This window comes from Arachis hypogaea, chromosome 12 (assembly GCF_003086295.3).
Source record: "Arachis hypogaea cultivar Tifrunner chromosome 12, arahy.Tifrunner.gnm2.J5K5, whole genome shotgun sequence".
NCBI lineage: Eukaryota > Viridiplantae > Streptophyta > Magnoliopsida > Fabales > Fabaceae > Arachis > Arachis hypogaea.
Window position 1 is genome coordinate 99,866,452 of NC_092047.1, and position 72,089 is coordinate 99,938,540.

A 72,089-nucleotide genomic window follows, 5' to 3' on the forward strand; every position below is an offset into this window, starting at 1 on the left:
ATACTTTGATTCCGGACACCTAATACCCTAGGGTGCTAGTTGAATGGATATTGGGTATAATTTAAATACTTGTAGAATTAATGATTAGTCAATAAGGAATCCGTCAACTCTCGGTAAAGAGTTTGAGCTCTATGATTATAACGACTGAGATGAATAAAACCTTGGCCAAGGGGATTGAATGAATGAAGAAATGAGTTTCTTAGGTCATTCACAGTTCATTATAACAATGGTAACAAGTTAGAGTTTGACAATTAAACCATACTCTAAAGGTTAACCAAGAGCTGGAAAGATGGAAGGAATTATACTTTGTTCTTCTAAGGTTCTTAGTAAAAATATATTACTTCATACTATCGGGTCGTTGAGGAGTGTTGCTAGACGCCAACCTTGATTAGTAAATTTAGTATGACTAATTTAATACCCGCTTAGTATTGAACCTATGGGGTCACACACTAACGAGTGTTCTAATCTTTGCTGTAGAATTATTTAATTATTAATTTGATTTGATCAAATAAATAATTATATTAATTCAAATGGAATATTATTATATTTTTTGCTAGCACCAAGAATATAATAATAGTATGATAATTGAGAATATTATATGAGATTTGAGAATAATTAGTTATTCTATTTCTAAACTTGAATTCTAAATTTGGATGAGATCCTAACTGATTCTGTTTCAAATTGAGTTATGATATGATTCATAAATTTGAAAGATTCAAGTTTAAAATAACAAGATATGATTTAAATTTGAATTTAGAATCAAATTTAAAATCAGTAACAAATCTCATACTACTATATATATGTATGCCAAGAGTAGAGAAATGAAAAAGAGACGAGAATAAAACACAAGGGTTTTATTCCTTTACCTCTATACACATAAACGTATGTGAGCCTGATTCTTTGAGAAGAATTTTATGGCATGCAAAGAGTTGCAAGAGGTTTCTCAATTTAGATCAGATGTCCATTAGTCAAGGAGTTGACAGCAAAGGTTGGTCTCGGTGTGGATACGCATAGCGCCTTCGTACCATCGAAGGAGAAAGTGATTTTTACTAAAAGCGTCTAAAGGTATTTAGATCTGATCTACCATCTATATATTATTGGAATAAAGTTTAAGCACAAAATAGATCTTTAAGGATTACTTTCTTTTCTTCTGCTGCGTGTTATGAACACATGGTAATCCTTCAGTGGTATCAGAGCTTTGGCCTTTTTGTGTTTAAATTTTTATTCCTATTTTCTTAAAGTTTGTGAATTAATAGGATTAATTCAAATTGTTTTTAAACATGTGATGTATTTATTTCCATTGAAATGGTTTTCTAATAAATTAATAGTTAATTTATTTTAATTATTTAATTGTGATTAAATTACCATTCTTTAAATATAATAGTTATATTTATAATCAAATATTTTGTTTGGTTCAATTTATTTATTAAATTTTATTGTGATTTTAATTACAATAAAAGGAATAAGATGCAAAATATTTTTTGTTTGTTTCTTATATATATAAGTGTATATATAAAGGTCAAATTTGATTTGATAAGTTTTTAAGGCTAAATGTTAGTACATGAAAAATCAAATTTTGATTTGATTGATGTGTTTTGAATACTATAATTTTAGAAATTAGTTTTCTAATGTTCTTGATTATAAAGAGCGGCCTGACAATCGGGAGTTTTATTTCAAGATATTAATCAGTATATACATTTGATGTATTAGGGATTTAATTTTATATTTACCTAGACAACCTAGGAGTATAAAATTTAATCCAAGAATACTGATAGAAATTCTCTAACAATAGAGATAAGTCCTAAAAGTTAGGATATTGTCAAAAATAAATTTATCTCTTATTTACAAGGAACAACCTGACAACCAGGAGACTTGTACTCAAAGATAGAATTTATTTATGCATATGATGATGTATAAGGAGAATTAATTTTATACTTGAACCTAGACAACCTAGGGGTATAAAATATAATTCAGTTAAATAATTGTCTGACAACCAGATAATTATTTAGGATTATAATTGTATGTGATACAATTTAATCATATTTATTTGGAATAGGTATGAGTAACAACTTGACAACCAAGGTACTTATTCATGATTCTAAATAATTTTAACAGAAATATAGATTTTTTAAATTTTTAAATATATATACCTTTTGTGTGGCATACTTGAAAGTAATATAATGGCTAACATCTGAGAATTGTTCTCATATATGAAAGGGTTATCATGGAGATGATAATTCAATTGAAATAATATTGTCCAATAAGATTAGTGATGGAATAGTCAGTACTTGTGAAGTATCTAAAATATTATTTTATTATAATATGGGTTGTTTTGACAACCATGAATTCTAATTTCAAAAACATATACCCACTATTTATTACTGAACATCTTGAGAAGATGTATGGTGCCCAAAGTAAGATAGTATGACTATCAAAGTTTTATTTAAACTAGTGGGAGTATTGGACAATATATTTTGAATTAAACAACTTTAGAAGTTGGAATGCCATTAGGCAAATGGCTTTAGCGAGAATTGTTCTTGCAAGTATTTTTGGATATTTATTTTGTTACAAACAAAATTTTTCTTAATATGATTAAGGTTTGTGATCTTTTTAGAAAAAATTCAACATGAGTATTGAGGATGCGAATCAAAAGTGTTCTTAAGGGTTGGTTTGACCAATAATAAAAATATTGAGTATTTTTATTATAAGAGTTTAAAGTAAAATCTCTAATATCTAATTGATATTCTATTGAATAGAGAATGAGATTCTCTTCATGCATAAATACTAGTACTCTATGTACTCCATCATGTTTAAGAAACATGAAATTTGATTTAGTTGAATATCACTATTTGTTAAATATTTAGACTACGTTTTAGAAATATTGCTAAATTAACAAATTTTTTACCAAATCAATTTCTTATCCATATGAGATATGGAAAAGGTATAAGCTGAAACTCAAGAACATTAGAGTTTGGAGATATCTTATATGTGTTAAGAGATTGCACAACAATAGAATTGACATTAGGTCCGATAAATGAGATTTATTGGTTACCCTAAAGAAATAATGAGATTATTTTTATCACTCTTTTTATGACAAAGTGTCTGTGATAAGAGGTTAAACTCTTTTTTTAGAAAAGGGATTCCATCTTAAAGAAAGAGTGGAAATACAATTACTTTTATTAGAATTGTATACCACTCAATAGAGGATATACTTTCTCTTGAAAGTATAAAAGGTTTGATCGTCAAACTAACATTTTGAAAAAGTAGCCTATTTGTATAATGGTACAATTCTATAAAGATAGATCTAATGGTTACTTAGATTTTTTATAATCATGTTCAATAAGGATTGTCCTTAAAATACAATTATGCACTATTGTAGTGGGATATTTCATGTTTTGAGAAAACGTGATATTTATTATGCACTAGATATATTTTACAAAAGGTCAAGCAAACATGCTCAAGAGCAAAGGTGTTTAAGGTCAAAAGAGTTTTGATAAACACAGATGTGCATTGAAAAATTATACACATGATTGATTGGCTCTAGTGCAAGTGGGAGATTATTGTGATAATAGTATGCCCAAGATCCAATCCATCATGATTGGCTCTCGTGCAAGTGGGAGATTGTTGGGAATAAGTAGTATGACCACAATCCAATCAATCACGTGTCAAATAATTTGTTATTGTTATTATATTAAAATGTTAATATAATAACGTCCTTGATTAAATTTATAGATTTATTATTGTGATAGTGATCACAATATTGAGAGATAAATCTTTTATAATTTAATCTAAATTGTTCTTGGTCATAGGATTACCAAAAAGGACATTAATAATCCGGAAAGATCAATATATATATAATGGTCTTCATTGGATGAAGATTAATAGATCTCATTTATTAAATTATATATATATATGGTGCATATAGAGATATGACCATTGAACTGACTCACTTTGAGAATTTCTAATGGTTATAATTACCTATATTTGTCAATAGGATATTCTCAAGATGAACACAGTAATAGAGTTTCCTTTGACCTGCGACTGTCATAGTAATTAACAATGTATTTATTATACTTTGATTCCGGACACCTAATACCCTAGGGTGCTAGTTGAATGGATATTGGGTATAATTTAAATACTTGTAGAATTAATGATTAGTCAATAAGGAATCCGTCAACTCTCGGTAAAGAGTTTGAGCTCTATGATTATAACGACTGAGATGAATAAAACCTTGGCCAAGGGGATTGAATGAATGAAGAAATGAGTTTCTTAGGTCATTCACAGTTCATTATAACAATGGTAACAAGTTAGAGTTTGACAATTAAACCATACTCTAAAGGTTAACCAAGAGCTGGAAAGATGGAAGGAATTATACTTTGTTCTTCTAAGGTTCTTAGTAAAAATATATTACTTCATACTATCGGGTCGTTGAGGAGTGTTGCTAGACGCCAACCTTGATTAGTAAATTTAGTATGACTAATTTAATACCCGCTTAGTATTGAACCTATGGGGTCACACACTAACGAGTGTTCTAATCTTTGCTGTAGAATTATTTAATTATTAATTTGATTTGATCAAATAAATAATTATATTAATTCAAATGGAATATTATTATATTTTTTGCTAGCACCAAGAATATAATAATAGTATGATAATTGAGAATATTATATGAGATTTGAGAATAATTAGTTATTCTATTTCTAAACTTGAATTCTAAATTTGGATGAGATCCTAACTGATTCTGTTTCAAATTGAGTTATGATATGATTCATAAATTTGAAAGATTCAAGTTTAAAATAACAAGATATGATTTAAATTTGAATTTAGAATCAAATTTAAAATCAGTAACAAATCTCATACTACTATATATATGTATGCCAAGAGTAGAGAAATGAAAAAGAGACGAGAATAAAACACAAGGGTTTTATTCCTTTACCTCTATACACATAAACGTATGTGAGCCTGATTCTTTGAGAAGAATTTTATGGCATGCAAAGAGTTGCAAGAGGTTTCTCAATTTAGATCAGATGTCCATTAGTCAAGGAGTTGACAGCAAAGGTTGGTCTCGGTGTGGATACGCATAGCGCCTTCGTACCATCGAAGGAGAAAGTGATTTTTACTAAAAGCGTCTAAAGGTATTTAGATCTGATCTACCATCTATATATTATTGGAATAAAGTTTAAGCACAAAATAGATCTTTAAGGATTACTTTCTTTTGTAAAAAGTTTAGAAGATGGAGCTTTAGGTTTCTGGAGTACTGAGGGTGGATGAGCTGAGTGAGGTGGTAGAGTACTGTAAAGACGATTGGTATGATGAATTAGGGAGTTATGGATTTGGTGATTGATTTACTGAGTACTGAAAAATATTTTCTGAAAACCCCTGATATATTGTTTTCTACTGAGATTGTTGAGACGCTATGTGCCTGGCAGGGTCGGTAGGTTAATCTCGCCTGTTGAGGTCGCGGCGGCGGCATAAGGGCGGTGATTAGTCCTGCTTACGTTGAGATGTGAGGTCTGTGGCAGAGTATCCTGCTCGCATCCTTTTGAAATCACAAGAGTGTGCGTGGGCACTATATCACTGGACCGTGTACCGGGCACGATATCCCTAGGGGTACCCATTTTATTCGTGACTGAAAGGCAACATCCTGGGGGGATGTGTCGGGTTGGCAGTTGAATCGACAATGTGATATCACAGCTAATAGAGTAGGCATTCATCATATGCATTTTCTATATGGTTGTTTGCTTTGTTTACTTGCATAATATGCCTAATTGTATAACATGCTTAAGTGCTTCTGGATTTACTTGCTATAATTGACAATTATTTGTGCTTTACTTGTATGAATTAATTGTGTTTTCTACTGGAATTGAGGAGGCTCGATAGGCAGTGGCGATGGGATCGCATGGAGGTTAGGCTGGTGAAGGCTGTAGAGCAGCGGTGTGAATATTAGATTAGAAATCCCCTAAGTTAGATGACATGTTTAATGATTTAATTGTTTGTTTTATAAGCTTGAATACTATGATGGATATGAGGTTCTAGGATTGCCTCTGGCATCCCAAAATCTTATATATTTCATTACTGGGCACTGTTACTCTACTGAGAATCTCCGGTTCTGATACCATATTCCGTTGTTGTTTTTCAGATACAGGTCGTAGCCAGTGACGAATCCAGAAAATTTTATCAGTAGGGGCAATATATATATATATATAATAATAATTTTTATAATTATATTATAGTATTATAAAATATGATTCTTCCTCAAATTATTAAACTAAAAAATTAAAACAATAAAATAATAATTCAAAATAATAAATAATTTAAAATTCCATTCTTCTAGGTTTCATATTTTGAATATATTGAATAATCTTTTCATTGTCAATACAATCAAATGTCTCTCTTTCTATATATGTCACTAAACAATCATTTAAAAATCCATCTCCCATACGGTTACGGAACCGAGTCTTTATGATGTTCATAGCAGAAAAGTTCTTTCAACTGATGCAGTTGGTACAGGCAAAACTAAAGCTAACTTCAACTGATGCTATGAGACTTTTCTACTTCAAATTCTAAAAACCTCCTCTTGTTAGAAGGGGTCGATGAATTGTTTTGGGATCCAATCTCCAACGATGAAGTTCTTTTGAAATATTTCTCCATTACTAATAGAATAAAATTATAAACCTAAATTAATTAATTAATAAAATTAATTCACAATTCTACACAAATTGACAAAAATATCTCAATATACAAAAATAATTAACAAATAAATTATATCATCACAACAAATTCAATCACAAATTCACAGTTCCTAAACCAACTATATCAAATTATCAATTATCAAACCATGAAACAAATGAGCAAAAACCTGAATGAAGCAACTAACCAGGGACAGTGTGCTAACTAAGTAAGTAACTAAGTAAGTAACTATTGATTATTATTCAGTCTAATAAAAATTTAACACTCCAACTGTCCAGAACTTGAATCTCATTATCTCAATGAATATAATGGATTTGGTTAGTTGCTCATTAACAAGAAGATAATCTAATTATCTCATTATCTCATTAACAAGAAAACTAACACGGCAACACAATACCACCTAACCTAACTAATGCCATGTTACACAAAGTTACAAAGACACAAACCATTCCTTATTTCCTTTATTCTGAATCTCCACGACCCCACCCCCCAAAATCTTATTTATTTATAATATACATATGCTATAAATCTATAATTAATTGGTTACAGCCTACAAGTAAACTTGAAAATTATTTGGTATTTACCACTCTTGAAACTTGAAAGGTTGATTTGGGTTCCCAAATCCTAATTATATACCAAGAGGCAAAGTCCAAGACTGAACTCCAAGACCAAGAGGACGACCCTGTAGTGGTGCGGCACCAGCAGCAACAGAGAAGAGGATCGTACCCCAAGAAAGAAGAATTAGAAGTCCAAAAGAGATTGATGTTTGCTGAAGAAGAAGGTAGAACCACAGAAGCAGAACCAGACGCTGAACTGCCGAGTGCCGAAGGAAGGAACGCAGAAGAAGAACAGCGGCAGAACCACACAAATCACAAGCAGTGAAGCAGTGACGCAGAAGAAGGTAGAACTTGAGAACCACCAGATGCGGTGCGACGGCGATGCAAGGAGAAACCGACGGTCGACGGACTGGCGGAGACGCAGAGTGGTGGACTGGTGGCAGTAACTCTAGAGCCTGGAGTGTGGAGGCTGGAGGCTTGGAGCAATTAGGGATTTCAGATTTGGAGAGAAAAGGAGAAGAAGAAGCGTTAGGGATTTGGAACTTTGGACTACTGGGGGCAAAATTAATTATATAGTGGGGGCAATTATGGTATTTCACTCAGAATTACTACTTATTTTTTAAAATCTCACTGGGGGCAGTTGCCCCCACAAGCTTATAAATAAATCCGTCCCTAGTCGTAGCCCACCTCGGTGAGTTGCGAGATGGTGACAGAGCGAGAATCTTGGTTACCTTTTTGGAGTCTTTTGATTACTTTTGTTTAGTACTCTCACATTTGTATTTATATTTGCCTTAGAGGCTAACTTGAGAGAGATATGTTGTATTCTGTTTTAACTTTCAAAACTCTGTATGTCAGTATTTAAATAGTTGGCCTAAACTCTGCGGGCTGTGGCTAGTACTTTATGACTTTTACACTCATATATCTACATATATCTTGTTATCTTGAATCTGTATCTTGTCTTTTACGCTTGTAGTTATCGTGTGAACGTTTTGCACTTTTGTATCCCGGTTTTTGAGCTTACTTCTTCATTGGGATTCTAGAACTATTATTTCCTTCTATATATATATATAATCCTTAGAATCGTCGTAACCTTTGATTAACCTTTTCTTTACGGCATGAGATAAGGCTTAGGGCAATTAGGGTGTTACAACAACCGCCGTTTTCATCCCGTCCTCCGGTGATACCTCACGCCATCCAGAAGCCACGTCTCTCAGTGTTGTCATTCTCAGCACTGTCAATCTCAGCAACCGCATCATCCTTAGCATTGTGGTTTTTCATCATTCTCAGTTGTGCTCCATTGTTCTCAGTCTCTTGGCCTCATGTATGATTTGTTTAATTTTTGTTCTGATTTCTTGTTTAATCTAATTTTTTAGAATTTTTTTTGTTCTGACTTCTAATTTTTTTTTATGTTGTGACTTGATGATTTTTCTATTCATTATGATTATTGGTTCTTGGTTCTTGGTTTTGATTTTCTGATTGTGGTTATGATGATTTTCAATTTGTTATGATTATTGGTTCTATTTTCTATTTTCGTCTTTATTATTGATTCTCTATTGTTTTTTATTCTGATTTTATTTGTTATGATTCTTTGCTATTTTGTTATAAAAAGAGTAGTAAAGTTGATATTAAGCACGAACTATATTGAAATCTATGTAGGTTTGGTGGTTCTCTTTTTCATTAGCCACCTACCTTTCATAACAACATAAAAGAGGCAAGGGAGCTTGACCCTTCTAGATTTTTCACATTTAAATCTATATAATTGCATTTGTAATACATTTTGGCTGAATAGTTAAGCTTCAGCTAGGCATTATCTTTAGATATTTGTTAAGTTACAAAATTTAAAAAATTCTTACTGATTCATTTTTTTAACTGCAGGTCAAACAAGGAGAGCAATTTGCAATTTTAAAGGATAAATGTTCTTATATGCAATTTTGTAGAAAATAGGACATATTGGGCATCTTTATGGGCTCATCCTAAGGAGGTGGAACACTGTTGGGGTGCTTAAAAAACAATTTAGATAGTTTATTTATCGGTCTTGCTTATTATCATTGTTGATAAATCATAGAAATTTTGGTTGTATTTGTTTAAGTTGATTATTTTACCACAGAAATTTTAGTGTTCTTCACAACATTGTGTCTAGCTTGAGATTATTTGAGAAACTGAAAAAATTGAACCAAACTGAACCAAAGAATTTATATAAAATTAGATCAGATGATTATTTTTAAATAACTGAACAAAATCACACCGCGAACACCCCTAGCGATGACAAGAAAGCTATTGTCAAAGAATTGGAATTTGCTGTTGTAGGATTTTGCTTTCTGAACAAAATTGTATTTAAAGAAATGAATGAGGAGGAGAAGGAAGTTTTTGAAAGCTTAAGGTGGTTCCCTTGTCACTTTTGACAAAGTCTATGATTGACATGAGTATTGATGGGCTAGAAAATCAGTTGAAATTCAAGAGGACATTCATCCTCTTTATCTAGAAGTGCTTTTTGTTACCAACAACAATAAGCAAAATTTTTTTCAGTTCACATGCCACCCATTCTTCATGTGAACACGATATAAGAATGAAATTGGACTGCTCATGTGCTCAACTTCCTCATTAAAGACATCAGAGGTCACAACTTGGAAAATAAATTTGCAATTAATGCCTGTCTCTTTGCAGAGATGATCATATATTTTCATGAATCTACATACAAGAATAAGCTTGTGGATAGAATTTCTAGACCACCATCGATGTAACATTGGACTAGGGCGATGCTGGTTAAAAGAATAGAACATGAGGTGAAGGATGAAATGGTAATTCAACAGAAATCATTCCCTTTAATTTTGGTGCATTTGTTTGAAATATACTATGCTAAATATTTTTCTGTTTTAGGACCTCATAAGAAGAACACAACCGAGGGATCAATCAAAAAAGAAAAAATAAGGAAAAAAAGCAACAAAAGAAAAAGATTGTTATATTGGACTCATATTTGAAAAGTGAAAATGATTCTAAGTATGAGTCTGATTCTGAATATGAATCTGACGAGACATCGAAGAGAAGAAAACCACCTTAAAGATTGACAAAGATGTAAGTGTTACTTTTCACTTTCTTTTATAAATATTTATTTTGTTTATTTAACTCATATGTTTGTACATTTTCAGGATGGAATCCAAAAAGAGGAAGCGTATTACTGTGGATTCATCCTCCAAATCAGAGACTAAATCTGATGATGAATAAGATTAAAACATTATTAATCTAATACTAAGTTCTGTTTTTTAATCAATTTTTTTTATAAATAGAATTTTTTGTATGTATTATCAGAAGTAAAGAAAAATGATAAGCCTGCAGAGTATGTGTTAATTTTTAGTATTTTTTGTTAATATTTGTTATGTTTATTTATTTGATGATTCTTTTCTTTTTCAGGATGCAGGCTAAAACCAAATATACTCCAAAAAAGGCCACACTCGTGAAAAAAAAAAGTTTATTCGGCCAGAATAACCAAAAAGTGGGCACAACTCGATAGAAGCTCACGATAATTCTTTGCAAATGTAAGCTTCGATATATTATATTGTTTCTTTTTTTAAATTTATTAAAAACTAATGTAATTACTCTAATTTTACTAAATAATGTTTATTTTGTCCTTATAATACCACTTGTAAATCTGTCAAGTGAAAATGATCCTGTGTTTAATACACAGTCAAGCTTTCAGGGATTTATAAATGTACCAAATGATCCCATATAATTTCTTTTTCTCTTACCATTTCTTTATTTCTTGTACTATGAAAATATCTCTTTAGTTTCATATCTTTTTGAGAAAAAAAAAACCCTCTAAAAGTTTTTGCAAGAAAAAAGGCATGAAAAAAAAAAAAGCAAAAAAAAGAGTTTGCAACTTGCACCTATGTAAGTTCACATATAGCAAAAATTTATTATTGTTCAATGATTGTGGTGCTTTTTGACATAATTTCGATATATTTCAAGTTCAACTTACAGGAAGACACAATGGATGATGTCAACCCTGTCTAGGAAGATGTCATGGTTAAACAAGCAATAATAGAAAAATAATTGCAACTGTAGCAAAGGATGGAAGATTCACCAAAATCTAATACGTGAGTAAAGTATTCAACTATATTATTGACTTAAATTTTATTTTATTTTATTTTATTGACTTAAATGACACTGGATTTTATTTAGTATGAGTAATGAAACTGTTAATCTTGGGACTGATCCCAATGATCAAATGCTTATGGTGTGAAAACAAACTTAATCAGAATCTAAACCACTAAAAATGTGAGTTTTCTAATTTAGTTTTCTTTTCCAATCATTGAGTTAAGGATTTGCATCGAAATTTGTTAATGTTTACTGCATATTAATTTTTTTATTGTTTGCCATAATTAAAGTGCCATTACAAGCAATTGCTACTTTAATAGAAACCCCACCCTATCTTTAGTCCTCCACATACTGAACAAAAATCTGTTGTGCAGTCTCCAACACAAGAATCTTTGCTACAAAAACCCTATTAATGCATAAGTTCTAGTTAAATTCTTTCTTGTTGCATATTTATTTTTTGGTGCTTTCTTAAACAACTTTATATCTCATATGCAGTTCTACACAACCACATCAAGAAGCTTCTGAGGAAGCTCTGCCAAAGAAAATTCACCATGAAGTTTCCCCTAATGCATAAGTTCTAATTAATACATTTCTGTTATATTTGATGCCTTCTTATACTATTTTGGTGCATCCTGTAGTCCTCTCTTGGCTAGGGATCTGAAAGCTGACTTGTTGATGGTTGCTAATGCTGCGTTGGATGATGACTTTGGTGCACCCATCCTTTGACCTTGGCATTAGTCAATCAAATAACGATGCTACACTCACCCAAGAAGATCAACCACCAACCAACAGAAAAAATATCAAGAAATTAGAAGCCAAGAGAACCTACTATTGGTTGAAGAGTTGGAAGAATTAGTTGGGGTTATGGATACTGGCTTGGAAGTAGATTGAAATATGCTAAGGAGACAACTCCAAAACCAGTTGCCCTTCCTTGAAAAGTTTCAAATTCCGATCAAGAAAAGAAAATTACAAAGAAGTTTAGAAAAAAATGCTATCAATGGATGACAAATGTCAAGACTTACAAAGATGAAAGCACCAATAAATAGGAATTCATATTCAAGTACAATCATAAAGCTCTTTTGAAGGAATGTAGAATGCACTTTGCATCTTTAAGACCATGAGAATATATAGAAAATATGATAATTTATTCTGCTATAACAATAATTATTTTTCTTTATGAGTTATTCTGTCATATATATATATATATATATATATATATATATATATATATATATATATATATATATATATATGTAATAAATTTGGGTCCTTTATTTTTATAGGTGGTCTTCGTAATGTGCCAAATTCTTAACAAGAAAAAAATCAAAAGATTTGAGGAACAGATATACTGTGTCCCATCTGATATGGTGGTAAGCTCTACTACCATTTAACTTTAACATCAATTTTGTTGCATTTTGAAAGTATATTGTGTGCTAAAAGTAATTATTTCGGTGTAGAATAACATGTTGATGTAGTACCAGCACAAGTAGATTGATCCTACAACTAACAAGGCCTATAACATCAATGCATATAAGGAGTAGCTCCCTTTTCTGGACAAGAAGCTAGCATCCCATCCATATGTAAGTTTTCATTTCTTAAATAATTTTTTTTATTCGGTTTTATTTAGACAAAAAAATTGTCCTATTTACCCAAACTTCAGCTATTTGCCCCAATTTGCTATAGTGGACATTAGTGGTTATGGATTGCAGATGTGCAAAAGAAAATCTTTTATGTACTTGACCCTATCCATTCAGAATCTCCCCATGAGAAAAGAACAAAAATGAATAAATTTGTTGTAAATTATTTACGATTTTTTTTATAAATTCTCTTGTTTGTGTGATTGTTTTGAACTTTTGCTTCTGTGTTGCAATCATTAAATAATTTCGGTACAAGTCTATATCAAATAAGGTACACCTCTTTTAATCGGCTTTTCTTCATTAAATAATTAGTTTTCTGTGATTTTCAGAGTTTGATAACATTAGAAATGATGGTTTATGCTGGAGCAAAATCATTGGTGGATGTAGACAATAAATAGGGCTTTGAACCCCTATATATTACCATCAATGATCAACGAACAAAGTATTTATCTTCTTATTATTCTTTCCAATTGTATTGTTATTTCTATTCTCGTATTAAACCTATTTTACTGTGTTATTTCATTTTTATTTATCAGCTGGGACTGCACAATATATATGATAAAATGGCTAGAGATAATCAATCCAAAAAAGATAAAAAAAAAAGGAGAAATATGAATGGAAAAATTGAAAACAAGTATGTATCAATAAACGTAGTTGGTTTATCTACTTCTAAAAATTAACACAGGCTAATAAATTTGTTTCAATTGTAGGAAGAAGTTGATAATTTTAGGCTAGAATATGCTCTGATTATTCTCTTTCACGAAATAAATTAGGTGAGAGATAAAGTAATTACTGAATTTGAAGTCATAAGACTCTTGAAGCCTTTCACTACCTTGTCAAGTTTTTTTGTAAATTTTTCTCAAGATATATTGATAGTAGATAGTTTGTATATAGTAAATTATTATGAATTTTCACATTGATTGAGTACTGAATTGTTTGTGTACTGTATAGTTAAAAAAATCATTTCATTTACGTCTTTGTATCAATATAATCTTTTGATAAATTCTTTTGCCAAATTAAACTTCTATGAACTTGTCTGTACTGTATTATATTGAAATCCTATTAAACTGAATAAATCTAGGTTCACACAATTGCAGGAAGAAAGAACATTACTTAAATTGCACTGAATGCTTACAAAAGGAACATCGAAATTAATTCAAATAAACACCGACAATGCTTATAACTTTCATAAGGAGATATAGAAACAGTATAGGTTAAATATTGTAAATTGTTAAGAATTTATATATTGGTTAAGTATTGAATAGTCTGTGTACTATTCAGTTAAAATAAACACATTCTTTGCATCTTTGTAAATATTCATTACAAAGCTTTTGATAAAATTCTATAGATTTGTCTTTATTGTATTGAAATCCTGTTAATCTGAATTAATCTAGGTTCACAAAATTAAAGAAAAGAAGAACATTATCTAAATTGCACCGAAAACTGTATAACAAAATACTTAATTTAAATCAAATAAACACTGATATATCTATCTTATTGCATTGAATCTCTATACTGATAATTTATAATTTGTCCATGATAAAGGTTGGAATTTAACTACACCACTGATTCACCATCTAAAAAGTTCAACTGCATAAAGTAAATCATATATTAGCACAATTATTAACATGCACAAAGATAATTTTCTCTACTTAAAGCACATCAGTTTTACCTCACTTAGAGCTTTCTTTTTCTTTTTCTTTGAAGTATTTGCAATTTGTTTTTCGATATTTGATCCCAATATATTTTTAGAACATCCTCTTGTTCTCACATGTGGCGGGCTTTGAAGCTCGTTAATATCTTTGAAGCAAGTATCTTCGTGAGATAATGAACATTTCTCTTTACTTTTAGCTTTATATTCTTGCATCTCAGCCATCAAATTATCATAAGTGCGGTGTAGAATCGCAGTCAACTCCTCAAATTTTGATACAAATTCACAAATATTTTGTAACCGAAACACCAGAACATCAAATCTCCTATTTCTTGGCTCCAATAAAGACTCGTCGTAGCTGCTCTTGATATGTGTGTGCCTCCTCTTTATGTTCTTACTCCATCATTCCAATATATATATATATATATATATATATATATATATATATATATATATATATATATATATCTTGGTGTCACTTTATCTACTTGCTCAAAGCTTAATGCACTCAGAGAATGATGGCACAATATCCCTCTTGAATCGAATAACAAGCACTGGCATTTTACTTCCTGTGATGTCGCGTCATATGTAACCACAACCTTGTTGAATGTTGAGTTAGAAACCTATTTTATAACTTCATATGCCATAAAACCTAAAGCAGACCCTGTTGATCTTGTGATATAATTCATCTTTCCTCTAAATTGTGCTTGAACTTCCCTAAACTTCTGGTGAGTATACACATGCTGAAATTAAGCTTCTATTGATGATTTTGTTGTACACGGTATGATAGTATGAAAATCTGCAGCATCAGACTCTCTCTCTCTTTGCTCTCTACTTACTAGGCAATTATCATATTGTTTGACGAATTAGATCAATGAGCTATTTTGCATGATAAACTTGTCAAAAAGAGCATGTATGCTCTCACTCCTTTGTGTGCTTCTCATCCCGGCCTAGAAGTGGTGATCAATATAAAACAGGATCCATAAATACGATATTCGAAAAGCTTTGAAAAAAAATGATAAAATACGTGAATCATAACAAAATGCACCGAAAAGTATACGCGTTCACAACGTTATCAGAGCAGCAAAACACATAAATATTCAAACAGTAAAAATAACAGCTAATTCTAATAAAGTTACCCTTACTTGAAAGCCACTTAGTGTCTCCAACACCATACTTCATAAGAAAATCATTCCATTTTCTATCAAATGCATCTTTTGTAAAAGAGTTCCAAACAGCATGACCTATCTCTTGTTTAATTTCTTTGTGTCTCTTGTAGCCATTTAATTTCTATAGAATCTTCTTCATAATATGCCGAATACACCACCTATGAATGGTTGTGGGCATACAAGTCTCAATAGTCCTTTGCATCGATGCACATTGATCGGTAAGAATGCCTTTTGGAACTTTTCGCTCATGCAACAAAGCCAACATTCAAACAACTATTTGAATGATTGAATATTCTCATTTTTTATTAAAGGACATCCTAGAAGTGTAGAATGACCATGGTGATTGACACTAACAAAAGGACCAAAAACCAAATTATACCTGAATCAACAACACAAATGAAATAAGATATGCACCGAAAGAAGAATCTCATATGCACTGAAAGTTGTTTCACAAAACACATACACCAGAACAACAAATTACCTATTTGTATTGTAAGTGGTTTCAAATGAAATAACATCTCCAAAATACTCACAAGCAGTCCTGCTTCTTGCGTCAGCCCAAAAAGCAATTTTGATTAAGTGATCAACCTCAAGTTTAAGCTCAAGAAAGAAATTCTAATTCTTCTCTTTCATTCTTAATAAGTATTTCCCAAATTCTTTGGCATCGTCTAGTTCGAAGACATTATGGACTTTCCTCGTAATGTAATTTCTCACATATTTTTCAATAAAACTTAATTCACGATGATCACCTGCTACTGTGATAAATGATTGATATGTTTTGCTTGGTTTGATTCCAGCTTCGTCGTTATTCTCAGTTGTACGCATACAAACATGCTTAACTGCCTGTGTTGTTTAAGCATCTCTACTTGATTTGGATAGCATGGATGTGAATGATCCAAACCAACCTTCGAAATAAGCCAAACACCAACGTCCTTCAATATATGTATATAAATTCTTGCAGGACAATTTAATCCAGCTGAAGAATTTGTCTTCTGAGTTAGAGATATATTCGATTTCTATTTTCCCTCTCTATTACATGTAATCAATTTGTTCTTAATTTCATTTCCCTTTTTATTTGTGTTCCAAATTTTCGTAGAAAAACTAACAAGTTTAGAATAATATTTGTAAAATTGTCTAACTTCTTCAAGTGTGTTAAAATTCATCCCAACCTTTGGCACAAACTGCTCATCAGCATCACAGAAAAACTGAAAAAACACCAAAAATTATTCCTGATTAATCCAAAATGTCTTTCCAAATGCACCGAACTAGGGGTGGTAAAGCAAGCTGGCCCACCTCGCTCCGCCAAATCCTGCCCAAATATGGGCCGGGCCGACCCGCCCTACTAAACTATTATGGGTTCAACTCGCTATCCCACCCCGCCAAAGAGTGGACTGGCGGGTTAGCGGGCCGGCCTGCCTCTTGTTTTTTTTTTTTTTAATATTTTTTAACAAAACTCTTTTTTTTTTATGATGAAGTTCAATTTGACATACTAGCGATTAGTTTATTTTATGAAAAAATTTTCGATTAGTTTTTTAATATATAGAGGAATATCTTAAATTAATTATTAATCTTAAAAAAATTAATTAATCATAATAATTTTTTATGTGAAATTAACCATAATAAAAATAACTTAATAAATAATAAGTCTCAAGGTCTCAAACATAACAATAATAAAGTAAACATATAATCCACACATAAATTCATATTAAATAATCCTACTACACTTAAAACAAAAAACACAACATAATCCATAATAGAACAAGACACCCAAAAAAAATTCATAAATCAACATACACAAATCAATTATTGACTTCCAAATCAATAAAATTTGAATCTGATCCGAAAGTTGAAATACCGTCTCCCCTAGCACCTTGAGGAATCATATTTTTACCTTCACCTACAATTAGAAAAATACCCAAATTTAAAATAAGAAATAAATACTTAAATATTATATAAATATTAAATTAGTAACTAACAATCTAATTAGGAATTACTAACAACAATGCCTTTATTCCAATTGTGAATACAAATCACAGCCTCAACATTTTCTAGCAACATACTGTTGGGTTTTTCTCTCCTTTGTGAGGCCCAAGCCCAACATTTTGAGGGTGTCTCTTGCACCCATTGTACCACAACTCTAGTTCAGATTTTGGGGGGTCATTGAGTGAGAGAGAGAGAGAGTAGTCACCAAGTGAGAGAGAAGGGGAAAAATAGAATTCCCGTTTTGCCCAAAGCAGTAAATTTCAAATGGCAGTTGCTCAGTTGTTCACCGTTGGATCGGCTTGAAATTTAAACTGCATGTTCCTATCATATTGTTCTTCATTCTGGTCGGTGGAGATGTTGATTGGAGATTTGCAGTGAGAGAAATTGGCTTCGCAAGAGAGAAATTAGGTTTCCCATTTTTACACAGAGCAGCAATTTTGGAATGGCAGTTTCTCATTCTTTCACCGTTGGATCGACGTGAAATTTGAACTGTAAATTCTTCACATCTTGTTCTTTATTATGGATGGTGAAGATTTTAATTGGAGGTCTACAGAGGGAGAAATTGGCTTCGATAGCAGCTCTGTTTTTTTTGGGTATATTTCATCTTCTTGCTTCTAATTTGTGAGCTTTGGTGTTTTGATGTTTTGGCTGGTTATATGCACATTTTTGTGCTTTGTTTGAGACTCTCTTGTATCTCATTTGATTATAGTGGAGCTATTTCATTGGTCTGGACGACTCGTGGTTTTTACCTCTCACATTGAGGGGGTTTTCCACGTTAAAATCTCGGTGTGTTCTTATTATTGCTTTACTTGCTATATATTTGCTTGTTATAGTTGCTGCCATATTGTGTTGTGAGTGCTTCCATATTGTTCTTGTGTTGGACATTTGTGTCGTTTCCGCTGCTAGGCTCTTTCACATACGACTTCTATATTTGTTAATGACATGAGCTCCAATACTAAAGGCAGATTCCAAAGCAACCGTAGTAATTGGAATACTCAATAAATCATGCGCTGTGATTAATAACTTTGCATAACGATTCTCATATCCTTTCCACTATTCCAAAACATCTAAATCTTCAAAACAATCATTTAACAAAAGTGGCTCATCCAAGTATGTATCAAGTGGATTCTTTCCACTAGAGACCTCAGTTTGATGGTTACGTTTCATCAATATCTAACAAAATAGAAATAAACTATCTTGTTAGGATAGAAAAATGGCAATTAATAATATAAGAAAATTAAAATATGTTAAACATTGCTTACACCAACAATCACAAGTCACTTCTTGCTTACACTTTTAGGCATATGGGCCATGGATGAAGATTGAATACTAGGTCTTTGTGCTTCATTAGCTGAAAGAATTCTTGTCATATTTTTCAAAAAGCTTGTATAATTTCTTTTCACAAGTTTCACCTTCCCTTTTGCAGTCTCAGCATCAATCTCTTCATACATAAGCTCTAAAGTAAAAATTTTAATCCTAGGATAAAAAATAGCATCGAATGCAAGAATAACAGTATACTTTCACTAATACTTCTTAAATTTGTTCATCATCTTTTCTCCCATTCTCCTTAGAAGCTCATCTTCACTTCTCAAACTTTCCATCAAAATATATTGAATCTGATAGACTTGTAAAAAATACAAATTCAAAGTAGGATAAGATGTGCTAGAAATCAAATTAGTAGTTTCATAAAAAAACAATATAAAAATTCACATATCCTTTCGAGTCTCCCCCATTCATCAACTGAAGGACAATGCTTATAAGCATGATCGGTTGCCTTTAAATACTCAAAGGCCTTCCGATACTTGATAGCACTTTCGAGCATAATGTAAGTAGAATTCCATCGAATAGTAACATCTAGATGCAACCCACTTATAAATTTCAAACGCTGAATCGCTGAAACACATTTTTTAAACTTTATCATTCTACTTTCTGATCCCCTTACAAATTTTACACTTTTTCTAATCTTATCTAATGCATCATGAGCAATTTTTAATCCATCTTGCACAATGAGATTCAAAATATGAGCAGAACAACGAGTATGAAAGAACTTTCCATTACACAACAACCAATCATGCATATTTAAAGTACTTTTCAAATGATCTTGACATGTATCATTAGCAGATGCATTATCTAATGTAAGAGTCATAATCTTCTTTTCAATTCCCCATTTATTTAAAAGCTCAAAAATTTAGAAGACAATTCTGTTGGAAATAAGTTGTATGGCCACAATCCAATCAATCATGTGCCAAATAATTAGTTATTGTTATTATATTAAAATGTTAATATAATAAGGTCCTTGATTAAATTTAGGAATTTATCATTCTGATAGTGATCATAATATTGAGAGATAAATCTTTTATAATTTAATCTAAATCGTTCTTGGTCATAAGATTATTAAAAAGAACATTAATAATCCGAAAAGATCAATATATATATAATGGTCTTTATTGGATGAAGATTAATAGATCTCATTTATTAAATTATATATAGATGGTGCATATAGAGATATGACCATTGAACTGACTCAATTTGAGAATTCCTAATGGTTATAATTACCGCATATTTATCAATAGGATATTCTCAAGATGAACATAGTAATAGAGTTTTCTTTGACCTGCGACTGTCATAGTAATTAACAATGTATTTATTATACTTTAATTTCGGACACCTGGTACCCTAAGGTGCTAGTTGAATGGATATTGGGTATGATTAAAATACTTGTAGAATTAATGATTAGTCAATAAGGAATCCGTCAACTCTCGGTAAAGAGTTTGAGCTCTATAATTACAATGACTGAGATGAATAAAACATTGGCCAATGAGATTGAATGAATGAAGAAATAAGTTTATTAGGTCATTCACAGTTCATTATAATAATAGTAAAAAGTTATAGTTTGACAATCAAACCATACTCTAAAGGTTAACCAAGAGATGGAAAGATGGAAGGAATTATACTTTGTTCTTTTGAGGTTCTTAGTAGAAATAGATTACTTCATACTATCGGGTCATTGAGGAGTGTTGCTAGACGCCAACCTTGATTAGTAAATTTAGTATGACTAATTTATTACCCGCTTAGTATTGAACCTATGGGGTCACACACTAACGAGTGTTCTAATATTTGCTGTAGAATTATTTAATTATTATTTTGATTTGATCAAATAAATAATTATATTAATTCAAATAGAATATTATTATATTCTTTACTAGCACCAAGAATATAATAATAATATGATAATTGAGAATATTAAATGAGATTTGAGAATAATTAGTTATTCTATTTCTAAATTTGAATGCTAAATTTGGATGAGATCCTAACTGATTCTGTTTCAAATTGAGTTATGATATGATTTATAAATTTGAAAGATTCAAATTTAAAATAGTAAGATATGATTTAAATTTTGAATTGAGATTCAAATTTAAAATCAGTAACAAATCTCATACTATATATGTATGCTAAGAGTAGAGGAATTAGAGAAGAGAATAAAACACGAGTTTTATTCCTTTACCTCTACAGACATAAACGTATGTGAGCCTAATTCTTTGAGAAGAATTTTATGGCGTGCAAAGAGTTGCAAGAAGTTTCTCAATTTAGATCAGATGTCCATTGGTCAAGGAGTTGATAACAAAGGTTGGTTTCGGTGTGGATACGCATAGCGCCTTCGTACCATACATCGAAGGAGAAAGTGATTTTTACTAGCGTACACATATATTTAGATCTGATCTATATATTATTATTGGAATAAAGTTTACGCACAAAATAGATTTTTAGGATTACTTTCTTTTCTTCTGCTACGTGTTATGAACACATGATAATCCCTCAGTGGTATCAGAACTTTGACTTTTTTGTGTTTAAATTTTTATTCCTATTTTCTTAAAGTTTGTGAATTAATAGAATTAATTCAAATTTTTTTAAGCATGTGATGCAGTTATTTTCATTGAGATAGTTTTCTAATAAATTAATAGTTAATTTATTTTAATTTTGATTATTTAATTGTGGTTAAATTAACATCCTTTTATTACAATAGTTATATTTATAATCAAATATTTTGTTTGGTTTTATTTATTTATTAAATTTTATTTTGATTTTGATCACAATGAAAGAAATAAGATGCAAAATATCTTTTGTTTGTTTCTTATATATATATATATGTGTATATATATAAAGGTCAAATTTGATTTTGATAATTTTTTAAGGCTAGACGTTAGTATACAAAAAATCAAATTTTGATTTGATTGGTGTGTTTTGAACACTATAATTTTAAAAATTAGTTTTTTCTAATATTCTTGATTTTAAAGAGCGGCCTAATAACCAGGAGTTTTATTTTCAAGATAATAATCAGTATATACATGTGATGTATTAGGGATTTAATTTTATATTTTGCCTAGACAATCTGGTAGTATAAAATTTTATCTATGAGTACTGATAAAAAATTCTTTAACAATAGAGACAAATCCTAAAAGTTAGAAGATTTCCAAAAATAAATTTATCTCTTGTTTATAAGGAGCAACCTGACAACTAGGAGACTTGTACTCAAAGATAGAATTTATTTATGCATATGATGATGCATAAGGAGAATTAATTTTATACTTGAACCTAGACAACCTAGGAGTATAAAATATAATTCAGTTAAATAATTTTTTGATAACCAGATAATTATTTGGGATTATAATTATATGGGATATAATTTAATCATGTTTATTTGGAAGAGGTATGAGTAACAACTTGACAACCAAGGTACTTATTCATGATTCTAAATAATTTTTTACAGAAATATAGATTTCTTAATTTACTTTCATATTTTAGATTTTTAAATATGCCCACATTTTATGCGGCATACTTAAAAGTAATATATTAAATACAATTTGAGAATTATAAATGATAATCCTACTGAAATAATATCCTCTAATAAAATTGGTAATAGAATAGTCAGTACTTGTTAAGTATTTGAAATATTCCTTTACTGCAATATGGGTTGTTTTGATAACCATGAGTTCCAATTTCAAAGGCATACCCACTATTTATTATAGAACATCTTGAGAAGATGTATGGTGTCCAAAGCAAGATATGTAAATCCCGTTAAATTAGTAAATAATTAGTCAATAAATTAAACTTTAATAAAGAAAATTAAAAATATGAATATTATATTAAATTAGGATAGAGCTCATCAAAACGAGAATTTTGACACTAATTTCAAAAAATTCGGCCCAAGATTAGACCGAACGGGTTGAACCAGTTGAACCGGACCCAAACCGGGCCCGTGGGACCAACCGGCTCAACAATTAAATGAGCCAAGGCTCTTCTTCCTCCCCACTTCAGCAAGAACACGCTAAAACCATAACAGGGGAAAGAAGAAAAGAAATTTCCCTAACCCTTACGCTACCTTCAAATCACTGTATCTCCTCCGTCCGAGCTCCGATCGCCGCACTATTTACAGCCACGCGACCACTGCGTTGAGTTCTACGATTTTACCAGAATAATTTTATAGGTAACTCACTTTATTGCTCTCAGCCTCTCCTTCCCCCAATTTTCGAAAATTAAGTAGTGGTGTTGAATTTCTTTGCTTTTGATGTATTAGGATCCAATTAGCTTGAGAAAAACGTTCACTCTTACTTATACGAAGCTTGGGTAAGGTGAGGATACCATAAATTCTATTTAATTTTCTGAATTTGTGCTTTGGGTATTAAATTGGGTGTATATGTGTTATGAATATGAATTTAGTTGTGAATAAATAATTGGAGCTTGAAATTGTGGATATTGAAACTTGGTGGAAGCTGAGCACTAGTGTTTTATTGAACTTTTGGGGCTGTGTTTGTTTTGGTGAGTTGCCTTGATCACTACGTGGAAACTGGCCAAAGTATGGTTTATGTTTCTTGCATTTAATATATAATGTTCTGTGAAAACTTAAGTTAGATGACCCTAGGATAAGCTGGAACGCGCAGAAACGTACAATGCTTAGTATCCTTGATATTTATGATGTGAGTTAGTTATGTGGTGGTGATTGTTGTTATATTGATATTAGTGTGAAAAATGCTTCAGTTGGTGGTGATATTATTATACATATATTAAGTAAGTGCATGATGAAATTGTTGAAATGTGAGATTGTGAATTGTTAATATATGATGGATGATAAAATAGTGTAAGATCATGTGGCTGGAATATTGTATGTATTAGGATTGATATCAGGTGTGAAATGGCTGATATGTGAATAGAAAAACAATGAAATGGAGGTTTAGTGAGTTTTGTAAAAAGTTGGTTTTGGGCCGAACTTCGGCGAGCTATAACTTGGCTTTCAGACCTTCAAGTTGTTTCCAACTTATTTTAAATGAAAATTGGATTCGTAAAGTTTACGCGGTTCGAAGAACGGGTGAAAAATATTTTAAATCAAAGAAGTTATGGGCGTCGGAAAATTGAACAAAAAGTTGTTTTCTTTTTTTCAGTTCTGGCAGAACCAGGATTTTTGTATGTGTGCACACGCACACACTTGTGCGCGCACTCTGGGCAGGGTCAAGTTTTCACTTGTGCATACGCACAATGTTGTGCGCACGCACACCCCTGTACATTTTCAGAAAACGTGTGTACACACACTATAGTGTGCACGCACACACAGGGGAAGACCCACTGCTGGGAGCGCTCGCACACTTTGATGCGTACGCACGCCAGTGTGCATACGCACAGGGACAATTATGCGCACTGCTGGGAGCACTCGCACCCCCTGGTTCATACGCTTCTCCTTGGATTTTTACGTAAGTGTGCGTACGCACACCCTGTTTCTCAGCACATGTATTTTTGTGATTCCAAAATAAATTCAAGCTTCTAAACCTCTATTTTCATTCTTCTAGTCATAATAGTAGTTTTAAGTTTGATAATCAAGTGAAGTTAGGAAATGGGGATAACTTGGAGGTGAAGTAAAGCTGAAAAAGAGATGAATTGACTATGAAATGTTATGAATGATTATGTATGATACTTGGCTTGAATAATCAAATGATCTGAGACACGAAATTCCCTGGGTAAAGTACCGTGGCTTGCCACCACGTGTACCAGGTCGAAACTCGATACTCTGTTGACCCTACGTCGTAAGGGTGACCGGGCACATATAAATTCCCGGGAATGGTACCCCCATTGAGCAATTGATATTTATATAAGAGAAAAAGCTATGCATAGACTCTTGGGGATGCACGACGAGGGACAGTCCAAGGGTTTAATTAGCAAACCGGACTTGTCGGGTTGGCTTGATAACCGACAGATGAGACTCATCAGCCATAGGACAGGCATGCATCATGTGCATATTACTTGAAGTACTTGTTTGTGCATTAACTTGGTGTGCCTAAGTGTACTTGCTATGTTAAATATATATTTTTTACCTGCAGTACTTGTAACTTTCTTGTGCTTGCCTTTATCTACTTATTTGTCTGTGATATGTTGTCGGAGATGGAGGTATGGAGGAAAGGCGGTAAGTCTTAGATTCAAGATTAAGTTAAGTTAGGCTTAGATACTCTTAGAAAACCACCTTTTATGGTTTCTGTTTAATACTTTAAGCTTTATAATCTGAGTGTTGGCGCTCTAGGATTGCCTCTGGCATTCCCAGGACCTTATACCTTATATGTGTAGCACCTTTACCATGCTGAGAACCTTTGGTTCTCACCCCATACTATGTTTTTGTTTTTCAGATACAGGTCGAGAGGCACCTCGTTAGGCGTCTGGACGTCTGAAACGAAGTGGTTATCGGGTTATTTTTTATTGTATAGTTATGTATATATATGTACTTAGTTTTCTCTCCACATGACTTGTTCTTTTTAAGCCTCTTAGAGGCTTATGGAAAGACAGATTTTTGTTTATGTAAATTTGGGTTTTGGTTATGTATATATATGTGTAAATATTCTCTGGCCAGTCTTGACTTCGGGGGTTAAGTTAGGAGCTTGTTGTTTTGTATATTTAGTCCTTTATTCCTACTTTTGTTAGCTTATGCTTGTCAGCTATAGCTTTCTTAGTACGCAAGATAACTCGTGGCTGTGGCAGTAGGGAAGGGGAAAACGAGTTTTGGAGGATGGGGCACGGTGAATGGGTTGAATTTGAATATTCTAAAATGAGGAAGTTGGTAAAGTGATAAAGTAAAAAGTTAATTATTATTGATTTTGTAATTTTTATGAAATGTATGTTTTATTACTTTATCAATTTTTTTACTTTAAAAGATCTTAATCTAAATGAGTTATTGGGTCATGTGAGGAGGAGATAGTAAGTTTATGTCTTGGAATTAGTGGAGGAAAGGGCAAAGCTTGTTACGGCGGTGGGTGTTGCTTTCATGATGGTGCCATTGATAATGGAGACCAGGAAAAAGAAGCAGCAGAAAAGTTAAGAGGTTCTCTTATTAATTAAAATTGTAGGAATATTGGATGAAGAGAGAGGATGGCGACTACCTTGGGAGGGTGAGCTTTAGGATTAAGGGTTTTAAGTAGAGATGGCAAAATTTCTTTAGACGTGGAATTTCTGTGGAGATTATTTCGAATGGAGATCTGACTGTGGAGAATTTTTTTTATGGAAATAGGACGGAAAAAAATTTTGCCGAAACAGGCGTGGGACCCGAGCGGAGATTCCCACCCCATCTCCTCTAATTCCCGAAATTCATAAATTTATTTAATTATTTTTAATATTTTATTTTTCATATATATTTTTTAGTCATTTCATGAAGAGAGAGACCCAAAATTTCTAATAGTTTTAATTCTATTTCTATAAAAATTAATAATTAGTCAAAACTATTAGAGAGAGAAGTAAACTACATCCAACTTTAGCTGAAATTTAAACCCGAATTAAGTATTAAAGAGGCATATAAATATGTCATCTATGCTAGACTTATGCTGCAAATTCAGCTTGAGTTGAATACCATTAATCGTGGGCTGGTTCTTGTATAACCATGAAACAAGAATAGTTCCCAAATAAAATACAAAAAGCCAGGAACTGACATGTGATTTTCATATTCGGTGGCCCAATTATACGAACCTAAGAAACCATACAACCTGAAATTTGTGCCAACAATGGTTTCCTTCACAAATAAGAATCACTTTCTTAATATTATGATATATTGGAATCTTAAAATTTAAAATTAATGATAAACTAGTTTTCTTTACTTAGCTTGTATCTTTGGCATAAAACATCATTATTTAAATTACATTAGCTAGACTCTCTAGTTAATTTAACTTGAGTTGCAGATATAAAGTTTTCTCTTTCTTAGTTAAAAGAAAAAAAATAAAATTAAAAATTACTCTTATGAAATATTTGGAGTAGGGGTGTATATGGATCAGGTAAAATTGGATTTGTCTTGATTCGGATTCAATCTTAAATAATGATCGGGTCTATTTTTGAGATATTTACTTGATCCTACACCTAGTGAAATCACACTACTTTCGGGTCACACTAAAAGCGGGTCTCGACCTGGTGAAATCTGGGTCTTGATAAATTTTATGTCAAAAAATTATGATGCACTCATTTATAAAAAAGAAAAAAAAATACTTGTTACAGAGAAGTTGATAACCATACTTGAATTTGAATTTGTCCATAAATGTTAATTTCATGCTTCTTTGATCTATTTCCTAATTCAACAAATGTGATTAAAAATAAAACAATAAGTTTATAATTAATATAACATAATATTGAAATTAATTTAAAACATATATACCTTTTTTAGTCCCTTAGAATACACATGGGTCGGGTGAAACCAAATTTGTCTTGACCTAGATCCGACCTTAAATAATAACTGGGTCTATTTTTAAGACTTTTATCCGATTTTAGACCCAATAAAATCACACCAAATTAACCTCAAAATATTTGGGTCTGAATCGGATCTTTCGGTCGGATCGGATCATGTACACCCCTAATTTGGAGAGGGACAAGAGTCAAATACCCCTATATACTCGAATAAACATATAAGAAAATCAAATACTAAATAATAAGTTCGAAAGTAAAGATTGTTACGATAAGGAAGCCTAGGTGGATGACCATTTTCCCACAATGGCTCAAGTATTGAAGAAGAATAGTATTTCATGTAATTTGACAATCTTCCATCACATACGCTTATAAATAGAGGCTTTTGCCTCAGAGAAAGACACACAACAACAACTGAATATTATTCTCTCTCCCTTTATACACATAGCAATAATAAAAACAAATGCTATTATCTCTCTCTCTACATTTCATACTCCTTTCTATCTTTATATATATATTTATGCAATTCTCTCTCTCTTTACTTTTTATACTCCTTTCTATCTTTGTATATATATATATACATTACAACATATAATATTATTATATATCTATAAATTATTATTGAGCTAATTATTTTAATACTAGAGTCTTCTATTTATACATCTTTATCTTATATATATCTCTTATTTTACAACACGTTATCAGCACGAGACTCTGATCAAATTTTTAGGAAGACTCAGGTAACAAATTTTTCATTATGTCGAAACTCTCTCATCTTGAATTTAATGCTCTTGATATATCTGGAAACAATTATTTATCATAGATATTAGATGCTGAAATCCATCTTGATTCAATGGATCTTGGAGATACCATTAAGGCTGAAAATAATGCATCCCAGAAGGATAAAGCTAAAGCCATGATTTTTCTTCGTCGTCATCTTGACGAAGGATTGAAAAATGAATATCTTACATTAAAAGATCCTGCAGATCTTTGGAAAGACCTTGAAGAAAGGTATAATCATCAGAAAACGGTGATACTTCCTCAAGCCCGATATGAATGGACGCATTTGCGTTTACAAGATTTTAAATCTATAAATGAATATAATTCTGCAATGTTTCGAATCACCTCACGAATGAAATTGTGTGGGGAAAAAATAACTGATCATGATATGTTGGAGAAAACTTTCTCAACCTTCCATGTCTCGAATGTGCTCCTGCAGCAGCAGTATCGAGAGAAAGCGTTTAAAAAATATTCTGAGTTAATTTCTTGCCTTCTTGTTGCTGAACGCAACAATGAGTTGTTATTGAAAAATCATGAAGCGCGCCCAGCTGGCGCTGTCCCATTTCCTGAAGTAAATGTGGCAAATTACCCCAGAAGAGGTAAATGGCAAGGTTTTAATAATAAGAAAAATTATGGAAGGAAAAAGAATTATATTCAAAAGAGAGGATCTCTCCAGAAGTGGGATAGAGAAAGGAATATCAGGCAGAATAAATCAACAGAGGATAAGTGTTTCCGTTGTGGTGGAAAGGGCCATTGGTCACGTACCTGTCGTACCCCAAGGCACCTAGTCGATCTTTACCAGGCATCTTTGAAAAAGGACGACAAAGGAAAGGAAACAAATTTTGTCTCAAATGATGTTGAGAACTCCACCACTCATTATGATGTATCTGATTTCTTTGAGGATACTGAAGGAAATATTGGTCATTTGATCAATGATGGAATAGTTTAATATGTGGGACTGTGAAGTATATATGTAAATAAATAATGTAAAGAACTTATTGTTAAGTTTTATTTTCTATGTATTTAAGTTTCAAATGTGATGTACATAAATAATGAAATATTAATGTTTATAAATTTTGAAATTATTAAATGTGTCAAATTTTAAAATAAAATTTTAGTATATGACATTATTTTATGTACAGTGTTTCTTAGAAAAATAATTCTGATCAAGTATTCAATTTAACTGTGCATACTACTCATTTTATTATTATTTATTTTTGAAGAGAATGGCAAGGATATGTAATGAAGATGTATGCCTTGCGGATAGTGTAAGCTCGCACACTATTCTCAAAAGTGATATATATTTTACCCATCTTGTACCAAAAGAGGAATATGTTAATACTATTATTGGCTCAGGCAATGTGATAGAAGGCTCCGGAAGAGCTATAATTTTGTTTCCTGGAGGAACAAAATTTATAATAAATAATGCACTGTTGTCTACCAAGTCTCGAAGAAACTTGTTTAGCTTTAAAGATATTCGCCGAAATGGATATCATATTGAGACTATGAATGAGGGAAATCATGAGTACTTATGTATCACAACTCATGATTCAAATAAGAAAGTTATATTAGAAAAATTACCCTCACTTTCATGTGGGTTGTATTATACCAAGATTAGTGCAATTGAATCACATGCCATTGTAAACCAGAAGTTTACTAGCCCAAATGAATTCATAACTTGGCATGATAGATTGGGTCATCCGGGAACAACCATGATGAGGAGAATTATTGAAAACTCTCATGGACATTCACTAAAGAACCAGAAGATTCTTAAAACTAGTGAATTTTGTTGTGCTGCATGTTCTCAGGGAAAGTTAATTTTAAGGCCATCACCAGTAAAGATTGGATTTGAGTCCCCTGAATTCTTAGAAAGGATTCAAGGTGATATATGTGGACCTATTCATCCACCATGTGGATCTTTTAGATATTTTATGGTCCTGATAGACGCATCTTCGAGATGGTCACATGTGTGCTTATTATCTTCTCGCAACCTGGCGTTTGCGAGATTATTGGCTCAAATTATTCGATTAAAAGCACAATTTCCAGAAAATCCAATCAAAGCAATTCGTCTTGATAATGCTGGTGAATTTACTTCCCAAGCTTTTGATGCTTATTGTATGGCTAATGGAATAAGTGTTGAACATCCAGTAGCTTATGTTCACACACAAAATGGGTTAGCAGAATCACTTATTAAACGCCTCCAATTAATTGCTAGACCCTTGCTTATGAGAACAAATCTCCCAACCTCAGTTTGGGGGCATGCTATTTTACATGCCGCAGCACTTGTTCGTTTGAGGCCAACGAGTTACCATCAGTTCTTTCCTATGCAATTAGCTTTTGGCCAGCAGCCAAATGTCTCCCATTTAAGAATATTTGGGTGTGCGATATATGTTCCCATTGCACCACCTAATCGCACCAAAATGGGACCCCAAAGAAAATTGGGGATATATGTTGGATATGATTCTCCCTCTATAGTGAGGTATCTTGAGATACAAACTGGTGATGTGTTTAAAGCCCGGTTTGCGGATTGTCATTTTGATGAATCAAAATTTCCAACGTTAGGGGGAGAGAATAAGCTTCCTGAAAAGGAACTTAATTGGAATGCATCATCGTTGATGCATTTAGATCCTCGATCAGGGCAATGTGAACTGGAAGTTCAAAAGATTATACATTTGCAAAGAATAGCAAATGAATTGCCTGATGCATTTTTCGATACAAAGAGGATAACTAAATCTTATATACCAGCGAAAAATGCCCCAATTCGAATTGATGTCCCAGTTGGACAAGTAGCCACTGAAGCAAATTCACGCCAGAAGCGTGGCAGGCCTGTCGGTTCCAAAGACAAAAATCCTCGAAAGAGAAAAGAGATAAATAATATTCCTATTGAAAAAGACATAGTAGAGACACCTGCAGTTGTCCAAAATTCTGATATAACGCCAGAAGACGTTCAGGTACCTGAAAATTGTGAAAATGACGAGATCTCGATAAATTATGTCTTTACAGGAGCAAAATGGAACCGAAATAAGACAATTGTCAATGAAATATTTGCATATAATGTGGCATTAGATATCATGCATGAAAGTAAGGATCTTGAGCCAAGATCAGTCGAAGAATGTCGATAAAGGAATGATTGGCCAAAATGGAAAGAAGTCATGAAGACTGAATTAGACTCACTAGCAAAACGTGAAGTCTTTGGACCTGTAGTCCGTACACCTGAAGATGTAAAATCTGTTGGATATAAGTGGGTATTTGTGAGAAAACGAAATGAGAAAAATGAAGTTGTGCGCTACAAAGCCCGACTTGTGGCACAAGGTTTTTCACAAAGGCCCGGTATAGATTATGAAGAAACGTATTCCCCCGTAGTGGATGCGATAACATTACGTTATTTGGTCAGTTTATCTGCATATCATAAACTGCATATACATTTAATGGATGTGGTAACAGCCTATTTGTACGGCTCATTAGATCGGGATATCTATATGAAAGTCCCTGAAGGACTAAAGATATCTAAACCATCCAATGAATATTCGCAAGAGTTGTACTCAGTCAAATTGCAAAGATCTTTATATGGTCTAAAGCAATCTGGACGAATGTGGTATAATCGTCTTACTGAGTATCTGGCCAAAAACGGATTCAAGAATGATGATATCTGCCCATGTGTTTTCATAAAGAAAACTACATCTGGGTTCATTATAATTGCTGTGTACATTGATGATTTAAATATTATTGGGACTCCTGAAGAGATTCCAACAATTATAAAAACTCTAAAAGAAGAGTTTAAGATGAAAGATCTTGGAAAGACTAAATTTTGTCTCGGCCTACAGATCGAGCATATAAAAGGTGGGATCTTTATTCATCAAACAACATACACAGAAAAGATCTTGAAAAGATTTTATATGGATAAGCCACATCCATTAAGTACCCCAATGATCGTAAGATCTTTGGATGTGAAAAAGGATCAATTCCGTCCTAAAGAAGAAAATGAAGATATCCTTGGTCCTGAAGTACCATATCTTAGTGCCATTGGAGCACTAATGTATCTTGCTAATAATACGCGACTTGACATATCATTCGCGGTGAATTTACTAGCAAGGTATAGTTCCTCTCCAACCAGAAGACATTGGAGTGGAATCAAACAAATTTTTCGATATCTTCATGGAACGGTTGATATGGGATTGTTTTATCCCTATGGATCCAAGTCACAACTAATTGGCTATGCAGATGCCGGATACATGTCTGATCCACATAAAGGGAGATCTCAAATAGGATACCTATTCACATATGGTGGTATAGCTATATCATGGAGGTCCACGAAACAGACGATAGCAGCAACCTCCTCTAATCATGCTGAAATACTAGCGATTCATGAAGCTAGTCGCGAGTGTTTTTGGCTGAGGAGTCTGATTCAATATATTCTGTCATCATGTGGACTAATTGATCATAAGATAGCTCCAACTGTCCTGTTTGAAGATAATACAGCATGCATTGCTCAACTTAAGCGTGGATACATCAAAGGTGATAGAACAAAGCATATTTCTCCCAAATTCTTCTTCACTCATGACCTTCAAAATCAAGGGACAATTGATGTCCAACAGATCCGTTCAAGTGACAATCTGGCAGATTTATTCACAAAGTCACTCCCAAAATCCTCCTTAGAAAGATTGGTACATGAGATTGGGATGCGCCGATTTCGAGACATCAACTGATGTCGACAAGAGGGGGAGACTGTACTCTTTTTCCCTTGGTCAAGTTTTTTTCCCATTGGGTTTTTCTTGACAAGGTTTTTAACGAGGCAGTTCCCATCACTAAAGGATATTATACTCTTTTTCCTTCACTAAGGTTTTTTCCTACTGGGTTTTTCTTTAGTAAGGTTTTAACGAGGCAATAATCCTAAATGGTCATCCAAGGGGGAGTGTTACGATAAGGAAGCCTAGGTGGATGACCATTTCCCCACAATGGCTCAAGTATTGAAGAAGAATAGTATTTAATGTAATTTGACAATCTTCCATCACATACGCTTATAAATAGAGGCTTTTGCCTCAGAGAAAGACACACAACAACAACTGAATATTATTCTCTCTCCCTTTATACACATAGCAATAATAAAAGCAAATGGTATTATCTCTCTCTACTTTTCATACTCCTTTCTATCTTTATATATATATATTTATGCAATTCTCTCTCTCTTTACTTTTTATACTCCTTTCTATCTTTGTATATATATATACATTACAACATATAATATTATTATATATCTATAAATTATTATTGAGCTAATTATTTTAATACTAGAGTCTTCTATTTATACATCTTTATCTTATATATATCTCTTATTTTACAACAAAGATATACAATTTTTTCCATTATCATTTTTTATTTGTTCAATAAATTTGAGTTTCTTTATAAATAATAAGTATTGAATCACTTGAATTAACTAAACACCAATATATAAGATAAAATACTTCTTTGGTTTAATGGTGTTCGGTAGGTCGGTTACCGGACGGTTCGGGTCAGGACCCAGGGTGAAGGAAAGGGCTCGTCTGGTCACGGTCTTCCAGTCCGGGGCTGGCGAGGTCCCGAGCACGTCGTGTGAGAGAAGAGGGAGGGTGCCACCTGCAAAGACACTCCGACGCTCTTGTCAGAATATGTGCAGGCGAAATGAGGGTGGTGTAGGGATGTGACGTACCTCGGGGGAAGAGCCATTCTTCCCCTTATATACATGTCAGTCCTGGGCCCCTCTGGAGGTCAGACCCATATTTCAGGGACGCTGTCCCATAGCTGTGTGTGAGCTGTATGGGACGCGTGTCAGGGTCGGTTGAAGGGCGCGTAGCCGGGCCGGGTGGAGCTCGGGTCGGGTTGACCCGCAGGAGTCCTGGGCTGGGCCGTAACAGTGCCCCCGACGCGCCAGTGATGGTCGCGAGGACGATCGGTGGCGCGTGATTTCCTTACTCGTGCGTTGTCGTCGAGTCGGCTGACTGTGGGAGAGACGCGTCTCTGGTGTGCGTGTCTCTTGGTCTGCTGAGGCGTTCGTTCGTCACTTCGTTCTTCGCGCTGAGCATTAAATGCTCGTAATGATTTGAAAAAACCCCGTGCGCAAAGACCATTTTGCCCTTGCCTTTTTTCGCGCTTATCATGGTGGTTTTTAAATAGTTTTCTTTTCTCTTCCTCCCACTTTGCTATTTTCATCTTCTTTTCTCCCTGACATCCAAAAATTCTCTATTCGAACCAACTTGTGCCTCTCTTTTACATTCTAGTTTCATACTCCATTTCAGGTAATTTCTTGATCCTTCTCCCCCTATGTTTATATTATGCCTCACTGTTGCGGTAGTTATTGTTTGTATGTTTTGGTTTACTTTTGCTAAATGGCCTTTCACTGGTGGGGTAGACGAACTAGGGGAGGGGTACCATTCCTGGGTAGGTTTTAGGTGATTTGTGTGATAGGCGTAGTTTTTAACTGTTCTTGGCCATGATCTAAGTTTGAAAAGGCGTAGTTTCTGGGTTTCTATGGACTCCCGACCTCATAGTCTAACGGAGTGGTACCCCGATGTAGGTATGCCTCGCATCGTTTCCCGGTCTTCTGGAACTGGCGCGGCCTACGACCCGTACGCCTGGGTGACCGACGATATAAGGAGCTCACCCAACCAAATGGACTTGGAGGAGTTGACCGAGTTCCAGCAAGCCGGCTACTTGTGCGGGGGGACTGACGAGGAGGCCAACTACGAGGCCATCGTCCCTGCCCCCCATGAGCGTATTTATGAGCTCAACTTCCACTCCCCTCGTGTCCCCGATTGGATCTGGTTTTACAAGTCCATGTTCACACAAGTTGGCGTTCGGATACCGTTCTCCGACTTTCAAATGGCGCTGCTGAACTGGATATCCGTCCCCCCTTCTCAGCTTCATCCGAACAGTTGGGCTTCGATCCGCTGTTTTGAAATGGTTTGCGAGCACCTGGAGCTGCCGGTGTCGGTGGACGTTTTCCTCTTCTACTTCAACCTTACCAACCCTTCCAAACAGGGGAAGGCGAGAAAAGGGTTTCTTTCTTTCCGTTCCGCCCAGGGTAGGAGAATTTTTGGCCTTTTTGAGGACTCCTACCATGGTTTTAAAGATAAGTACTTCAAGTTTCGTCCTGTCAAAGGTCGTCACCCCTTTTGGTTGTCATTAGAGGGGGAGCACCTTATCCAGACTTATTGGAGTTTTGGTGCGGGGTCGAATCCTTTCATCAAGGTGACGTACAAGAGGTTGTCGGCTGTAGATAAGCAAATAGCTGACGTACTTTTTGCCATTTTTGAAAAGAACCCCGTGAACCCTCATCTTCTTATGGGTGAACGGGAGGCCGCCAGGAGCTATATTCGTGAGTTGTCTTCTTTGTTTGCCTACGTTTCTTTATTGTTGTTTTTCTTTTCCCGATCTAACGACTAACGTGCCTGTTGTTCGTTGCAGTGGAAATGTCTGCCACCGTGACCGGTCTTGAGAATCTGATGAAGACCTTTTTTGAAGCCAGTGACGACGAGAATGCCGAAGAGAAGGATGCTGGTAAGTCGGAGGGTCCTTCTGGGGAGAAGGAGAATCAGGCTGTGCCTTCTCCCCAGGGTGCCGATGTGTCGGGGAAACAGGTTGCAGGGGGCCAGGCTTCCCCTACCCGTGAGGAAGGGCCCGCTGAAGGACACACGTCTCTCACCCCCCATCCGGATAGTGACGTGGAGCTCATCCATACTCCTAAGAAGCGAAAGATGTCTTCCAGCCCGGAAGGGGCCCTTACCATAATGGAAAGAAACTTTGATGCTACCAAATTTATTGATACCCAGTTGTTGCCCGGGACAGAGGAGCATTTTCACGAGACCGAACTGTCCGGGCAGGCGAGGTGGATGTATCGCACCTTGCTTCGTGGGGTCGTGATAGCTCAGAAGGCTGAATTTGAGTTATCGGGGATGGAGGCGCTCCGAAGGAAGCTTGAGTCCTCTGTTAAGGCGAACAATGACTTCAAGGCTCAAGTTGAACTTCTCCAGGGTCAGCTGTCCGAGATGGGGGGAAAGCTTAGCGCTGCTGAGGAGAAATCGTCGTTTGTTGCGGAGAGGTTGAAGGCGTCCGATGAGACCGTGGCCCGGCTTCTTGAGCGTGAGATGACATTGGAGGGTCAGCTGAACGCCGCTCAGGGTCGGGTTGTCGCCTTGGAAAAAGAGCGGGAGCAGGCCATCTCGGAGGCGAAAACCGCTAAAGCTGAAGCCGCTGAGCTTAAGAAGAAGCTTAAGGTGACCAAGGAGCAAGGGAAGAATGCCATCTCGATGACCGAAGATGCCCTGAAGGCTCAGCTGAGGACCGCAGCTCCTGATTTCGACACATCGTCAATTGGCGTTTTCAAGACTATCCAGGACGGAAAGATTGCTGACATGCCGAGGAAGTAAGGTCTTGTAACTTAGGATATTTTGTAACGCGTTTGCTGAACAACTTATTGCTCGTTTTTTGTTTTGACTCTTTATAAGTTATGCTTACTTGGTCGTTTGGCCGGGTTGCCGTTTACTATATTTGTTGTCGTTATTTCTCTTGGGGGGCTCGCGCCCGTTTTCCCGTTTTATGATTGTTATGGCTTGGATCGCCGTGGTCGTGTTGTCGTCGCAGTTGGCTTTGGCCGTAACGAAGATGGCCCCCGGGGTGATCAGTCCCGGTCTGCCGTTTTAAGGCGCGCTCGTGTGCGGCGCACGTAGGGAAGAGGTAGACATGTACGAAAATTTTTTTGACAAGTATGAGTTAATCGTTAGCTAAGCAAATTAATCAATATGGCGAATATTTGACAAGATAAAAAGGTAGATTGTCATGCAAACAAAGCAGGTATTTACTATTTCTTTAGGTTCTCAGGTCGGCGAGTCGTCTGGTCATGGGTAGAACCTTCTTAGGCTACCCGCATTCCATGTTCTGGGCACTTCCTTGCCGTCGAGTCTTTCGAGCTTGTAAGCACCTTTGCCGAGTACCTCCCTTACCCTGTAGGGACCTTCCCAATTTGCCGCCAGCTTGCCTTCCCCTGGGGTCGGGACGCCGATGTCGTTGCGTCGCAGGACGAGGTCCCTTTCCTCGAAATCTCGTTTGAGGACTTTTGCGTTGTAACGCAGAGCTATTCTTTGTTTCAGCGCCGTTTCTGTTAGGTGAGCCATCTCCCTTGTTTCCTCAATCAGGTCCTTTTCGACCGCTTCGCTCATGCCCGCGAGTAGTAGTCGGGGGCTCGGTTCGCCGATTTCGACTGGTATCACCGCATCGACCCCGTATGTTAGGCGAAAGGGAGTTTCCCCCGTGGCGCTTTGCTCGGTTGTCCGGTAAGACCATAGGACGGAGGAGAGTTCGTCAGCCCAGCTTCCTTTCTTATTGTCTAGGCGCTTCTTTAGACCAAGAAGGACGACTTTGTTTGCGGCTTCTACCTGCCCGTTTGTTTGGGGATGTTCTACCGAGGAGAACTTTTGCTTTATCCCTAGGCCAGAGAGGAACTCCATGAACTTCTTGTCTGTGAACTGGGTCCCATTGTCTGAGATAACGACTTCCGGGATACCGAAACGGGTTATCACCTGCTTCCACATGAACTTCCGACAGTTGGAGGACGATATCGTAGCCAGCGGTTCAGCCTCCACCCATTTGGTGTAGTAGTCGATGGCGACAATGAGGTATTTGACTTGTCCTGGGCCGACCGGGAAAGGCCCCAGGAGGTCGACTCCCCATTGTGTGAAAGGTCGAGTAGTCGTCAGAGAATTTAGCTCGGAGGCCGGTGCCTTGTGGAAGTTGGCGTTTTGTTGACACTTTATACATTTTTTGACAAATTCCTTTGAGTCTTTCATCATTGTTGGCCAATAGTATCCTGCTCGGATGAGCTTCCTTGCTAGGGCTTTGCCCCCGATGTGGTGTCCACAACACCCCTCATGGACTTCTCTAAGCACGTAGTCCGTCTGGTCGGGGTGCAAACACTTCAACAGGGGCTGGCTGAGTCCCTTTTTGAATAGTTGTCCCTGTATAATTGCGTATGTGGCCGCCTCCCTTCTTAAGGCTTTGGCTGCTTTCTCATCTTCGGGCAACTTGCTGAGTTCCAGGAAGTTGGTGATGGGGTCTAGCCATGAGGGGTTTGACTTCGTCAAATGGAGGGCGACCGTTGGTTCCTTCACCATACCTTGGATGAGGGACCGGTTACCCGATCCTGGCTTTGTGCTCGCCAGCTTAGACAGGAGGTCCGCCCGTGTGTTCCTTTCTCTTGGGACGTGTTGGACGATGACCTCCTGTAACTGACTCGTTATTTCTCTAACCTTTTCCAAGTATTTTTGCAGGAGGGGGTCCCGGGCTTGGTAGCTTCCGTTTACCTGCGAGGTGACAACTTGTGAGTCGCTGCATACTTCGACCTTTGTCGCTCCGACTTCCCGAGCTAATGTTAGTCCGCCCAAGAGAGCTTCATATTCTGCTTGGTTGTTCGACACTGGAAACTCGAACTTAGTCGATTGTTCATAGATGACCCCTGCTGGGCTTTCTAGGATGACCCCTGCTCCCCCGGACGTTTGGTTGGAGGCTCCGTCAACGTGGAGCCTCCACCGTGTGCCCGTTTCCTCGGGAGGGTGCCCCGTCACTTCAACCAGAAAGTCTGCCATTGCCTGAGCTTTGATCGCGTGTCGGGGTTCATACTGTAGGTCGTATTGGGAGAGCTCGATGGCCCAGGTCATCATCCTACCGGCCAAGTCAGGCTTTTGCAGTACTTAGCGAATCGCCTGGTCCGTCCTTACGACTATACAATGGCTCTGGAAGTATTGTCTTAACCTTCGGGAGGAGACTAGGAGCGCCAGCGCCAGTTTTTCCAGCTTGCTGTATTTCAGTTCTGGTCCTTGGAGGACCCTGCTAACGAAATAAACAGGTTGTTGGGTCTTTTCCCCTTCTCTGACGAGCACCGTGGCCATTTCTTCCTCGGTTACCGATAGGTAGAGATAGAGCGGTTCTCCGGCCCTGGGTTTTCCGAGAACTGGTGGTGCCACTAAAATCTGCTTGAAGTGGTTGAATGCCTCCTCGCATGCTGAGGTCCATTCGAACGTCATTCCTTTTTTCATTAGATTGAAGAAAGGTAGGGCTCTTGCTGCTGACGCACCGAGGAATTGGGACAAAGCCGTTAACCTCCCGGCAAGTCGTTGGATGTCTTTGATACAGCCCGGGCTCTTCATCTGGAGAACTGCCTGACACTTCTCGGGGTTGGTTTCCACCCCTCTTTGAGTAATCATGAATCCCAAGAACTTACCGGCCTCCATGGCAAACGCGCACTTGAGCGGATTAAGCCTCATGCCGTGTTGCCGGAGGGACGAAAAAACACCATCAAGGTCGCTAAGGAGGTCGTTGGGTCGTGTAGTCTTCGCGAGTATGTCATCCACGTAGACTTCTACTGTTTTGCCTATGAGTTCACTGAATATCTTATTCATCAGCCTTTGGTACGTGGCCCCAGCGTTTTTCAAACCGAAAGGCATTACCCTGTAACAATAGATTCCTCTTGGTGTTATGAACGCCGTTTTTTCTTCGTCAGGTCGGTGCATCGGTATCTGATTGTATCCTGAGTAGGCGTCCATGAAGCTCAGATACCGGTATCCCGCCGCTGCATCAACGAGTGCGTCAATGTTAGGTAGAGGGTAGCAATCCTTGGGACACGCCTTGTTGAGGTCAGAGTAGTCTACGCACATTCTCCACCTCCCATTGTGCTTTTTGACCAAGACCACGTTTGACAACCAAGTCGAGTAGTCCAGTTCTCGGATGAATCCTGCTTCTAGGAGGCTGGCCGTTTGCCTGGCTACCTCTTCTGCTCTTTCTTGCGACATTTTTCTCCTCCTCTGGGCCACTGGCTTGGTTCCCGCCTTGACGGCCAGATGATGCGATATGAGCTGGGGATCTATCCCGGGCATATCGGCAGGCGTCCAGGCAAAGAGGTCGGCATTAGCCCTGATCATTTCCATCAATGGCTCCTTCATTTTGTGGGGGAGGTTCCTGTTTATCAATGTGAATTTATCGTCCTCCTCGCCGACCCTGAACTTTTCCAAGTCCCCTTCTGGCTCTGGTCTAGGTTTGTCGTCTATTCTGGCGTCTAGGTCAGCCAGGAAGACCCCAGACGCTTCTTTGGATTTTTTCCTGAGAGAGAGGCTGGCGTGGTCGCAAGCGACTGCCGTTTCCAAGTCGCCTTTGATGGATCCTATGGATCCGTCATCAGTGACAAACTTCATCACCAGCAGCTTTGTGCTAATGGCGGCCCCCAGGTCGTTAATGGTTTTTCTCCCCAGGATGATGTTATAAGCCGTGGAGTCTCGTAATATTACGAAGTCCGCCATGACTGTTCGTCGCTTTTGCCCCTGTCCCACAGAGGTTGGGAGTGAGATGATTCCATCCGGCTTGATGAAGTGGTCCCCCAACCCTACCACACCGTGCTGGTGGGTCGTCAGGTCGGCGTCCCTTAGTCCCAGGGCATCGAAAACGTTTCGAAACATGATGTTTGAGTCTGCCCCCGTATCTACCAGGATTCGTTTGACGAGGCCCGTTCCGACCCTGGCCGTGATGACCATGGGCAGACTTTCTGGTGCCTCGTCAAACCATTGGTCCTCTGGGCCGAAGGAGATGGGTGGGATACCTCGGAAACTTCTACCTGTCGAGGTGGAGACCACTAGGACCTTGGCGTCTTTTTTCTGTGCTGACTTTGACCTTGGGGCGGTATTCCTGGCCGTTACCACGTTTACCACCGTAAGGCCGTGGTCGTCACCCTCTGGTTCCTGCCGTCGCCTTGTTGGCCGGGATCTATCTTCGCTATCGTGGTCCCGGTTACGTCTCCTTGGTTCCCGTATAAGGTGGGAGAAGTCGGCAAGTTTCCCATCCCTGATAGCTTGCTCCAGGGCGTCTTTTAGGTCGAAGCAGTCTTGGGTCTTGTGTCCGTAACCCTTGTGGTACTCGCAGTAGAGGTTCTTGTTTCCTCCCGTCCTGTCTTTCAGAGGTCGGGGCTTTGACAGTATCCCCTTTTCTGCTATCTATTGGTAAACTTCGGTGATTGGTGCTGTGAGGGGGGTATAATTGGTGAACTTCCCAACTCGGGGGAACGGTTTGGGTGTTTTACCCGGACCGCCATCCCTGGCGTGTTCCTTTGGTCTTTCTCTGCCTTCATAGTGCCGGGCTTGGTTGTAGGCGGGCTGCCGCTTATTGGCAGCCACGACCCGGCTGACTTCTTCGTCATTGATGTATTCTTTGGCCACGCACTGGATCTCTTGCATTGTCCAAACGGGCTTTGTGGTAAGGTGTTTCCTGAAGTCCTCATTCGAGAGCCCGTTCGTCAAGCATAGACTTGCCACCGAGTCCGTTAGACCGTCAATTTCCAGGCACTCGTCATTGAAACGGTCCAGGTATTTCCTGGTCGGCTCTCCGGGTCTTTGTGTCACCCCTAGCAAATTGATTAGGTGTTTGGCTTTGACAATCCTGGTCGTGAATTGAGCCAAGAAGGCGTGGCTGATGTCGGAGAATTGAGTCACCGAGCCCTGCGGGAGGTTGTTGAACCACCGTATCGCCAGGCCCGCCAAGGTGACCGGGAAGGCGCGACATCTGACCTCGTCTCCTACCCCTTCCAGGTTCATTCTGGCCTCAAAGGCCGTCAAGTGTTCCAGGGGATCTTGTGTTCCATCATACTTCATGTCTGTTGGCTTGTCGAAGTGTTTCGGCAGCCGGACCTCGAGTACGGAACGGTGGAAAGGGGTCGCTCCAATTATCACTGGTCCCCGGGTAGTTCTCCCCGGCTCGTCATTCTCCCGACGGCCGTCCTCTTCGCCTCTGTTCGAAGCACGCCGTCTCTCGTATCGGGCGTAAATGATGGGGTCTCGACTTCTTCTTCTGGCTCGTCCCCGTCCCCCCGTGCTCTCCGACTCGTATTGGGGGCTGGGTGAGCGCCTCGAGCTACTCCTTGAACGGGAACGGGTGGGGCTTCGCTCCGGGGTGCGTTGGTCGCGTTCTCTTTCGGCTAGCCGGCGTTCTAAGTCTTGCATCCTATGGCGCAACTCTTGCATTATCCTGGCGTGGTTGTCGCCAGTTCCTCCGAAGGGGCGTCTTTCGTGAGTCTGCGTCGCATCCCTCGGAGGCGACCTCTGCTGTTGTCGGGTTTCTATCGAAACGGCGCCTCCCCCAAGCACGGGAGGCGCGGCCTCGCTGCCGGTCCCAGTCTGGACTAGTACGAAGTCCATGGACGATCCCCACAGACGGCGCCAATGTTCGGTAGGTCGGTTACCGGACGGTTCGGGTCAGGACCCAGGGTGAAGGAAAGGGCTCGTCTGGTCACGGTCTTCCAGTCCGGGGCTAGCGAGGTCCCGAGCACGTCGTGTGAGAGAAGAGGGAGGGTGCCACCTGCAAAGACACTCCGACGCTCTTGTCAGAATATGTGCAAGCGAAATGAGGGTGGTGTAGGGATGTGACGTACCTCGGGGGAAGAGCCATTCTTCCCCTTATATACATGTCAGTCCTGGGCCCCTCTGGAGGTCAGGCCCATATTTTTAGGGACGCTGTCCCATAGCTGTGTGTGAGCTGTATGGGACGCGTGTCAGGGTCGGTTGAAGGGCGCGTAGCCGGGCCGGGTGGAGCTCGGGTCGGGTTGACCCGCAGGAGTCCTGGGCTGGGCCGTAACAAATGGTCAGTCAGTAAATGAGAAATGATTATTCTCCAAACAAAAAGTATATTCCTTCTTGATTAATTGTGCATATATATATAGACACACACACAAATATTACTTTTTAAAAAATAATTTTCGCTTTTAGTAAATTTTAAGCAAAATGATGAGAATGCAGTAAAAGCAAAAAGCTCAAACCGAAAAGTTAATAATGGTAGCAAAGGCCCTTTATCCCTTTACAATTTAACGATAAAAAAAAGTGTCCATTTCAAAGGGAAAGGCTAAATAAAAAATAAACAATATTTTTTACATGTGAATGCTGGGTAGGAAGGAAACTATAAGAAGATCTGTCCTCTTTAAGATAATCATATATGGATGTAATTTGTCTAAGATTCAATCTATATATTCCTGTTAATAAGACAACTTTTTATTTGCATATGACCATAACGATTAACGATCATTAAATCTTTTTATTGTCTATTATTTCAAAAATAAATTGATATTGGTAACTTGGTGTATATATATTTTTGCAATGTATTTGACTATTTGTTAACATCATTTGGTGACTATACAAATTTTTACATTATTCAATTATGTGTAAGTTTTTTATTTTTAATTTTTTAATAATATTTTTCAATTTCACACATAACAAAAAATTGACATTAGACTATAAAAAGAAAATTTAGGAGGTCAGCAATTTTATTAAAATTTGACCAATACTTAACCAACAAAAAAAAAAGTGAGTAATCTTACATTATTAGATGTAATCTCACATCATTAAAAATACTAATAATAACTAATTGATGGCTACAAATCACAAAAACTGCTATCCTAACATTCCTCTTTCTAATAATCATGTTACACGTACATTAAAATTAATTTCTAGTATAAATTATACATTAAAATACAAATACATATTAAAAATGAGTTACACAATATATAATAACTAATTTTAGTCGCTAAATTTAATATATAAATAATATTTTTGAAATTTCAAATAGTTCTTGAAACAACCTAAAAGTAGATAAGTAGCAGTAGGTAGAAACCTTTTTGAATCGCCACATAAACTATTTCCATTTATTCTCACAGAAGAATCATAACACCAAAATGCATGCGTTCTCATCAACAATAATAAGCACTCCATGATCATTTAGCCATATTCATCACCATCACCCTCCTCCTCCTCCTCCATTTTTTTTTCACTCTTAGCTTGCACATATACATGGGAGCTCGTTGCTCCAAATTCTCTTTTTGCTGGTTCCACTCGAACCTCAAACCATGTGTCCTTGAATCCCCCGACCAAGGTTAGTTTCTTATGTTTCGTCTCAGTCCCAAATTATTCTTAAAATATATTTAATGCGACTAAATATATAACCATTTATTAATATAATTTCTAGAGTAGGTATTAAATATGATTGAGAAATCTATGGAAATGTTTCTGGGCCTTGAAAGATGTGATTTTGTTGCAGAAAATGGTGGAAAGAGTGAAAAGGAGTTGTGTGTGAGGTTTGGAGAGTTCAAGTTGGAGGAACTGAAGGGTGCAACAAACGGTTTCAGTTCGGAGAACATAGTGTCTGAGCATGGAGAGAAGGCTCCCAATGTGGTCTACAAAGGGAAGCTTCAAAATGGAAATTCCATCGCCATTAAACGCTTCAACAAGTTTGCTTGGCCCGATTCTCGCCAATTCCTTGTTCGTTAACAACAACTACTTTTCTCTTACTCATATCAATTATCTATATAAAAATGAATAATGTTGCAGGAAGAAGCAAGGCAAGTGGGGAGCCTTAGAAGTGAACGTTTGGCGAATTTGATTGGTTATTGCTATGAAGGGGAAGAGAGGCTTCTAGTTGCTGAGTTCATGCCCCATGAAACACTTGCCAAACATCTCTTTCATTGTACCTTATTCTTTTTCTTTCTTTCTAATTAATATACTAATATTTCATTAATAACCTCCACTTATTTTATTTTTTATGGATGCAGGGGAGAGAGAGCCAATGAAATGGGCAATGAGGTTGAGGGTGGCATTGTACTTAGCTCAAGGTCTAGAGTATTGCACAAGTAAAGGAAGGGGTTTGTATCATGATCTGAATGCCTATAGAATCTTGTTTGACCAGGATGGTAATCCTAGGTTGTCTTGCTTTGGCCTCATGAAGAACAGCAGAGATGGCAAGAGTTACAGCACTAATTTGGCTTTCACCCCTCCTGAGTATCTAAGGACTGGTATAATCTATTGATGGAACCACTCTTTATATGCTTGAAATGTTACAATAATTGTAATAACCTTCTTGGTTTATATATATGCAGGGAGAGTGACCCCAGAGAGTGTGGTTTATAGTTTTGGAACATTGTTGCTTGATCTCTTGAGTGGTAAACATATTCCCCCAAGCCATGTAAGTTTGCTTTTAATTTCAAAACAAAATCATTGAGTCATTCTTAATTAAGAGAGAAATTGATTTTGTAATCATCAAATTTGCAGGCACTTGACCTTATTCGGGGGAAGAATTTCTTGATGTTGATGGATTCAGCGTTGGAGGGTCATTTCTCAAAAGATGATGGAACAGAGTTGGTTCGTTTGGCTTCTCGTTGTTTGCAGTATGAACCTCGTGAGAGGCCAAATGCTAAGTCTCTTGTTGCTTCTCTCATCTCACTTCACAAACAATCAGAGGTACTACTTACACATTCACACTAAAAATTGAATTAAACTAAACACAAATATATCGTGATTAATTTTAGTGTATAAATATTATTTCTATATATAATATACTAATATTTTATCCGTAATAATATTTATGAAAGTATAAATTTTTTAAAATTACATAGATTTTTGTTTTGATATTATATATTATGTTAAAAAAAATTATAAAATCAAATTACTTTTACAAAAATATCGTATGGGACAAAAGTTTTTATCGACTAAGAAGACTAGAATTTTAGTAAAAAAAATTCTTAATTTTTGATAAAAAAATTTAATTTTAATTATAATAAAAAAGTGACATGTGACATATTTTAGTATTAAAACTAGTAATATATAATATATAATATATGTACCAACAGTATTCTTGAATCCTATTTGTTTTTATGGTTGATATATATAGATATATTATTTTATAAGATGTCTTCTATTATGATAAGCCTATTTCTCATGAAATATTTCCCTTCTTTCATGGTTTCTGAACAGCCTTAAATAATAAATTAGGCAATAAGTTACATTCAGCTACTGTATATAACGAGAATGAGAGAAGTTTTAGTGGACAAATTTTTGTTCTTAAATATTCTTGATTATATATATATCGATAAAAAAAATAATTTTGCAATTTTTAAGATTTGAATTTAAGACTTCTTAGTTAAAGTACAAGATAGTGTTTACATATATTTGTTATTATATACGCAAATGTTCACTTTTTTATTTTTTATATTAGAATGACAATGGTATTTTTTTAGATTATGAATTGTTGGGGTGTTATTTTTAAATGTGGCACAATTTAATTTGGACTCTCCGATTTATAAAAAATACAAAAATTAGATCTTTTTATTTTTGAGGTACAAAAATTGAACTCTCCAATATAAAAAATTAGACCTTTCGATTTCTACTTCAAAAAAAATTAAAATATAAAAATCAGACTCAATAATTTCTGTACCTTCTACAATTTTAACCCATCTCGCATCCACAAAAAAAATTAGCCGCAAACGTTTACATGCACCTAATCTAATCACTAAATTCTTAGTAGTATGATGTTAAGGATAGGTTTAATTTAAGTAGGGTAGTTTTGGATATTTTACACATATTTTTTGTCGATTTGGTTTAGTGAGAGGTTTTTCCTAAATTTTAAAATCGAAAACCGAAACGAATCGGTAAAAACAAGGCAAAAATTCAGTATTTCGATTGTTTCAGTTTGTTCAATTTTTGTTTTTTTTTTTTGGTTGATCGATTTTGAATTATCCCAGTATGATGATGTTAACTGTTATTGTCAACGAATGTGAAAGAAAACAAAACAACTATTGTTAATAAAAAATACCAATATACATTAAAAATATGTTTTTATATGTATTTAATTTGTGTATATATATATTACAACTAAATAATTAAATCTATCGTAGTAAGTTGACCAAAAAGATGTTTTGTTGACCAAAAAAATCTATCGTAGTAAAATAATTAATTTTTTTTTTAATCAAATATAAGGAAACTCAAATTCGTAATTTCTTAACTGAGTATAGAGAAATTGTACCATTTGAGCTATAAATAAATTTGTATACAATAGTATAATAAATTTTTTTTATAAAATGTTAAATACATATTTGTATATATTGTGATTGATGAGTAACTCATTTTTAATGTATACTTAACACTATTGATATTAATTCCATATTGGGAAGACTATAATATCTCATTATGGATAGTAAATGAGCAGGTTCCCTCATATGTTCTGATGGGTCTGAAGCATGAAACTACATTATCCTCAACAAAGCAATTGGCATTGACACCTTTTGGGGAAGCTTGTTTAAGAGTGGACCTTACTGCCATACATGAAATATTAGAGAAGATTGGTTACAAAGATGATGAAGGAATTGCCAATGAGGTTTGAGTGTTTGACCCTCCATCTTCACTTCACTCCGGGTTTGGGTCAAATTAGGGTTAAACTAAAACTCAAATTTGACCCAAAATAATTTTTACTATTGATTTAAATTAGATTATTTTTATTTTTAGAAGTTATAAACTTTTTATATCAAAAAACAACTCAAGATATAATAATCAATGTTTTGAAAATCAAACCGACAAAAAATAAAAAAATTCAAAAGTTTAAATATTTAAATGAAATTCAACTGAAGTTAAACTAGATATAATAAAATAATATATTTATTATGTACATAATATATATCTTTTAAAAAAATAAATTTTTTTGTTAATTATTTTAAATTAATTAATCATTAAAAAGTCCAGGGTAAGTGGTTTAATTTTTTTTTTTTTTTTTTTGGTTTTTTTTTTATCAATTTATTGACAATTGATTTTAACCTAAAATCAGTTTAGTAATTGATTTTTGGTTAATTCGCTCAAATCGGTTGATTAGGTTCTAATAATAATAATAATAATAATAAAAGAATTACTAATTTACTATGTATCCTATAAAATTACAGGATGCTAATATTCTTAACTAAAATTGTCACCTCTCGTTAACTAAAATTAATTTTTAAAGTTTAAAACCTTAAAAAGTCACCAAAAAAAACCTTAAAAATAAATCTTTAATCATTGATTCTAAAATGATAAAGTGATATTAGCTCTCCCTCTTTGCTAAAGTTTTTCAATTTACTCCTTATTCTCACTATTTTATTTTTTATGATGATAAAATAATTTTTTCTATTGAGAATAATTTGAAAATAATATATAATAAAAGAATGAAAGTATTAATTAGGTAGTAACAATATCTAATTCCTATAAAATTTTATGGAATCACATGGTTTACAATATTATCATTATTTATTTCTTAAAATGAATTCTTTTAAAGAATTATTTGATTATAGATGGAATTTTAGAATGAAATTTCAGAACCCAAACCCAATCAAGTAAAATTTGGGCTGGGCCAAGTAATTGGAGTGGGCTGAAAGCACTAAATTGTTATTGTGGAATTGCAGCTTTCATTTCAATTATGGACCAGTCAAATGCAGGAGACCTTGAATTTGAAGAAGCATGGAGATACTGCTTTTCGAGCAAAGGACTTTGCCACTGCCATTAATTGCTATACTCAAGTAAGTGCCCTTTGTGTTCATGTACAATGTTGTTTCTGCATCAATGACTAATAGGAGCTTGAATCCCTTTGAATATTATTATCTAAAAGAAATGAATTTGCTTCTTTAAAATTTTGTACTAATAAAAGGATTGAAACTCATTAATTTTGGGTCATGTTATATGAAAGTAGTGATTTTTTTAAACAACCACTTGCCTATGATGGACGGACATGGACACTGATACCGATACTACATGACACGACATGGAACATACGGAGACACAAATTTTAAAATTTTATAAGAGGGATATATAAAATATAAAGTATTTTTTAGATAAATCGTAATGATATTTTGATATTTTATTAATATCAAAATATATATTTTAATTTTTTAATTATATCAAATATTTAAAATATATTTTGTTGTAATAAATAATAATATATATTATATCTAAATTTATTTTAAGAATATACGTTAAGAATAAGACTGGACACGCTGACACGTGATGATATTTAAGTGTGTCGAAGCATGTCCAAAGAAGAATTTTTCATTTTTTATTAAGACACAGTTGGACACAACAGACACGCATGTCGGACGAATGTTGATGAGTGTAGTGTCCGAAATATGTCCGACATGTGGACACGACAACTCAACGAAGTATCCGTGTTTCATAGCCACTTGCAAACTAATTAATGGATGTAATGATAATTGTGATAGGGTATTAAGTAGTTGGTTAAATGAGAACTAATTTAGTAGTTTAAATAATATTTTTATTTATCTAAGAAATTATTTTTTTAGATCATTGAAACAATTCAATAAGATAATTTATCATCAGGCGATGTAATAGGCCAAATTCCAATAACATGTACTCCATGGACTGTGACAATTTGAATTGCTAGTTGGTTTGTTCACTATTGCACACAAAGTCTTATTATGTTGTTTACTTTTGAATGGATCAGTTCATAGATGGAGGAACAATGGTATCACCAACAGTGTATGCAAGGAGGTGCTTATCATATTTGATGAAAGAGAAAGGAGAAGAAGCATTAGGAGATGCAATGCAAGCCCAAACAGTGTCTCCTCAATGGCTCACTGCTTTCTATCTTCAAGCAGCTTGTCTCTTCACCCTTGGAATGGATCATGATGCTCAACAAACTCTCAACCATGCCACTAACATGGAACCCAAAACAAACAAAATTTGATACTTTTCTACACAATTCTAATCATTTCTTTTCTTGGAATATAGTATAAGTAGTAATGACTGGTTTGGAATTTTATTGGTGCAGCCACTTTTTCATCTCCTTCTTCTCCAAAAAAATATTATTTTCATCACTGAAAAAGAATAATATTTGTGTATTATTAAAATAAAATTTGCATATTTTAAAATTCATGTTGGTTGATCATTGAGGATTTTTGAACCAATAATAGCAATCATTACTTAGAGCAAATTAGTAACAATTATTAATATTGACTTAGTCCTAGTTACACAACTCTGTTCCATATATATACCAGACAGTTACAACAGACTTCACAACTAACACACTTTAAAAAGTAACTAACCATCACAAAATACTCATCATTTGAAACCTTGAGCAACTAATCTAACTTTAAATGTCTATATTTCATCATTTGAAAGTTTCTTGACAGCAAAGACCCACTTTCAACCTATGATTTTAGCATCTTTTGGTGGTTGGACCAAAGTCCATATTTGATTCCTCTTCCAATGAGGTATGGTAAGAGCAATAGATATTGTTTTAGGTAATTTTACATCACTTTTGGTATCTGATATAGTGGTGACTAGAGCTTTTGGCTTGACAATTCTAGCCTTAGCTCTAATTATTATTGGATGCTTATTACTTATGGGATAAATAAAGGTAGGGGAGGGGTTGTTTTTGGATTTCTGGTATAGGAATTGGAGTGGGAGACGCTGTATTTGATGTAGCTTGAGACATTGTTTTCATCTTCATTTGATTTTTGCAAAGGCATTCTTTTATCTTTTTATTTGCTTTATGCTAATTTTTTTTTTTTTTTACTTTTGAGACTCACCAAAGATCGAATTTTAAATCTTTCGGACAAAGAATTCTGATACCATCAACAGAATTATGGTGCAGCAGAACAAACTCAGAGCAAAATAGTTACGATTATCAATATTGAAACGTGAAGAATTTTACACTAACTCAGCCTTAGTTACACAACTCTGTTCTATATATATACCCAAGTCTGCTAAAGCAGTTACAACAGACTTCATAACATATTTTAAAAAGTAACTAACCATAACAAAATGCTCAAATAAGGCCAAGTTATACACTTGTCCTTATTCTCATTTCTATACTCAATAATTTTATTTTCTCTTTTCTTCTGTCAATACTAACGTCGCATATAAAAAAGTTCCGTTAAGTAAAGTTATAAGTTATTTTAAAAATTAATCCAAATTTGTCAAATACTTTATGATCTTGTTATAAATTTTTTCCTTTTTGTTTTGGAAAAAAAAACATGTTAGCATTTTTTCTACTATTAATAGTTAATTTCAAAGTAACAAACTGAATTTTTATTAAATGAATGAAAAGATCATTCATACTTTCAAAAGGATTATCATTTAAATTTTATCAAAATATTTTGACTTTTAAGTATTATTTATTATTTATTTCCGTTTTATTAAAGGTAAGAGCATGTTAAATATAACTGATATTTAAAGCTATGTCTATTAATGAAGTGTTATTTATATTCAAAGGAACCAACTAATATATATAGCCATATGCATCTAGTTTAGATATTAGTAATCAGTGTTTTAATTTGGGAGAAATGCTAGGCAAGCAACTTTTGTGATTTGTAACCATCAACGATGGTTTTAATGGTGTGAGATTGGTGTGAGATTTCATTCAATAACTTATTTTTCTTTGTTGGCTACATGCTGGCCAAAATTTAAGAAAGTTGTTGCCCCCTAGAATTTTCCTTTAATTTGGTGTAAGTAAATATTAATTAAATTAAAAATAAATAATATATGTAGCATAGTTAAAAAAAATTTTGGATTTCTTATTTCATATTTGTCTCTAATAATATAAAGGTGTGAAGGATAACAGTAAAAATTTATATATAGTTATATTCATATAAAATTACTAGTTAAGAACCATTAAATAATTTAATATATTTAATTAAATTATTATCTAATAATTTTTAACTAATAATTTTACATAAAAATCGCTACACGTAAACTTTTATCCATATACACAATAATAAACTTTGGAATTCTTGGTGGAGTAATGCTGGCCGCATATAATTTCTACTCATATCTTTATAATTACTCAAATAATTTGGGATATATCCATCCAAACTTTTGGATACACTTAGATGTTTGCTCACGAAATTGTGAAGACATGCCAAGTGAATTGGGACCAGCAGCATTACTCCTTTTTTTTTTTTTTTTTTTCCTTTTTTGATGGTTGAAAAGCAAATAACGAAAATGAACTATTCTGAGAAGAAATAAGATTGTACATCATGGAAAGAAATATGGAGAAAAATAACAGAGCACAACAATTTTTTTTTAGTTTGTCTCCTCCCTTCATTGTTTCTTTTGAAATTTCAATTATTTATGTAATTTATTTTCTCATTGCAATTTTTTTTAAATAAGGGGAAAAGAAGAAACAAATAGAACTTTTTTTTTTTGGTGACAAACAAATAGAACTTTTAAAATAAGTAATGTTACTCATAACCTCACACAAATTTAAGTATCATTATTCATTCTTTTTTTTTTTCCTAAAATAAAGTTTCTTACTTTTCTTCCTTATCTGATTTCCTGTATACAATAATTCATAGAAATCTCAGCTGTCATGAATTGTTTATGTCATTTTCTTTTAGATATGGATATATGATATTATAATGGCTATTATTTAAACGTTTCTTATGAATTTAAGAGTATGGTACGCGTACTTCTTATTATCATTTTCTTATTGACTACATTATTGGTAAATATGGGAAAGTTTTTTATTTGAACTTTTGATAAATAATTTAAGTCAGCAAGGAATAAGACTAGAAAATATAAATATTAATTAATTAATTAATTAAAAAAGGTTATTTAAAATTTTAAATAATATAATATTTTATGATATAAATATAAATAATATCATATTAAAACTTAAAAATTTAAATATATAAAAATTTTACCTTACTATACAATAACTTTGAATTCAAATGTTAATTTAAAGTATAATTTGTTAATAATTATAATCTATAATTTATATATAATAAGTATTAATATCATAATTATTATCAAATAAATATTATTGAAAGAATTTTAAATATTTTTGAAATACCAATATTTTAATAATTTAAACCGTTGATATATATATATTAAAATTAATGGTTAAAATTACTGAAAATTCGATATTTCAGGAACACTTGAAAATTTTCTAATATTATTACCCCATACGTTTTTCAAAGCGAACCAATTCGTTGCATGGCTGTATGTAATTGTAATGGTTGTCTTAACTCATAACCAAGTTGTTACGTACATGTTTGGTAGCACGTCATTTTCTATATTAAATAATTAATGTTAAAGCATCTAATTGAAGGAAATGAAAATGTAAGTTCTGAGAAAAACAAAAGAAATTGAAATTGTAACGTTCCATCAATCCATCATGAGTTCTTCACTTAGAAGACGCAATGTTCACGTGAGAATCTGCATCTTCACCTGAATTCCATGCTAAATACTATATAGTTAGTAGGTACCTCATAAGTTCTAAATTTCTAATTGTAGCAATATAACACTTTTCTTAATGAGATTGATTAAGCCTTGTTTACTATTAAATGAAGAACTATAACTATTAATCAAGGTGCAATTACTATTTGGTCATCACCAAACGTTATAGTAAAATTTGAACAACTAAATATTTTTCTTGCTGGATTAAAGAAGGGTAATTCACACAAAAAAAATTAAATGTGGATCAATATTACATTAATGTCCTAAAATAAAATGGCTTACATACATGTCCAATTTTATCTTTATAATGAAATTCGATTTATATTTTTTTGCAATGTAATCGAATCAATTTAATTCAATTTACACTATGTTATGTTGGAAGCACATGATAAATCGAATCTATTAGCTTCGATTTAGTACTGATACATATTATTGATATTTTCTTGTTTTGAAGTTAATTGATTAACTTTAAAACATAAATGTGAATAAAGAAATATTTCAATTTAGATTCAAATAAAATATCAAAACAAATACGAATAAAAATCTAACTTTTGTGTTTTAGTTCAAATTCTAGAAAATCTACATTTTTACAAATTTATGAATTTAAAACTGAACAATAAACGATTTTTAAAAATTCATTAAAAATCGTCCTTTGACTCATTAACATCTAAGGAATCATGATCAGAATTTTTGATGTTGAAAAAATTGATATAAAATATAGTCCTCCAAAATAGTATAGGAATATAAAACTTAAATTTTTTTTCAAAAAAAATAACAAAATAATTATATGTACAATATAAAATAAACAACTATATTATATAAATATATAATTTATAAAATAATTAAAATATTATACTAATTAAATTATCATTTAATTTATAAAATTAAATATAAAACTTATGCTTTGATGATGTTATCTTTATCTGAGACAAGGATTTCAAAAAATTTAAAAATTATAATTTGATCCCTTAACTTTACAAATATTTTTGGTATTTATTACAAGTAATTTTTATTGCATGACCAATATAATTTCTATTTAATAATATATATATATATATTACCTAATTAATCTCTACTTACCATACTTAGATGAGATCTTATTAATATGAGATAATTTTTGGATCATAAGTGAAAACAAAAGAAATAAATTACAAATACACCACATCACTTTGTCCTTAAATTATATTTACTAGAGAAGTGCTATACGTACAATTTTTTTTTTTAAACTAAATTTGACTCAATTAAACAATAAAATTTAGATAAATAAGTGAATAAGAATGGTAAAATTTTTTTTTTTATATTAGACCAATTTAATTAAAGTTGATTGACATAACAAACTTATACCTGTAGATTACTCATTGTAGTATAGCCCATAGTCTATCAAAGTTTCTTAAATCTGTCTCATTGAAAAACTTGCCTTAGCTAAGAGAGTTAAAGACCGATGTAACTGTTGTAAGAATGCACAAGACTTTGAAAAATTATATGCTTTTTTAAAAAGTGCAAGGCAAATAAAATAAAATAATATTACTTATTGTAATTGAGGAGTAAAAATGCAAGAGGATAGAGTAGACAAATAATAGTAGGGTTCATTACAGACCTATAAACTATAAAGAACATAGAGTGGAGTCAGCTCAATCCAATAGAGTTCTAGCACTGTACTATCTATGTGCATGCAAGGAGAGTTCACATGTATCAACTTCATCAAGAATTTCTTTTTTTTTTTTTTTTTTTTTTTTTTTTTTTTTTTTATAAATAAATGCTAATAAACTGCCAGTTTAGCACTAGAAAATATTTTAGTTTTGACAATAATTTCTAAAGAGTCTCCTAAATCACAAAATTTGACATATTTCACCTATAAAGCAAAGTTTGTTGAAATTTTGTAAATTTTTAGAGGCTAACTTTGGTAAAAACAAATAAACAAATAAAAAATGTTGTACATTCCAATATCCCATTCTTACCTGTATTTTTAATAGGTAACTACTCTTTAACATTCTCTCATCATAATCTTAACTTAAAAAGTATGACTTATTTATTTTGTCACACTTTAAATAAAGATAACATTTTTATAGGGGCAAAAAACCATATTAAGCCACATGCAGAAATGTTTAACCAAAATACGCCAAACAGAAATTTGTTTCAGCAATAAGTCAAGAGGCATATTTATATAAATCGAACCACCCAGGTTCGAACTCTATTAGCAAGTAATTCGAACCATCTAAGTTCGAACTACTACTGGAAAAATGTAAATAATTCGAACCGGTTAGGTTCGAACCAGGAAAGCATGTAATTCGAACCGGTTGAGTTCGAATTATGCGGAGATTAGTTTTAATAAATCGAACCAGGTTGGTTCGAATTATGGGGAGAGAGGTTGATTGTAGTAATTCGAACCAGGCTGGTTCGAATTACATGCATCATGGTTCGAAGAAGGTTAGTTCGAACCAGGTTGGTTCGAATTATGGGGAGAGAGGTTGATTGTAGTAATTCGAACCAGGCTGGTTCGAATTACATGTATCATGGTTCGAACCAGGTTAGTTCGAATTAGTAGGACTTAGAGCTCTATATAAACCCTGTAAACGTGATTTGCTCTCATTAGAGGACGTAAGATGGCTAGTGAGGAGGAGAGTTTTGCTGTTCTGGTACACCACAGAGGATCCATCAAGAGGAAAACTCGGTCCGGAGTGAAGTTCACAGATAAGAATCATCTCTATATTGTGGTGAATCGAACGACAAGCTATGATGACCTGGTTAGATCTGTGCTGATGAAACTTGGCCTGGAAGGTGCGAAGCGGATTAAGAAGTTTTTCTATCGCATTCCAGTCACGATCCTGCACGATACGGTGAAGTATGATTGTCTCACGATTGGTAGTGATGAGGACCTCCAAGTCATGTTTCTTTGTCGGAGGCAGTTTCCGGAGGTCCGCACACCAGAGTTGCTGGCAAAGCTGGTTGATGTGGTATCCAGCTCAGGGGGTTCGAACCGGAATACCACCAATGTAGCCACGGCAGCTGGCTCCAGTTCCATGGCTGCTGTGGCTTTTTCCTCCGTCCCAGTTTACGAGCCAGTGGCCCAACTTGTCGCCTCTCCGTCATTTGCTGTTGATTTGAATGACGGCGTCCGCGACGAGGTAGGATCCTTTGATGTTCTGCCAAACGCTTTACACGGCGTTCCACCGGTTGGCGTCGGAGACGGAGAATTGGGTGATCCTGATGAGGACGACGTTGAGCCCGAAACGATTGAGGATGATAGCGGGGACGAGGTTGTAGCGGCTCGGCCTGCATTGGCTGGCGGTGGTTCTAGCTCTGGCACACAGCAGTATCCACCATATTTTTCTTCGCTGGACCTGGACGCCATGACGCATGAGGGTGCGCTAGGGCACCCTGTTGGATTCGGAGCTAGAGATGCGGAAGGGAATGCTGGTCTCACAGAGTTCCAAGTTGGTCAGCAATTCCAGGATAAAGATGAGGCCCTGTTAAGTGTGAAGACTTACAGCATCCGGCGAGGGGTACAGTACAAGGTGGTGGAGTCCGATCACCGCCGGTATGTGGGCAAGTGTTCCGAGTTCGGGAATGGGTGCACATGGTTGATTCGACTCAGTCTCCGGAAGCGCAAGGGCATTTGGGAGGTCAAACGGTACAATGGCCCTCACACTTGCCTGGCCACATCCATATCAAGTGATCACAGAAGTTTGGATCATTCTGTGATTTCGGCGTTCATTATGCCAATGGTTAGGGCTGACGCATCGGTTAGCATCAAGGTGCTCCTGAACGCCACGGCAGCGCATTTTGGTTTTAGGCCGACTTACAGGATGGTATGGATGGCGAAGCAGAAGGCCGTTGGCCTCATCTACGGTGATTGGGATGAGTCATACAGCGAGATACCTAGGTGGGTGTTGGGTGTCCAGCTGACGATGCCTGGTACTGTTGCGGTCCTCAGGACGAGCCCGGTTCTAGTTGGAGGACAGGTGGACGAGTCTCAAGCTTATTTCCACAGACTTTTCTGGACTTTCCCTCCGTGCATCGAGGCATTCCGGCATTGCAAGCCGCTAGTCAGCATTGACGGCACACATCTATATGGTAAGTATGGGGGAACGTTGCTCATTGCGATTGCACAGGACGGGAACTCCAACATTCTACCTGTCGCATTCGCACTAGTAGAGGGTGAGAATGCGGAGTCCTGGACATTCTTTCTCTCGCACCTTCGGCAGCACGTGACCCCGCAGCCCGGTCTGCTGGTTATATCGGATAGGCACAACGGCATCAAGTCTGCGCTTGAGGCCCCGGACGGAGGTTGGTTACCGCCATCTGCGTACCGTGCATTCTGCATACGACACGTAGCGGCTAATTTCGCCCTTACCTTCAAGGGCAAAGACGCTAGGAGGCTTCTGGTGAATGCAGCGTACGCGAAGACTGAGGTTGAGTTTGATTACTGGTTTGATATACTGCGGTCTGAAGACCCGGCGATGTGTGAGTGGGCGAACCGTATTGATTACCCCTTGTGGACGCAGCATCGCGATGAGGGAAGGAGATTCGGTCACATGACGACGAATATCTCCGAGTGTGTGAACTCAATCCTCAAGGGTGTAAGAAATCTTCCTGTAGCATCCCTGGTGAAGGCAACATATGGTAGGCTGGCCGAACTCTTTGTTCGCAAGGGGCGAGAGGCTGAGACCCAGATGGGCACCGGACAGCAGTTCAGTCAGTATTTGGTGAAGTGTATTGAGGCCAACTTGAAGACGGCCAGGTGCTTCACGGTGACGTTGTATGACCGTGATAACTCCGAGTTCACCGTTGCGGAGACCACTCCGACTGGTACTTTCTCATTGGGTACTTACCGAGTATCGCTTGCCTCCCGGACATGTGACTGTGGGTACTTTTAGGCGCTTCATTTCCCGTGTCAGCACGCACTTGCATGCTGTGCCTACGCACGTGTGAGCTGGAGCTCCTATGTTCATAGCGTCTATCAGATTAGCTCGGTGTTCAATGTCTATCGGTTGGGATTCACACCTCCAATCCCGGAGGGCTTCTGGCCACCCTACGATGGGCCCACCGTGATTCCGGACCCAAACAGAAGGCGTGCGAGAGAGGGGAGGCCTAGATCCACAAGGATACGGACAAATATAGATGAGGCAGATCCAAACAGGCCAAAATGGTGTGGCCTTTGTCGCCAACCCGGACACACTAGACGTAGATGCCCACAGGTAGTAGGATCGTCTCAGACAGGGCGAAATTAGCTTCCATGATGTTATTCTTAGTGTTATTTACATTTAAGTTGTCTTATTAGATGCATTGCTTGACCACGTATGTAACTTGTTGAGATTAATGCATTGTACTTTGGTATTTGCGAGTAGTAATGAGTATGTTGTCTTTCATTACAAGTAATACTACAGGACTCGTTGATCCTCATTTTAATAACTAAACGAAATCATTATACCTTGTCATGTATCATTTAATACAAATAGTCAACGTCCCCGAACACAAGTTACTAACAACATACATAAACAGAGCACTACATAACAAGAAAAGTACACCTAACTATCATACATGACTGAAATAGAGGAAACAAAATACATGAAATGTGACTCATCTAAACAGATGCGAACCAGTACCACAGCGACGTGCTACCCGTGCCCTCTGACCTCGACGGACAGGCGGCTCCTCATCCTCTATCTCATCCTCCTCCTCCTGCGGAGCAGGCTGTACTGGTGGCGCAACACGCAACGGGGCTGCCGACGATCCTGCGATAGACTCTGATGCAGCGGTGAAGGCGGATGTAGGGGTACCTCCAAGACGAAACTGCTGACCAGCGGATGAGAATGGAGGCTCGTTCAGATCAACATCTAAGGGGGCCTGGATCCCTGAGGTCTGGCCAGCTCTGCGGGGGGTCACGTCACCCTGCATGATGGCGGTGATCTCATCTAGGAAGCGTGGACTCCCGAAGTCCCCAACAAGCGAGTCTGACCCAACAAAGTCTGCCCACTGTGATCCTGATATGCGCCAAGGTGTACCACCCTGCTCAGCCTGATCATCCGCTGGCACACCAACGAAGTAATCTCCAAGAGGGACCGATCCAGGTCCAGCGGCACCAGTGTCAGCCCCGTCACCGACCCCTGTGCCATACCACTCACCTCCATGACCGCCATCGTGTGTACTAGTACCTCCATCGTGTGTGCCTCCTCCAACGTGGCCAGGCTGGTCGTCATCGTCGTCCCCATGGTCAGCACCCCTCCTCGCCCTATGATCCGGCCACCTCCACTGACGCTGGCTCCTCCGTGTCCCTACACCCATCCTCCTCTCAACCCTGCGCCTGTCAGGCACGTCATCCGGAGGATCCATGTCAGGCACTCGCCCCGGACCCCGCTGTGAGGACTCAACTGGTATAGGAACTGATCTCGGATCCCCCAGCTGAGTGTCCGGGGCCAAGAACCTCTTCCCATGCTGACTCCACCACTGAAGGAACTGATGAGACGGTCCAGGGTCGGCAACAACGTCGAACCTCAATACACTGTCATGACGAGCGTCCCAGTATGCATGCCACTTCCGCATGGAAGAGGGGAACCATCGATCGCCGCCTCTCCCGTCCTTGGACATCAGAAAGTCGATGTTCAAGGCGGGACGCGGAGGGGCCTGTACCCCTCCAAACTGAGGAAGAACACGATCTATCTGATGCCACTCTATGACAGCAAAGTAGATCAGCGCGGTCACAGAGCGCCACACCGCCATGTGCCGAGGCTCCAAAACCTCCGGATGCAACACCTGAAGTACGTTGGGGCTACTATACGGCATCCATATAAACTGCAGAACGAACCCACCCTTATCAGGGCAACTGTACGACCCAAGTGTAAAATATTTAACTAAAAGAGCATCAGTTATTAATTAGCATACTAACCTCCTTGGACTGTAACCGGTCTATCCTAAGCTTCCACATCTGCACTCTCGGACCCTTCTCGTTACCGGAAGGGTTGTAACCTGCCCATCTGCACCATACACATGAGTTACATATACTAATATATGTGTTTACATTATGCAATAGAGTATTAACATACACGCAATTCTGTAAGTCATATTGAAAAAGAATAGGCCCAGTATAGTACCTCGACGCCAACGGCCAGCTGAAAGTCTCATATCCTGCAGGCCTAAACTGAGGAAACCGCCAAAAGATCCAAGACTGCAGTAGCTGAAGAGGGCCCGCTAACTTCACAACATGTCTGTTTGCCACTCTGCACATGCACCGGTACAACCAGGCCAGTACTGCCGAACCCCAGCTGTACGTACCCAGCTCCTCCAGCCTCGCTACATATGGAAGCCATCTAATGTGAATCCGGTTGCCAGACTTGTCCGCAAACAGCTGCGTGCCCAGCAACATCATGATGTACGCACGGACATATCGGCGAACAGTGTCATCATCTGCATCCTCAGGGCACTCACCAAAGGTCTCCTGAAACCAGCTGCAGTTCACTGCGTACTTCTGAACCTGACTGGGAGGAGGTATAACTCCTAGCAACTCCTGGAACCAGACCCAGGGTGGACGGCCGCCATCGATGTATATATGGAACTCTGACAGGCACCCGCTCACGTAACGACCATCGACTGGCAAACCCAGCTGGTATGCCACGTCCTGGAGTGTGATCGTGCACTCTCCGAACGGCATATGAAAAGTGTGCGTCTCGGGACGCCATCTCTCCGCGAATGCACTGACGAGCGCCTCGTCTACCCGGAACCACCGGTCGTTCAGCCTTGCAAGATGGTATAGCCCTGCCATCTGCAAGTATGGAACGTATCTGTCATCAAGACGCATGCCCTGCTGCCGCCTCATGCTCCTAATGCATCGCTCGGGCTGCGCATGAAAAGAACCGCATACTGAGATATATAACTACACAGGTTTTACAGTAAACCGGTTCACATCAACCGGTTTACAGTAAACCGGTTTACATTAACCATTTTGCTAAATTAAACAGCATAACATTACATGAAAGATAACTAACTGGAAAACAAACCCTAAACCACACAACTAAACCGCTAGCATATACCACAATTAACGAGAGCCATTAACAAGAAACAAATTCAATAAACCGGCTTACTTAAACCACCTAGCATTAAACAACTACCCTAAACCACATATAAAAACCGCTTGCAAAAACCGCTAACAAAAACCGCTAACATAAACCACCAACATAAACCACTACCAAAAACCACTGACTTAAACCACTAACAAAAACCACTATCCTAAACCACCATCCTAAACCACTAATATAAACCACCAACATAAACCACTACCAAAAACCACTGACTTAAACCACTAACAAAAACCACTACCCTAAACCACCACCCTAAACCACTAACATAAACCACTAACTTATACCGCTAGCTTAAACCACTATCATAAACCACCTACATAATCCCCTCACCTAAACCACCTACATAAACCACTAACATAAAGTACCGTCTAACCAAGATACAAAACCACTAAGGCACAACTAACGCTTGAATCAAAAATATTTCCGTACTAACCTCGTCGTTGATGACCCCGGCTATATGAGTGACTCCGTCCAACCGATATAACCGTGCCGGATCGTCCCCCATCAGCAGAGTTGTCCGTTCAGGTCTTCCTCGGAGAGAATCTGGGTCGTTTTCTCTGAGATTTTGTGGGGTAGGGGGGAGGGAGAATGGTTCGAATGAGGGTGATTCGAACTCCTTATATAGTCGAATCACACCTAATTCGAACCAGCCTGGTTCGAATTATTAAGGAGTGCACTAGGAGTAATTCGAACCAGCCTGGTTCGAATTACATGGAATCGAGTTCAAAGCATAATTCGAACCACCCTGGTTCGAATTATGTATGAGAGAAGTTCGAACCTTATTGGTTCAAATTATTCAAAAAGGTTCAACACTAAATCGAACCATGTTGGTTCGAATTATGAAGGAGTGCAATTCGAACCAGCTTGGTTCGAATTATATAAAAATACACTTTGGCTCATTGTTGAAATGAAATTGGATTTGGCGCATTTTGGTTACAAGATTCTTGCTTTGGCTCAATATGGTTTTTTGCCCTTTTTATAGCATATGAAAATTAAACTTTAGAATTTATTATCTAATGATCAAAATAAAATATTTACATAATGACAATTATAAAATCTTCATTGGAGTATTCACTTTTTTAATATATTTAGCATCTGCTAGACCAATAAAAATTTTTTAACAAAATCATAGTAATAAACTAATAATTGGATGCTATGAAAAAGCGAAAGCCATTTAAGCATCTAAAGATTAATCACATTTTGTCACATTGTTTTTTACAACATTATCCCTTTTAAACTTTAATCATCCATTTCAGTAATATGAATAAACAATTAACACGAAGGACTAATAAAATCCAAGACCAACATAGAGCCATTGGAGGAACACTATAATACATGACATATATTCATATAATATACAATTTTTCTAGATATCACATTGCTTCTGAAAAGGGATAAAGAATGTGAAGCATTTTAAGTCCCCAATATATAATTTAATAAAGACTGCACAATAGAAATGACATGCTATTTTACTAGCATATTATATTATATTGTATTATATAATGCTAACTATAAAAACATTTAATTCTCTAAAGTAACAATAATCTCTATGGATTTCTAGAGATTGCCATTTTGCTTTAATTTCTCTTTCTTTTCTTTAGTATATTAAGCATTCACTTTTACTTTCTCTTTTTTTTTTTTTTTTTTTTTTTTTTTTTTTGTTTAAATAGCAGAAGAAACCTAATTAATGGGACATGAGGGAAACAAATAAATTAAGAAGAGGGAACATTGAAGTGAAAAAGCCATGATATGACAAATGCAAAGACCATACAAGCAAGGAGAAAATTGAGGAAACGATGGCCATGCCAAAATCTTCTAGTTTCTGATGATGATGAAGGTGCTGAGATTGTTGTGGATGCTGCTGAACCAACAGTGACACTAATATTATTGTTGTTGTTAGTGTCACTCAATGTCTCTGTTGTGTCCTCACTTGCTGAATACACATTCCGTGCAATTGTATGACAAATTTCACAGGTCCTATCAATGTTTCACTTAATCAACATTAGACATGTACACACTTATATGATTTGATTTCAACAAAGTACATATGTTTCTTCATGTTGTACCAAATACTAAGTTTCTAACCCATATACAAATACAATCATGAATCATGCAATTCATGATCAATTGTCAAATAGTTATGTTTTTATGATGGTGAATTATACGGTGGAAATGTAAGTTTACATACCTTTTTTTAATGGGATGAAATAGTACTTGAGAAACTAGGACCCACATTTTGAATAGCCTTTAATATAATAGAAAATAATTACAAAAGAAATTCACTCTCTCTCTATACAACTTTAATCTGTATAGTAGAGTGCCCCTTTTATGGTTAGTAACTTTTGTCTCGCGTTATTGCAAGGACTAGGAAAGGGTCGCCGCACTCTGGGATGTAATAAAAGCAATCTAACTTATATAAGTGGGTAATTATGCAATATCAGTGCAAAATTATTTTACACTATATTCAATTAAGTGGCTTATTTTAAGATAATTGATGTAAAGGTTAACAATTTTTATGATTTAACAGCAATGTAAAACTGACATTACATTACATATATAGAACTCCTTGAACCAACTAATTGTTGGTATAATTTTACATACTATGCTTCAAGGGAAATATGATCACATTCACACACAAATGGATGATCAAAGTTAATAAACAAACCAGGTAAGGTGACTAAACATACCATTAAAAATGCATTATGCCAAAAACATAATAGGAAGCAAGCATATAACAAAACCCTAGGAATTCTCTAATCAAACACTTTCAAATTTGATGATGTGTATCATCATTTAACATAGACATCTAAAAGTTAGTGTATGCGAAACACTCGACACGATCTAAGAGTAGAAAACAAGAGACTGGGTGTTAAAGGGGCGGACGGAACCAAAATCTGCCGACGATGAAGTGGGTGTTGATACAGAGTACATTGTTTGGATGTTAAAAAAAAATCCACATGTTAACCGAAAGTTCAAATTCAGCAAAACAGTTAATTATTTTGAAGATCTACCTTTTTTTTTTTCAGTAATAGTTAGCTCAAACAAACTTAGTACCTTCCTTGAAGAAATGTACAAATGTCTTTGGAACATGACATAGGATCACATGATAAACCATGAAGCTTTTTGATAAAACAAACTTATTAACAAAGAAAAAGGATGGTATGTTGATTTATTTTCCACCAATAAAAGCAAAGCACAGAACATGTACTAAAGAAGATTCCCAAAATGGAACAGGTTCTAATTTGTTTTCATCATAACCTTTATTATTAATGAGATTTTAAAACTTATGATTCATGAACCAATGACTTTTGGATGGCATTGCATCATGATTTAGGAGGAATATTAACAACTGATCCTTCCACTAGCAAATAGCTAATCCACCAAAATAGTTAGGTCCACTATCAAATACTCAAGAAAGAGGGAAAATAATTAGTGTTTATTCTATTTGACTTAAACTTTAGGAATGACTAATGAAAATTAAAACCAAGATTAGCACAGTGGCAAGACCCATTTGACAACTATATATTATCCGCTTTGACACGTCCAGCTTCACGATTTTGTCTTTTACAGCACGAACGATGACAAAACCCTCCACACTCACCGATCAAAACGCATCCATGAGGTAAAAAGTATTCACATTTTTATAAGACATGTTATGTTTTTCTCTCCAACCGACGCGGGACTTCACAAATTCAAAGACATTTGGAGATATAAACTTGTTTTAGAAAAAGAAATTTAACAGAAACACAATTTGCACTAATGTTTCTGTATTTTCTGTCCTAATATAATATCCAAACACAATCAAAGTGACACTGTTGATTGCTGAACCTTAGAAGAAAGAAAAATATTTGAACCCAAAGTACTAAACAACTAAGAGCTGAGACATTTGTACTGTCAAATGCAGAATATTGTGGTACTTAAAACAATTATTGACACTAAAAGTTAAAATGCAACCTTACATCATAAATGTAAGCAAACTTATCAGAATTCCATAATATTCTTTAAAAAATTAACATATCCTAGCTGGCAACATCAGCAAAACATAAGCATCAACTAAGAGAGATAAGAATGCATTGATCATAGGAGTGAAGGGGTCAAATCTGAATGAAATCTCCACTTTGATTTGTGATAAAGAGAATAAAAAAGAAGTAGCTCCAGGATTCCTAAAATTCAGAAAAGGGACCAAAGCAAAAACAAGGAATCCCACTGTGCTTAGAGACATGTCAGCAAATCAGTGGGAATGGCTAATGCTTTACGCTTCTTCTTTTTTTCTTTTCTTAATTTTTTATTTTTTATTTCTTTTCAAACATTTTCTTTTATGTAACATAATCTTCTAATATATAACTTTCCCCTCTCATGAAGAAACAATTGAACATGCTGCTTACACAGTTTTTAACTTTTTTCTTCATTTTTTATTTATTTTTGGTTCCTTTAATGCTCTAAATATGCATTGAATCAGTAATCACTTCATGGATCATCTTTCAAAAATTATATACGTACTAGTTTTTTGTCAACTAATAAATATTAGGTTGATAAAATTAGTGCGTTAAAATTTGGTAGTTGGTACGTTAAAAGATTAATTTTTACATTTAATTATATCTAGATACATTAATTTTTATAATGTCCCAATTTTATCTATCAGATACTTAGGAGGAGTAAGTTGTATATATTAAACATTTAATTAAACCATCCAGAATTAATATTTTTGTTACAGTTCATAATCAGAACCTTCAAGAATCAAGAAGGGTAACATTCATACAAGATAAAAATAAAAAAGAAAAAAAATAATTTTAAAGCATTCTAAGTAAAAAGGAGTTTGACACAACAAAATTTGATCAATTGTGTATCATCACATCAGAAAAATAACTAATTTTCAAACAAATCATATAAAACTCTTTGTAGTGTTGTTAGTATATCAAAATTAAATTAAATAAAAAAAATTGAGGAAAAAATTTATTGAATTAGTAATTCTTTTACTCATGGCTAATCCACAAAATTTCTCCCCCATTTTTTTTTCTACCATCATACTACCCTCATCTAAATTCTAAAATCTCAAGTAACAAACAAGTTCCCTAGTAAAAATTCTATAAAAATTAATTAATAAATTTTATATTTCCAATACATTAAATATACTAAAAAACTTCAAAAAAAAATTCATTATTATCCTTTTTTAAACAAGTGTCCTTAGTCACTCTTTAACTAAATCCTAAATCCCAAATTCTACATATGATTAGTGTGAAACTCTTTTACATGAAAATTTAATAGGTATGCAATTAGCTACTTGTCTTTGTGACAAAGATGCATGAGAAAATGCAGACAAGTTAAATTTATTTTCTTGCCCAAAACAATGAAAGTTCCCATTATAAAAAAAAAAAAAGTAGCATAATAAAGAAAAATTGAAACAAGGAAAAAGAAGATTGAAGGTGTTTGGTTTTGAGAAGACTGACCTATTACCCTTAATCTTGAACCAAGCCTCTGCACAATTCTTGTGAGCAGCAGCAAGATCATCTTTACAAGAACAACCCAATTCAATTGGAACACCAGATTCATTATTCCCATCATCACCTTCCAAACCAAGGTGGCAAATCCTGCAATCCCTACTCTCAACCTTATTGTTGGTGGCCAAATGCACCTTAATCTCAGGTAACCCACTTTCAATTTCAATCTCAACTGAACAATCATCATCATCACCATCACCATCTGCAGCATTTGAGGCTCCACCATAGGAGCAGCAATCTTCATCATAGGATCCACCACCATTTGTGGAGTAGAAGTGGGAGTAGCATGAGCCTCCATCATCAGCATCAGAGAAGCATAGACTAATGTCACTCCCAGTCACTGAGCTATGGTGGTGGTGGTGGTGGTGGAGGATTCTTCCTTGTTCCAAATCCACATGAGCCATTTGAATACTTGACATTGGAAACAGAAACAGAACAGAAGCAAAGGTTGGTTCTTTGTTCTTGAGAAGTTGAAACTGAGAATGGGAAATCCCAAAGTTTGAAGCTTTTGGGGTTTAAGTACCCTCTTGTACTTAAAGACTAAAAGAAGAATAGAAAAGTTGTTAATAATATTATTATAAAGAATTGCGGAGAAGAATTGGATTAGATGAGGTATTTGGTTAGAAGGCCATTAATGCATGGTTCCAAAAGTGTGAAGGTTTTGGAACAGGTTGAGGAAAGTTCCATCCTTTGATGAGTGCAGCAGAGTCAAGAGAGAAAGAGAGAGAAAACAGAAACACAAAGACACACACAATGGTGTAAGAGAGACACAGAGTCTTTGCTCTTGGCTGAAGACACGGACAGTGACACTGCAAACAAGAACAGAAAACGTGCAGAGAGAGAGAGAGAGAGAGAGAGAGATGCATAGATAATGAAGAAGAGGCTTTGTGGGGGAGGAGAGAGAGGGGCCATGGAAAATAAAATAAATATGAGCAACAGAACAACAAAAATCCGATTTCTTTTTAATAAAATATAAAACAATTTTACTTCCTATTATTATTTATTAAACAGTAAAAATTAAAGTACGTAAAATTGACAACAGAAAATTATTAGATGAAAATTTAGTTAAATTATTTAACAATTCTTAACTATCAACTTCACATAAAGTTGACTGTACTTGAATTTTCACCTTATTATACTTTTACGATTAATTATATTATTCCGTTTTAAAAAAATAATAACTTAAAATAGTTAATTTTAAATTAAAAATAATATGAATAAGTAAAAATATTATTAGTAAAATTTTAATAGAATGGATGATATAATAATATTAAATAAATTTTAAGACGTTAAGTATATAAATAAAATAATTTAAATATTAAAAACAATTTTAATATTTATCTCAAATGTTAAAGATAGAAGTGATACTTTAGTCTAAACTAATTAAAGTGATAACTCTCTTTAATCTTTATTTTGGTATCTTGCACAGTTGTTATATGTTAACACTGGAAAAAAAAAAGTAAATTAATCATATATTTTATGCAGAATTTTTATTTTAGTTTATGTATAAGAAGAATAACAAAAAGGACACCAATGTCATAATATCATGCGTTGGATTGTTGGAATGCTGTAAAAGAGCTTTATAACACACTAATCATAGTAATGATAAAAAGGTATGTCACTGGAATAATAATGCTACTAAATAAGTAAATATAAGGATAATACTTATTTGACAACTACATTTCCAACACTACTAGTAATTAGAAGTGTTTTTTAGAAGATAGTTCTTGTATTTAAAACACTATAATTAAGTGTATTGCATAAGAGTAATAATAAAAAAATTCTAAAGATATCTTATTTAATTTAATATTTATAATTTTATATATATATAACTTATAATTATATGTTTATTTTTTTAAAATTATTGATTTATTTCAGTAATAATTAAAAAATACAAAATAAAAAAATTTTGAACATTAAAAAAAAATAAAAAATAAAAGTTATGATTATCTTCTGTCTTCAAATTTTGATCACCAAACAATTTTGTTGCAAAATTATCCTTATAATTAAATAATTAATTGGGACAGCAAAATTTTGCAGTAATTTTTTCTTTGGGTTTCTGTGGGCTATATAGCCCCAAAGCTTGAAGCTCTTTTCCTATATTTATTACAGTAAATTATACGGTAAAGATATAAGTTTATAGATTTTTCTTTTTATGGGATGAAAGAGAGATTGAAAAAGGTAGGACTCACACTTTACCATATAATAAAATAATAAAAAATAACTATAAAAGAAATTTATTTTTTCTCTCTATACCATTTCAATCTGTATAGTAGAATACCCATTTATTATACTGAATGATTTATTCAATTAAATGTGATTCACGAAAAAGGAAATTAAATGTGATTGAATTCTTAAACAATGGCTCATTTATTTCACCTACAGATCCTAGTTTGGCATATGGTTCAAGACTTCAAGGAATTGCAATCGGTATTTATTTTCTAAAAAATGAAGTCAAAATTATTAAAGAATACATGAATTTATTTATTTACTATTTAATTCACTGTAATTCATAATATATCACCCGGCCCCACATATATTTTCTTTAAATAAAGGATTACTAATTAGAAGAACTTTTTATCTTGGCACTTAAATCATCAACTTGGTTACAAATTGAATAAATTTTCATATAACAAGAATAATAATAGAGGGGAGAAAATTAAAGGAACTTGGGATTGAACATGTGGCTCATATTAATTTGAATAAGATCTACACGGCTATGAATGCATGCCACAAAAAGTAAGAAGCTGAACCATATGTTGTTTTCATATCATACACACACTACGAATTATTAAATTTTGCTCAATGTTCATTGAAATTTCATCATCATAATAAGAGAGGAAACCATGTGAAAAGAAAGACAAGCTAAGAAAGCATTATTTACCGAATTGCTGAGCAATTTCTGAGAAAGAGAGAGAGAGGAAGGAGGGGGTTTCGAAAATCAAGATGCATATGTTCAATGATGCATCGCACACATTTTCACAGGATTTGCAAGATAAAATACATTTATGATATGATTGTTTAACGCGTCTAAGATTTTCATTAGTTAATATAATTTGACACATCCAAGCTTCATTATTGTAAGTTTTGATGCGTCTAGCTACTTCTTTTATTTTAGTTGATATTTGTTTTGAATTTTGATCATCAACCATATCTTTCTATTCACTTTGTTGTTATTGCATGTCCTAGTGCTTTACTTATCTAAATAAAGAAAATTTGCTTAATGTTTTGAACTGTTTGATAATTGATATAACATGTTCAACTTAAAAGAGTAATTAATGGTATTACAATGAATTTAGTACTCCATTATTATGGAGGGTAATTCAATAAAATGGGTTCAGCTTAAAGATTAAAACCAGATATCGCATGTCTCTACCAAATGATTACTTATAACAAATCCTAGTGATAAGAAAATCAGAAGGAAGATTTGATCACTTGCATCACAGATCTAATTCATTGATGGGTATTAGGCTAATTTTTTGTTTGGTGACTTGACCATTAAAGAAAGAAAAATAAAAGACAAAAGGAAAGAAATATTAAGACCAAATTCATTAACACAATGAACCTCTCTAATTCCTAAGCCTCCATACTTTTTAAGAGTCATAACATTCTTTCGGCTAACTAGACTAAGAACATGACCATCAGAAGAACCCTTCCATAAAAATTGCCTCATGATAGAATTAATCTTGTTGCACATATAATTACGAAAGAGAAGAACTTGCATCTGATATATGAAAAGAGACAAAATCACATACTTAATGAGGTATATCCTGCCAATTCTATTAAGTAATTTGCCTTTTCAACCCGCAAGTTTGGAACTGATTTTGTCAAGGACACTTTGAAACATAGATCGACTCACTCTTTAGTTACTAAGATTCACCCTTAAATAGCGATCAAGATTTTGCGTGAATCTAATAGAAGAAATGCCTGTGAATAACTCCCTTCTTCTTAATATTAACCTTCATACCCAAAACAAAACAAAACAAAAGGAATTAATAATATTCATGTTGAGATGAACTTGAGTCTTAGATGCTTTACAAAAAAGTAAGAGATCATCTGCAGACATAACACGAGAGATGCATGGGCCCCCTCTAAAACCAGCCACCGGCTTCTAAAGACCATTTGAAACTTGTTTGTTGATAAAGCAAGCAAGCCGGCCCATGCACAAAATAAATAAATAGAGAGACATTGGGTTTTGTTGTCTGAGACCTCTACAAAGAGAAAAATTAGGAGTGTTCACGGGTCGGATTGGATCAGGTTTGAGGAAAAATTAGAACCGAATTAATTAAATTATCATTGGATCGGTTTGGATCGGGTAAGGCATTTTTTGAGAATAGAACCGAACTAATACAAACTGATTAACCCCATATTGGATTGGTTCGAGTAGTCGGGTATCCGATTAAATCTTAAATTTGAAAAAAAAAAGTAAAAAGAATTGGGAGAAAAGGGAAAAAAATTTCAGCAGCAAAATTTAAAAATAGATATGATCAATTTTAGCAATGTTAAAATAAATCATATTCATACTCAGGGTTTTTTTTACATTCATAGAATATCATTCCTAAACCAACAGATTTACAGAAATTAATCAACAAATTCACTAATAATATAAGAGAACATTAACCCAAAACCAATTGACTGACAAAATTTAATAATCAGATTCACAAAAAATGAAAGAGAACAAATAAAAAATGAGGAAGATTGCTGAAGCACTGAAGTAGAAGAAGATTTCTGAAGCATTAAAGTAGAAAAAGAGACGATGGTGAAAGCGACGCTAACGGAGACGACGACGCTGCCAGAGAATACGATGCTGATGGAGACGACGATGCTGTTGACAGAGACGATGCTGATGAAGACGCTATCAAAGATGCTGATGGAGAGTAAGCTACCATGAAAAAGTTACTGCCGATTTGCAAAGGTGAGTAACGGTGAGAAAGCTTTCTTAGGATTCTTCTTTTGGGAGAGAAATACGATGGGTATGGGTGGGGACTGGCGAGGTGGCAATGGATTTAAAGTTAGGTTAATAATCAATAAAAGTTATATATATTTTAAATTTATATCTTTTTTAATTTAATTAATAAAGAGTTCGGGTGTATAGATTGGTTTGGGTTTCGCACCTCCAAAACCATTACTCGAGCCAATTAATAGAGAGTATCATTAGTTCGATTTGGGTTGTATCTGATTATCCATTGGTTTCAGAACCAATTTAATTGGTTTAGTTCAG

General features: G+C 35.3%; 4 protein-coding genes across 4 annotated transcripts; 1 reads left to right on the top strand and 3 right to left on the bottom strand.

The window, feature by feature from the left end:
- Nucleotides 1-38,973: 38,973 nt before the first annotated feature.
- On the bottom strand, nt 38,974-42,459 carry LOC140176811 (uncharacterized). The gene is made up of 4 exons (XM_072208363.1): nt 41,349-42,459; nt 40,759-41,255; nt 39,839-40,596; nt 38,974-39,730 (listed from the first exon to the last, which is right to left on the bottom strand). Exons 1-4 carry the CDS (start codon nt 42,457-42,459, stop codon nt 38,974-38,976), a joined length of 3,123 nt encoding a protein of 1,040 aa, XP_072064464.1.
- A 1,425-nt stretch (nt 42,460-43,884) lies between these two features.
- Nucleotides 43,885-49,985, top strand: LOC112727857 (serine/threonine-protein kinase BSK6). The gene is made up of 9 exons (XM_025777781.3): nt 43,885-44,182; nt 44,348-44,568; nt 44,638-44,773; nt 44,859-45,098; nt 45,183-45,268; nt 45,355-45,543; nt 47,288-47,455; nt 48,507-48,620; nt 49,559-49,985. The coding sequence occupies exons 1-9, from the start codon at nt 44,101-44,103 to the stop codon at nt 49,799-49,801; spliced, it is 1,479 nt and encodes a 492-aa protein (XP_025633566.1). The 5' UTR covers nt 43,885-44,100; the 3' UTR covers nt 49,802-49,985.
- Nucleotides 49,986-58,637: 8,652 nt separating this feature from the next.
- On the bottom strand, nt 58,638-62,015 carry LOC112727858 (protein MAIN-LIKE 1-like). The gene is made up of 4 exons (XM_072209558.1): nt 61,804-62,015; nt 60,387-61,129; nt 60,182-60,269; nt 58,638-60,087 (listed from the first exon to the last, which is right to left on the bottom strand). Exons 1-4 carry the CDS (start codon nt 61,873-61,875, stop codon nt 58,876-58,878), a joined length of 2,115 nt encoding a protein of 704 aa, XP_072065659.1. The 5' UTR covers nt 61,876-62,015; the 3' UTR covers nt 58,638-58,875.
- A 641-nt stretch (nt 62,016-62,656) lies between these two features.
- LOC112727859 (uncharacterized) lies at nt 62,657-67,810 on the bottom strand. The gene is made up of 2 exons (XM_025777783.2): nt 66,818-67,810; nt 62,657-63,347 (listed from the first exon to the last, which is right to left on the bottom strand). Exons 1-2 carry the CDS (start codon nt 67,285-67,287, stop codon nt 63,083-63,085), a joined length of 735 nt encoding a protein of 244 aa, XP_025633568.1. The 5' UTR covers nt 67,288-67,810; the 3' UTR covers nt 62,657-63,082.
- Nucleotides 67,811-72,089: the final 4,279 nt, after the last annotated feature.

Coding starts and splice junctions, on each gene's coding strand:
- LOC112727859 (XM_025777783.2), bottom strand. CDS start 67,287: ATGTCAAGTATTCAAATGGCTCATGTGGATTTGGAACAAGGAAGAATC. Junction 63,348..66,817: donor TTCAAGATTAAGGGTAATAG/GTCAGTCTTCTC, acceptor AAACATTGATAG/GACCTGTGAAATTTGTCATA.
- LOC140176811 (XM_072208363.1), bottom strand. CDS start 42,459: ATGGACTTCGTACTAGTCCAGACTGGGACCGGCAGCGAGGCCGCGCCT. Junction 41,256..41,348: donor CGCCAGGGATGGCGGTCCGG/GTAAAACACCCA, acceptor AATAGATAGCAG/AAAAGGGGATACTGTCAAAG. Junction 39,731..39,838: donor GATGCAGCGGCGGGATACCG/GTATCTGAGCTT, acceptor CTATTGTTACAG/GGTAATGCCTTTCGGTTTGA.
- LOC112727857 (XM_025777781.3), top strand. CDS start 44,101: ATGGGAGCTCGTTGCTCCAAATTCTCTTTTTGCTGGTTCCACTCGAAC. Junction 44,774..44,858: donor TGCCAAACATCTCTTTCATT/GTACCTTATTCT, acceptor TTATGGATGCAG/GGGAGAGAGAGCCAATGAAA. Junction 47,456..48,506: donor ATGAAGGAATTGCCAATGAG/GTTTGAGTGTTT, acceptor GTGGAATTGCAG/CTTTCATTTCAATTATGGAC.
- LOC112727858 (XM_072209558.1), bottom strand. CDS start 61,875: ATGGGGGACGATCCGGCACGGTTATATCGGTTGGACGGAGTCACTCAT. Junction 61,130..61,803: donor CCGGGGTCATCAACGACGAG/GTTAGTACGGAA, acceptor TTTCATGCGCAG/CCCGAGCGATGCATTAGGAG. Junction 60,088..60,181: donor ACCGGTTACAGTCCAAGGAG/GTTAGTATGCTA, acceptor TTCGTTCTGCAG/TTTATATGGATGCCGTATAG.